The sequence below is a fragment of the Calidris pugnax genome, unplaced genomic scaffold (assembly GCF_001431845.1).
Source record: "Calidris pugnax isolate Ruff unplaced genomic scaffold, ASM143184v1 scaffold28, whole genome shotgun sequence".
Classification (NCBI taxonomy): Eukaryota; Metazoa; Chordata; class Aves; order Charadriiformes; family Scolopacidae; genus Calidris; species Calidris pugnax.
In genome coordinates this window covers 5,097,655-5,169,743 of record NW_015090842.1, presented here as the reverse complement: position 1 = coordinate 5,169,743, position 72,089 = coordinate 5,097,655, and the positions used below count along the sequence as shown (strand labels likewise).

Sequence of the window (72,089 nt, the reverse complement as noted above, 5' to 3'; positions counted from 1 at the left end):
TTGATCTCCTCTTGTCATGCAAATCGAGCTGAAATCAGCAGAATTAGGTAAATGGAGATGAGATGAGTAATCCCAGCACTCTTCATCCATTAGGACCGCTCACTTGAGTTAGGACGATAGATAGGAGCAAGGATTTGCAAGATAGGGCCTTTAATCACAAGAAACCCACATGGAAAATCTGCTTAATCGGGAACTCTCCCAGGGAACTGGCTGAATAGCCAATGATTCTAAATAGCTTTGATTGATTCTTAATGGGGACAATAATTCTGTTTAATGGGAATATCTTCAGATGATTTAATGTTGCTTTGGGCATTTTATATATCTTGGTCTTGTGCTGGTCTTGTTTGTTTGCTTTTCTACCAGGAGTGTTTGATGGTTTTAATGCTATGATATATGCAGGAGGGGCATGTGTTGGGGCACCCCTGCCAGTTCCTGGCTGTTGGCTTGCTCCTCTTATATCAATTACAGATGTCAGGTTGCCTTACTAAGTGCTGCAAAGTTGCTATTGGCTTTGGAAAGCAGAAATCTGCATTTTTTCATCTGCACAGAAAGTGCCTTTACCAAACTGTGTCAGCCTGTGCTGCACCCCCCAAGCATCCCCAGTGAAAAGAACATGGAATGGGTGCTTTTCCTCATGGGGAAATCCTGCCAGTGGGGCTGGGGAGTGGGAGGCAGCTCTGTCTTGGGTGTTTTGCTGTATGAGCTACACTCTGTTCTATTCAGGTCAAATACTGTTGATAAATCAATGAAAGGGAAGAGGAAAGATGTACGGATGAGGACATGTTTGATACCCCCCGACTAAGGAAATGAGATAGCAAATCACAGAGGACAATCCAACATTTTGGCCTTCTTTTTCCCCAATGCATCAAAAGTATTCCTCATGTGAGGAACATGGTGTGCATCTGTCAAAAGCCAGCTGTGGCAGAATAGATCAGAAGAAAATAAACTGGTGCAAAGAGGGAGCAAGCAGTCCAGGTGAATGGAAAGCTGAGTAGACTTACTGTCTTAGAAGAAAGTCACATTCAGTGCACATCCCCAGTGCTCTGGAGATGTGCTTTCTGTCTTTGAAATCTGGCTGTGAATTTGCAGATGCCCCAGCCTTTCTTATATACTGGCTAAACCAAAAATCCCAGAGATATTTCGATTTTTCAGGTACTCCCATTGCATCTGAAGCCCAAAGCTCAACTTCACCCTCTGTCACCAAATTCCCTTAGTTTATCTTCTAGTGCAAATGCTACAGTGTTAGATACTGAAAGCACAATGCCATTAAAGGGAAAAAAAAGTTTCTTGCCATTCATCCTTCTCCTGCTGTCGGTTTCTTAATTTAAGAACTAGTCTTTGTGTCCATTATTGCACTGTATTTCTTCAGGATGTAATGGTGGGAGGGGGAAGCCCAAAGGATAGGACACATTGATGAAGTTCCTCTGTCAGATGCCAGATTTTGGCTGGTTTCTTGGAAAATTTTGCTCTTTCTATTAACTGATGTGTAATTCAGAGTAGGGAGATATTGTGTGCTGGTTTCTGACCTTTGCAAACACTAAATCATGAAAATATCTGATTTATTGAATTTCTCCTCCCTCCTCAAAATCTTGCCAAAGTGGTCATGACCACAATAAGTGAACTGAAGTGACTTTGGTATTTGTATCATATATAAAATGTTTATTTTGGGATGTAGTTTATGAAAATATTAATGTAAGATAGTTTTGGCCAGAATGAAGCTTATAAAGAAGTAACATTTAATCATTAGAGACTGAACTGCACTCAGGCTGAACAGTGGTGTTCAAGATGACTTCTTGAATCAATTTATTCTATTTCTGGTATTAAGCTTCAGCCTGGCAGGGTCCTAGGGCTGTCCATAATTCTGTAGATAGTACTATGTCAGGGTGCTCTTAAGTGCTGTCTGTAGCATTCTGCATTGGATTTATTAGAAAGTTACCATCCTTAAAAAAGTAGAGGGTTTTTTTTGTTCTCTCTTAGCTTGAATAAGCAATAGCGTATTTTAGAAGAATGATCCAGGTCTTTCTGTTCTGCACCAGACCATTAGCATGTTTCTTCAATATCAAATACCTTGAAGGAGGTAAAAACTTGAATTAGAATATTATGAATTAACCTCTGTATGGAGCAAAGTCCTTTTGAGTCTACAATACATTCTTTAATCTCGTAAGATATTAACTGTTCTGTTCATAACTGGACCTATATATAAAACATGCTTAGTTTTAAACACACATTCAGTCTGCTTGCAGGCCTGTTGTCTCAGGGACTGGTATATAGACTTAACACAGGAATCTGATCTTCCTCTTCAAAACAAGATATATACTGAGATTGTACATTTTAGATCTCTATCTACACATGTGCCTAAAGGAAGTTAAAAAGAAATCAGATGATAGAGAGTGGGCACAGCTCGGAACATTAATAAATGGAGTATGAGCACTATTCATACAGGATTTTCTCCTCTTTTGCTGTCGGGTATGTTCCAAAGGGTAAATTTAGTGCTGTTTGTTTGGGTTTTGTTTGAATTTTAAAATATTTCCTTCTAAATTTGCTGTGTTTTTGTAGTCCCTCTTAATGTGTATGTCTTCCCCGTCATGTATTTCATCTTTGTGCTGTTCTTCAGCAAGAGCAGGGTCTTCTGCTGTGCCATCCAGGGCAGGAGGGGAACGGGTCAGGTAATCGGTGCCCGGTGCTGCAGCCTGGCACCCAGCTCTAATGAGAACCTTGACATGTTGTTTTGGGTACTATGGGATAGGAGTGGTCCTTCTGTGTTTGAAGGAATTTCAGATTTGGTAAATGGAAACTGGGGAGGGGAGAGAGAATCTATTCATAGGTCAGGTAAGGTTATGCATTGCCTGGAATGACTTTTTTTTTTTGCATAAGCATTGGATCATCCATATTCTGAGGCTTAACTCTTCTTTTTTACCCTAAAAAACCTCCCTCCATTAGCCTTTTGGAAAATGATAACGTCAGTGAGGTCGTTGTGGAATTAGATGTTAGGCAAACCACTGGATATTTTGTTAAATAAAATGGACCTTGCCAATATTTTGCAATCAGTCCTTTAAGTTTAAACTACATCTTAAAGTTAAAATGTGTCTGTGTCTATGGATAGATAGATAAACTTGTGTGTGTATACAATGAGGCCTAAACCCCTCATTAATTATAGTTCTTTTTTCATTGCAGAGAGCTTTAAAATAGATAAACAGCAGCTCTGAAATCTGAACTGGATGGTGAAAAACTTGATGTGCTTTTAAGATACTTAGAAGGAGGCATATACAAGGAGCTGGCTATTTCTTAACAAGAAAAATGCCTTTGAAAATCTTTCCATAGTCCAGGTATCTTCTTCAAAACCACATCTGATAGGGATCTAATCCCTGTGTTCAATAACATCATCATTAAGCATGAATACATCACAAACAACATGTTTATCATTTTAACATTACTTTTCAGGATCAGGTTTAAATTATGGTCTGTAAAAACAGCGTAGGTCCTGTTCTTTCTGTCTCTTTGCTTTTTTTTTTTTTGTTAGGAAAGATGTATTTGCTTTCTATAAAATGAGCGTTTAATACCAAGTGCAAAGATGAATTGCAAATGGTCTTTGTTGGCTTTAACACTTTGTGGTCATGGCTCTGCAATGGGAAAAAAGCTTCATGATTAAGGGACAAACAAAAAAAGATGCGCAGAGTTGGCAGCAGCCTAAAATAAAGGAGGCTCTACATTTTGGACGAGCTGTTAGTTATTGGGGGAGAAAAAAGGGCTTTGGTTCCCTAATGCCCTGCACGTGACAGTGAAACGATGTGCACGTTGTCACGCGACTTATGGCTGTGCATTGTCTGTGTTGCTGTGTTTTCCCTGTGTGAAGTGATACTCGGGCTCTTGGTGGCCCTCCAGGGCCACCTCTGAGCAGCTGAAGGGCTTTTCCAAGGCTGGGGCTGCATCCCACAGGCAATGGTAAAGCTCTGCTGCTGCTGGGGTGTTGAATGGGGAGGGTCAGTGGTGGTGGAGAAGACCCAGCTGGGGTCACTGTCCTCCACTGACTCGTTCCTCAGGTATGTAGCACTTGTTCTGTTGCTCTGGGCGATGAGGCTATTTTGGAACATGACTTTTAGACACTTCCCTGGTGTACAGATTGGTGACTGTCTTCCAGATGGTTAAGTTATGCCCTTTTAGACAGCTGGCAGAAGGTAGACTGGTGCCGGACATCTCCAGAAGTGTTGTGATGGTGCCTCCTCTATCTGTGGCTTAGTGTGAAATGGCCAGGAAGACAAAACCCTTGCACGATGCCAGCTTGCTGCTTAGGAGGAGGAACACATTCATGTTGTCTCAATTTGAGGGGTATGGAAGAGCCTGAACTTTTCTTGAACCTTGTCATCTGCAGTTTGCCCTTTTTTTCAGTAGTACCTCTGTCTCAGTACTATATCTCACTGTCAAAAGAAGCTCGAAAATGCATTTTTCTCCTTTTCTGACCACAATAAGCCATATTAAACCTTGCATCCAAGCAGGCCCATACATGTTGGTATGTGTCTATCAGACTTAGCAGTGAGAGCTTTAGATTGCCAGAAAATAATAAAAATAAAACCTTTTGCTGAAGTAGGAGGGGTTAAAAACACTTTAAAAAAAGTTGTCAAATGTAGTTACTCAGCTTGCTGTTTTTTTTTTTTTTTAATTTAGAAGCTTTCAGGTAATTTTTCAGTCTGTCAGTTCAGCTACTCCTCGTAGTGCAAGTGTTTTCTCCAATTCCCCCAAACACCGGGCTGTGGAACCTTGGGTATTTTCACCTCCTCGTTCTCGGGGTGTCTGTTGGTTATGTAGGGGATTGCAAAGGCAAACACAAAAGTTCACAGCCTTTATGGGAATGAAACACGCTGAACTCATCTGTAGAAGCTGACATAAACAAATACACAGCCGTACGGGGTGCTACAGAGGGAGGTGGGTTTGCACCCATTGCACGTAGCTTGCCCACACATGTTCTCAGGCAGATCTCTGATTTGAGATTTGTTTCAAGGCTCTTTCTCCTCCTGAGAGATCTAAACATCCTTCTGTGAGTACCAGGCCTTAAAACACGTTCCAAATTGAGCCTTCAAAAATAATGATTCATTTCTGGCAATTCTGGTCACATATTTCTTCATTTAGAGAAAGGAAGCCTTTCTGAAGAAGGTCTGAGGATCATCAAGGTCTGGGCAAGTGAGGTCTTGTCAAACTTTTACAAACAAATGTTCTTAAAATTGAATAGCTTGTATCATGGTAAGAACCATTATTTCCTTATCTCTGGTTGTTCCTTTCTTTCTTTACTAAGATACTGCTTTCCTGTGTCCTGTTAAATTCCTCATCCTGTTAGAAGAGGGGTGGAAAAAAAAGAGAGAAATATTGTACTGAACTGTATGGACATATTGTCATTGTGGTTTCCCATTAACTTTTTGCTGATTCTTGCTTACTTATCATGTGCTTTAATGTTCTGTTACATTTTCCGGCAGCAGCGTGTCTCTGCAGTACTAAAACTTACTGTTTGCTGCTTTGCTCTTGTTGTCTTCATCATGTAAAATAGCCTCCTTAGGATCACAAGAACAACGGGGCCAGTTATTTTAATCAAATGATGTTTTTCAGGATCTGGAAAGGTTGCAATATCAGCCTCTGCTCTGACCCCTAAAACAAAATCACTTCCATTCACATTATTATCTTCAGTGTGTGGGAAACAGCTGGAGTCTGAATATTCTTTTATCCTCCCTCCATATTTTTTTCTTTTCCTTTTTTGTACTTGCTCGGTTCCTGTTGAAAATTCATCTAACCTATAAACGAACAGCCTCCTCTGTGTTCATTCCCCAAGCATTCTCCAAATATTCACATTCTTAAAATACCGTCGTCTTCCTTATTTTCTCAATTCTTTATTTGTTTACACTCAAAAGCTTCTTTGTAGCTGCCTACACTGAGCTGGGAAAACATATAGTCTAGTCTTCCTTTATTTAGACATACAGTAGATTGTTAATGTCTTTGTTAGCAGATACCAGCGAGCTTTATTGAGGGCAAACCCATACGCCAGTGAAATTGTACAACAAGAATGTTCCCAAATGTATGCAATGTTCTTCAGATTAATTGGATTGCATGGAGCATATTCCCATCACAATGTGCAGAGATGTTAAACATGTAACTCCCATTAATGTTAATGGGAGTCACATGCTTAAATCCCAGCACTTCTAGATAGGAATAGCATCGCTTTAAATTAAACCAGTGTCCACCTTACTGTGAACTATTACAAATAATGATTACAGTTTTGTCCTATGGATGGAAAGGGAATAAGTGCTACGAAATCACCTCTTTAAAAAACTTTGTGTTGCTAACATTGCTGGTCAAATAACCTGCGCTGAACTGCTTAAGTAAGTTGTTACTGGAAATTTTGCTGTGTCGTGTTAAAAAATAAAGAGTATCTGTTCAACAGCCAGCCTTTAAAATAATCAAAATGAGCATGAAACAACATTCTCTTTAGCTGAAGCAAAGAATCACCATCTTTCTTGGTAGCATGCATCCTATTTTTGTAAATTTGAAGCTTTACATATATATACATAACCAGGATGTCTATTCATTGGTAAGAATCCTACTAGATTCCCAATGTGGGCTGTTTAATTATGTTTTTCCTAAACAAGAACAAGAGCTTTGATGGCAATTTTGTTTCCAGGTGTTATTTCACCATAGTTAATAATAAAGTTCTTTGACAGTGCTGAAAATGCAGAAGGCATAGCATACTGGAACTTAAACCAATTCTCAAATGGGATAAAATCATTTACTATGGACCATGAATAGATAACTAGAGAAACTGCACTCTGAGATCATTAAGGACGTTTTGGATGACTTTCCGTCAGTCTTTTTGAATTCGTTAGTTAACATCTGTATGTTTATCAGTTAACTAGTCACTTGCAGACCAGTCATTAAGGGAATGAATAACAACTGCACATTTATTATTTGATCGTAGCAAACACAATTATAGCACTATTATGTGTTTGAACTTGAACTACTGAGAATTTAAGGTAGTTTGAGGGTCTCTTTATCTCTCAAGCAGTAGCTGAAACGTGTCATAAACACAACTTTACACTTTCAATGTGGTATTTTTTGTTTTGTGGTAGGACATGGGCTCTCGTCAGTAATTTGGTCTTGAGTTATGATTAATGGATTTAGAGGTCTCTGGTAAAAGAACTCAGTCACTTTAAAGTCATGTGCTACTTAGAAGGAGAAGTGCTATGGAGAGAAAAGAAAACTCTCATCGACATCTTAGGTCTACTGGTTGTGTACTAAGTTTGGTATTTCAATTACATCCAGTACTGACCAGTACTGGAAACTTCAGAGTAACTTTTTGGTGGACAGTTGTGAGCTTGCTTGTTTGTTTTTTTTTTTTGAAGTTCCGTCCTGTTTCCCATCAAACAGCACGGAGTTTATATTTTGAAGCATGAAGGTATTTCTATGATTCTTCTGAGATAAGGGGAGTAGTTTGCCTGCTCTGCTTGTTTTTATTTGAATCTTGTCAGATTGTAAGCTTATCATTTATGAATAGGTTAGTTTTTTTTCTGAATAGATGAAATACTGTAATGAATTGACTAAGTAGAATAGCTTTGCGGCCTAGGACAGATACTAACAACTTTGAGCATGTTTTTTTTCTCAGATGAAATGATAAAAAGTCTATGACTATAGAAGGTAATGTGACACTGCTGTCATAATGCATCGTGTGCATAACTTGCCCATCTTGAAGCCCTATAGAGCTTGATTCTGTTTTTTTGTGAATTATTTAACAACAGCTTTTTCATTTGGTGTCGTGCTCTGCTATGAATATGCAAGGAATGAACAGCAATAGTAAACTAATGGGAATAAGTTGGTCTGAGCACACAAGATTAAAATCCATGGTGGGCTGAAATGAAACACTGGGTAGGGAGGATTGGGGTCGGGGATAGAAGGACTCTTCAGAGATACAATGCCTGTAGGTGGACCAGTGTTTTGGGTGAACATCTTTGTGTCTTCCCAGAGTCTGTGTGAGGAAAGCATTTGAATTAGGATTTGTTCTTATGTTACTTGTGCCCATGAGGATCTGTGCCTTTGCAATCCTACTATGGAATAAGGAGAGCATCACATAGATACCCATGGAAACCAATTTTGTAGTCTCAAGGGCAGGATTATGTTTTGCCTGCAGCAGGATGCAATGGCCTGGGAGGGAGAAACCATTTACATAGCAAGATGTAACTGCTAATGAAAATTACAGTCTGTTTCTATGTTCTTCACTTGCTCCTGTAGGAAAATACTACTGTAATGTTATGTAATCATAGGACGGGTTTTATATTCCTAAAACAACCAGGCCACAAACAGAAGGGACAGAAGGGGGATAATTCTGTGTGACATAATTGGATGTGGCAATAGGCCAAACTGATTGTACTGGAAAAATCCCAAATCCCGTGTATGGAAGATTACTGTGGGAAGGAGAAGCAACATCATTGCTTGGTTTACATGGCATACATGTTGGAGAGGCTGAGGAGAAGAGCAGAAAATGCATCTGGTCATCTTGAAAAGGTCCTTATCTTTGTCTAAGAGAAAACACTCAACCTCCTGACTCTTTCTTCTTCAATCAAATATACAGGGAAAATGGTGTATCTTATACAGCCATGAGCTGGGGTTGTTGTGTGGGAAGTCTAAGGGAGGAAGCCTTTGAGCCCTAAAAATATTTTGGCAAATTGTCCAACTTTGAGTCTCTTTTGGTCAATAGTGGACTTGTTCCAGCTACTCTATTTCATCTTCCAATATCATGTTTTTCGGTCCGTCCCTCCAGGGCTGGCAGTCCCCTGTTCCTAAGAAATAAGGCCACGCAGACAGGCAGTGGATCTGCTGGTTTGTACAATCATACATACAGAGAAATGTTTGGAGGTTGGGAGATGGCTATCGCTGGTCACGTGTCAGCATCTTCAAAACTCATCTAGGTATGAGCAAACTGTTGCTCAAATAAAGCTCAGTTCCTTCCTGCTTATTCAGTGCTTTGCTTATTATACCAATTTGCAAGCTTTCTGTCTGCAACATCATCTCTCTTACGCCGGCTTCCCTACAATCTACTGATTCATTTACGTCTCAAAACAGCCATCTCTCTTGCCTGAGCGTGTGAGAAATTAATTTAACCTCAAGCTGAACATTCGTGGAAACTGGAATTTTTATGTAGTCTTTGCTTACTCACTTCTGCTTCTGCCACTTCCATGCTTGGAAAGGGTAGAAACTTTTTTTTTTCTTCTCCCTCATCTTTTTTCATGATGTCTCTTCATCTTATCGCTGATTGATTTGCATGCATGAGTCATGGTAAAAATTGAATGCCTCATCTTCCTAACCAACCACTTCCACCTCCACCTCCTGTCCTGTCTCCCAGTCCTGCCATGCGAGTGTCATACTTGACTCATCTCCCTTCTTTGTGTTGCTTCATCACACAAGTGGCCAGGAGCCCTTGGTGAAATGCTTGTGTTGACTCAGGATTAAGTTGGTAGATAGAGGGTTTGCTGGTACTTTCCATTAGGTTGGACTGTTCCAAGAACTAAAACAATCCTTCTTCAGCACCTTTGTCCATCAGATAGTATATCTAGCTAGTGTTAAACTGCAAAGAGATTAATTGAGGTGGTTTGAATGATTTGCCTGGGGGTCAGAAAGGACACTGCACAGGGCCAGATTGTGCCAGAGTATTGTTTGAGTGGAAGGAAAGGCACCAAATTATTTTTCTTCCCTTCACTGGTTTGGCACACAGTGACCCAGAATGAGTGTGTCCTTGTAGTCCAGCCAGATACAGAAATTGTTCCCTCTGAGCATCCTTGCGCAGGCGGTGAGCAAAGACATCAGGAAGAGCAGGGTGGGTTCAAGAACAGTTGCCTGGTGTCAGTGGTGGTTCCATAGGTACACTTCTCAGCCGTGGAGTTAGTGCTGGGTAGTTTAAGGTAACTTATTAGCCTCATTTGTCTTCTGCATTTATGGCTGGAGTCAGAAATTGAAGGAGAGATGTGAAAGTGAACAAACCTGGACAAAAATGCTGTGTTCTTGGCCAAAGCTTGCTGCAGAATTTTGTTCTTATTTTGATTGGCACGGACCAGAACTACTCTCCAGTGTTCCTCCTGTTTGTGGAGAGATGTTGACCATCACACTGAGGGATGCCTCATCTTTATTCTTTCTAATCTGCCTTTCTCTGAGCGGCTTCCACTGTATTACAGCTCCCATTGCTAGGCATTATACATGGGAAAACTGCTTGCTTATTTAAAAAAAAATAAATAATGGGGAAGAAAGAGAAAGGGGGGAAGAAAGGACTTGTGATCCTATGGCGAACTTAATTAATATCGCTGGAGGGACAGCAATAAAGTTCTTAACAGGGCCATAGTAAACCTTGCAAGACGTGAACAGCTCAAAATATTATTGACGTATTCAATTATTTGCAGTTTGCAGGGGTTTTGTTTTCTCTGACGACTCCTGAAAATAATAAAGCACTTAAAAGTTCCGCTTTCACTTGGCTGACCCGGCGCTCTCGCAGCAGCACAGTGTGTTACCCCGGGAGGGAGCTGAGCCGCCGCCAGCGCGGGGCCAGGAGCGCTGAGAAAGCAGTACACGCCGTCCCTCCGGAGGGGAGCCGCTCGCATCCATCTCTAGGGGCTCTTCCTGCCTGGCCTGTATTATTTATTTTACTATTATTAGCATTTCTGAGACACCAGTCACTATGGTAACTGGGTGCCCGTAATAACTTTGCGTTTCTCCGATTCTTCTCGCCAACAGTTTCTCTCTACTTCCCAGTTGCTAATTACTTTCGCCCCTCGCTCGTGGCCCGTTGCACTCTCTGGTTTATTAAACCTGAGGACTTCATACAGATGGGAAGGCGGAGGTGCAGAGGGGTAAGGACCGAGTCTTTATGGGTCTTCTCCCTCCTGGACCTGCCTCTCCACAATAAACCTGCATTTCGGCTTCTTTCCCCGCTTCCTCCAGGCGCGTTGCAGTAGGGACTTGAACCAACAACCCCCTGTGGGCTTCATCTTTCTCTTTAAATCATACCCACAGCTTTCCTTCTGCTTCCTGAGCCTTTGAGACCTGGTGCTGGGAGCTGGGGAAGGCTTTGGCTGAATGATCTTGATGCAGATATTTCTCACAGCTCTTCAAGAGCACTTTTTTGCATCCAGCCCGGTGTAGACAGACACAGGGAGCATCCTGGCCCCACGGTGCGCTGAAGGGATGGTGGGGAGGACCTCAGCAGTCCTACAGCTCAGTTGGGCCCCCTGCCAGCTCCAGGGATGCAGCCAGGCTTGGCCACACCATGTTGAGCATCAGAGGCATTTATTGATGGAGGACATCTATGATGCCCAGGAGCAGGTTAGCTGGGTGCACCTCGGGGGAGTTCTCAGCAGTCGTTGGGACTATGTGGTTGCAGTCCCCCACTGGCTCAATGGTGTCATTTTTAATCCTTTTAATACTTCTCTTTTTAAGAACATCTTAGCTGGGGGCCCATGCAGAGGCTGGATGGCAGGAAGCCTGTAAGCCCTGGGCTGTGGAGGGGACAGACACAGTCTGCAGCAGCATCGCAGGGAGAATGATGGCTGATTCTCACATATATCTGTAACATCTGTGTGGCTAATAAAATTGACGGAGTTTGTCATAATCAGCCTGTACTGAGCATTTGGAGATCTCATGCACAGGCGGTTACTGAGGGAAGGCGCTGTGAAGATTAAGTTGTTTCTGTGTGGCGATGGATACCCACCCCGAAACGCAGTACCTGCTTCTGTGCTGCTGTGGGGCTCTCTGGAAGAGTATATTGTTAAATGGTACACGAGTATTAGCTGTAAACCCATACATTTGTGTGAGCAGCCACTGTCACAAGCGGGTGTTTACATGCCGTTGCACTAGGGTCACATGTTTCCAACACAACCGAAACGAAGCCCAGAAACGTTGCGTTGAACAGCCCCAGTCCCACAATCTGGGTGGCAAAGGGGACCCCCAAAGAACAACATAACCTGCTAGTCTTCCAAGGACAGAAATGTGAGAAATCGGCACATTTTGTAAAGTTGCTGCTTTGTAGAAAATCATACAGTAGGATTTTTTAATACCAGTACTTAGTGTGCTAATCAGTGGGTTTGGGGTTTTTATTGGTTTTTTGTTTGGTTTTGATTTTTTTTTCTTTCTGTTGTGATGAAGAGTTGGTAAAATCCACGTTGTGTTACTGGATCAAATGTAATCAGCTGATATCTGCCAGGTTCCCCAGGAAAAAGTGGACAAATAACGCTGTGATGACAAATTCTGATCACATTCGTTTTATAAGCAGAGATAGTTGAAGTTTCACATGTGATGGATTGAAAAACAGTACTCAGGAGGGATTCATACATTCTGTATTTATTTGCTGCATTTTGTTGGCTATGGGTTTAAACAAAATTGGTTTTGCATCCAAAATGTAATCTGAATGCCTGCGAACACAAGAAGGCAGATGAACACAAGTCATTTGGGCATCCAATTCCTTCGCGTGTGCACGTAAACACTTCTTTTTGAAATATCGGGGTGGGCAACATTTAGCAGTTTGTTAAAAATATGAACTCCGATTTTTCAAGGTGATGACTTGATTTCCTGTGAGTCTGGAAAATGTGCATTTCTGATTGTGCCAGTTCTGTTGGTTCTGCCTCTTCACAGCCCTGTCAGCGCTGTGACTTCAAAACCTCTTGGAGCAGTATCTGATGCTGAGCGTTTAAGTTCAGAAAGAATCCAAACCAAGTGAACCTCTTCTGTAACTCCCCTGTCTTTCTGGGATGGATTTAGCTATTCCTGCTGCACCTTTTGAGAGAGTTTTGGGGCCTGACCCAAAACACATAGATTTCTGAAGTTTTCAGATCAAACCCACATGAGAGAGTTTTGGGGCCTGACCCAAAACACGTAGATTTCTGAGGTTTTTAGATCAAACCCACGTTGCCGTAAGAAGCAAGCGCTGAACTGCCATTTAACAGTGAGTTCAAGTCTTTTATTGTTTTAGATCTAATGATAATAAAGACGAATGCATTGCATTAATAATGCTCCTACCTTGAAATTTAATTTAAAATCCCTTGTAATGTAATCACATTTGGGTGTGCCATTACCCAGATGGAGAGAAATTTGTTTTGTTGAGAAATTACTTTAGCATAAGAATGACTTGAGTTTATTAACAGGGAAAAAACTTGACTCCCCTCCCCAACCACTCCCCATGCATTCCAAAAATAAGAAACTCATTTCAACATGGACATTACTGGTTAAAAAATAATTACACATAATGAAATGTCATATTTCACACATACTCCCTGCAAACCACGCTTCTTAGTCTTCCCCAAAACACTGCAGGGTGTAACCAGCTCTTTCTTCCTCCTTCATGAAAAGAATATTTCACAATGGAATTGTGTGATGACAAAAAAAAAAAAAATGATGCTGGAAAAGCATCGCTACCCAGAGAGACATAAGGGATTGCCACAGGCCACTGCATATAATCCCACACAATATTAAGTAGTCATTGTATCTCTTTCCAAGGCTTCATTCTTCTTTTGTGACCTACAGCCTCAATGAGAGTTTTTACAGAAATAGAGCGCCATGGAACAGCAAATTTGGGAGCCGTGTCACTTGACAAAAAATGTTTGGCTTAGAATGTTATTTTTTTTTAATGTATCTTTCAGCCGCTGTCATTAAAATTGTTAAATAACATTAGAAACGTGTTTTGTCGATTACCTTGGGGACAAGTATAAAATATTGGGCTGTTAAATGCGTGCCACAGAAAATAAAAGTGCTCGGTGCAAACGCCGCATGAAGAACTTCCTTAGGTGGGGGTTTGCAGGGCTGTGCACTTAGGTTTGGGTGGATAAAATGGTTTTATTCATACAATATTCCTTTTTAAAGATAGAGCTGTGACATTACAAAGAAAAGAGACTGCTCGAGATGATCTGTGATTATCACAACTGCAGTAGACTGGGATAATGGTGCTGGGTTCAAGTTCCTGTGGCAAGATTTTAGCAAATTCCAGCGATTTTTGAGGGTAGCAAGAGAGAAACCAAAGATGTTTCAGTTTTCTTTACTACTTAAAGCTCCACCCTGAATTAAAATAGGTAGAACTGTTGGAAAAAAATGAAAGGACAAACCAGACAGGTGAGGAACTGATAGGAACAAAATAAAGATAGGGAAAGAGATCTGACAAAACATTTTTGTTTCTTTTCCTTGAATGAAATAGTTATGCAAAAAAAAAAAAAAATTAAAATGCTCATTTAAATACCAAAATTTTTAAAATGTTAAACAGATTAAATTATCTCAGTTTAATGCCCTAACTTACTCCTGTTTATAATTAACGGTACCTAATAGCAGCATTTATTAACCCTGGTAACAATTTGTTTTGAAAATTATTTTGTAAAATTGCAGCCTGTTTTTTATTGCTGTGCTTTGCTGGATGTCTGGGGGAGGCTGTACAGCCACCCATAACCCACTCCATCCTCAAATCCAGGCATGCTTTAGATTCAGAGCTTTGAAAACCAGCTAAATTTACACCCAGCTTGCTCTGGAAATAAATCTGCTCATTTAGATGAGGTCTCATTTGAAATGGCTTAGCCCAATAATTAATCATTTCATTCTCTTTATATATTTGTGGGTATTTGAAAGAAGTTTGATTAGTTACCAGTGATTACACTTCCCAACACCCTGCAAAGGAAATAATAAAATAAAACCCGTCAGGCTTTTGGAAAGGATTGCTGGGGCTGAATTTGGGCTGAATTTAATAGCAACTTACTAACTGGTAATTATTTGTCTGCCTTTAACAGGAACTCGGTAATGAGAGAGGTTATCATCCAGGAGTTACACTGAGTGTGTTCTTAAACCCTGCGATGGGAAGACACTGTGCTATGAGCAAAGTGACAGTGGCTTTGATGTTCCTCCCCAGGAGAGCAGTGATGCTGTTTGGGACAGCACAAATACAGGTACCCACCGACCCAACCTCCCCCTGCTCCGTCCTTTGGGATAGAAATGCAAGAAAACAGACAAGCTTCCAGCTGCTTATTTGTTGTTTCTAAAGGCACTGAATTATTTTAAGGAGTCCTGAGATACAGGTCTGAAGGTGTTTTGCCCAATCCCAAGGTTTTTTTTGCTTGTAAGGTGCTGCAGAGGGGAAAAGATCACGTCGCTCTGAGTAGATATTACACACCTAACACTGCCCATCATTTCTTATCTGCGTTGTGGCCGCAGTGGATGAATGTCAGAGATCAACATAGCCATGCTGTTTAACCTGGTGCTATTATCACAATGACCTTACCCAGCTAGGCAGTTCACAGAGCAGGCACTAAACAGAGCATGAGATGAATTTAATGGATTACTAGGGAGTATGTTATTGCAAGGAAAAGCACCTGTGGAGCAACATATTTACCTCAGTTCCACTGAATGAGCATGTTGAAAGTGAATTGGCACAGCCTTCTCCTTTATGAAAGGAAGTATTTTGTCATTCTTCATGCTTTCATTAAGAGGATTTAAGGCAGAGGATGCTGAAATGATTCTGTGTTGGCACCAAAAAAAAAAAAAATATCACAGATTAATAGTGAAGCTTGAAAATAGTAAAGCATCTGATTTTTGCTTTTTCATCAACAAGCCTAATAAACCAGGATGAAACTATTAACATACAAATAGACAACCTTCTGATTAAAACAGCAGCCATCAGCCCAGCCTGAAAAAGACCTCTTCACGCAGAAAGCAATTATGATGGCGAATGTTGTCCCATTCCCTTCCATTTGCAACAAACCTAGAAAATCAAAATGTAACCAATCATAATTTTGTAGAAAACACTGGTGTTATTTAAAAACTAATACGCTCTTGATTTTTATGATCATGATTGGCATTTTAGAAGCCCCCAAATCTACTGCCAGGTTTTACTGCTTTGGATTTCTACTCTAGACGTCTACTGTAAGTAAGGAACAGTAAGCCCTGGGGATAAAGTATTGTGGGAAACCTCCCCAAAGTAAATGCAGAAATTATCCTAGATTATAGTACTGTAGTATACTTACTTTCCTTTCCTGCATCTCCCCCAAGATGATTTTCTGTGGGAAGAATATACTTACTGACTTAACCATCATTTAACAGTTTACCTCCTGATGATGATAATTTAGTGGAAAGAAGTTTCCTGATTTAAAAGTCAACCCATGGTAACTGATACCTCTAAGATATTTCAGCTTTTGCATAAAAGAGATTTTGTTTTGTCAGGAAACGAATCACCAGCACAGGAGAATTTTCCCTCATGACAAGGTAGACCCGGTTTCCTGCCTTACATGGACCCAAGCGTTCCTTGCAGGAGCCATCAGGAAAGCCTGTCCAGAAGCATGTTCTGAGCAGGGTGGCTCTCCAGCAAGGCTGGGCTGCCTAATTCCAGCTTAAGCAAGTGCAGCATAAGTGGTACTAAGCCCTATGGAATGCCACCTCACTCCGGTTTAGAAGGGGTGTAAATACATGCCTAAATCCCTCCTCATTCAGGAAAGTGCAGAGGCTCATTAGTAATTTAAAGCATGTCTTCAATTCCAGTTGATTTCCGAGGTGAACACATCCGTGTGTTGAGATTTATTTTTTCCCTTGTCTTCAACCTGGAGGAAGTAGTCAAGATGCATTTTTCCAGGTGGAGGTAGGAGAGTGTATAGAATTATCTGAAGGAATCCACTTAATTTCACCTGAAAGAAGCCGTTCTCTTGGATGTTTTAACAAGAAATCTTAACATGGTAACTCTGAAATGTTGACACTTTTTTGGTATCTGTCCTAATTATGATATTGAGGCAGCTTACGGTTTTAACGTGTCAGTGAGCTCACCCTTCAGTTTCCTTTTAATTTTCTAAAACTTATTTTGAATATTCCTTTCTAGCAGGACATAAAACTGGTAACTTCTCACTTATTTAGGTGGTCCATAAACCTGACCATAGTATGTTACAAAAGAATTCAGGGTTGGAGCATGGTGGAACGTGATTTGTGTCACACAGAGTTAAAAACCCAATTAGACAGCTAAAGTAGCCTCCAAATGTGCAGACGCTCTTTTGCGCTCCAAAATAGTTGCATCAGCTATCAATCAAGTGGACAAATGATGTAGACAGGCAACTGAGGGTTTTCATTTGTGAGTAATATTAATTGTGGGTGTAAAATGAAAGATATAATAAGTGATGAAGGTGCCACTCAGTACTTGGATGAAACACTTCCTAAAGTTAACTCCAAATGGTGAGTTACAAACAGGACATTTTTATAAGCAAATAAAATTTCATCGCTGTACTGACCATTGCATGTTCTAGAAAAATTCATATAGAAGTGCCCGTTGATTACTGTTCTCCTTGATTTTGGTTTTTGAGCACTGTATTCTGGCTCGCTGTTCATTAGTCTGGAGTAATTGGGCTGGGAAAGCAGCATTCAGACCTCAGTTCAATATGCAAGGCAAATAAATTATGCAATTATCTGATACCGAGTCACAGAGTAGCATCATATGGAAACAAATGGTGCCAAATCAAGACCACATGTTTTTAAGAGGATTATGAACTTAAGTGATATGCAGCTAAATGTCATCTATTCGCAAGGAATTGGGGAATTTGAAAAAAATCCTTTTGAAGATTGTAGTGAATATAGTAATTGTAAAAACACTTGCCAGGATTTTTCTGAGGTCAGTGTCAAGAAGTCCGAAATTCATGCAGAAATGACGCTGTTCCTGATAATCCTTTCTGAACAGGGTTCCTGATTGTCCTTCGCCAGGGTCTGATCTTTTCCCCATGGCAGATGGGACATCTCAACCAGTGATTTCAAGCAGTGAAGGACCCCACAAGTTTTCAGCTGTTTAAGTTTTTATAAATCATGTTAAAGTGGGCCATTCTTTATTTTCAAGGATTTAAAATTAAAAATCTCAGAGGTGCTTTCTGCTTTCTTTATTTTTTTTAATAAATAGTGCATTTATGGCATTTAATGCCTTAAGTTTGCAATGCCTTGACAAAAGACCTTTATGTTTTCCCTATCTAGATGCTAAACAGAGCTCTTCACCTCACGTCTGTCACTGAGGTCTACATGCGGTTGCTAAGACTCCATTATCACATAAAAGGGTGGAGACAGGGTAGCAGTTTTCTCTGGAAGAGAGACAGATGATCATGCCAAGTCGCATAGAAGTATTGGCAATAGCTTTCTTGGGGAGAGATTGAGACAGCTTTTGACAGGAGCCAACACCCATTTTTGAGATGAAAAATGTTCATCCCACCATCTATCTCCTTCGTCTCTTCTCCAGCAGACACTTCTCTGGGAAAACACCCACTGCTGCGTGTCTGAGGGCAGTGGAGATCCTGTGACTTGCTTTGCGGTTCCTAAATCTGCAGCACCCACCCTGCCTCTGCTCATGCTCTCTTTTTATTGTGTTTTTGCCTGCATTAAATACTGTGAACGGCCAACCGACTACATCTAAAGATAAGGATGTGAGTGAAGCAGCTTTCTCCCTGCTTGCTGTCTTGTTTCTACAGACTTTCAGGTGGTATCTTGCCTCGTTTGTCCCAGTATCAGTCTGGTCTTCATTTTATATCTTCTGGCAGTTTGGGGTTTAGAGTGTCCCATTTGCCACAGCAGGAGCTCACATCTCCTCAGATTGATGTGGGAGGCATGAGAGGGAGCCCGTGGTCGGGACGTGCACTGCTGGTTCAGGCAAAGTAGAGTCTGCATACACAAATGATGTAATTTTGGCTAAATTCAGGCCCAGAGGAGTCACTATTTTCTTATGTTTTTCTCTCACGTGTGTATTTTTAGACTAGCTGTAGTTTGGATACTACTCGAGTAAGTCCCACTCTCTGAAGGGTTTGGGGTTTGGTGCTGGGACAGGGTCATATAAACCTGTTTGCTCCGTTAACTGTCAGCTGAATTCAAAGCCATTTGGCCGGGGCTGCTCTAGAGACCTGAAACACACAGCCAAGAGGAGGCAATTCCCAAATCATCTAAAATCTCATTGACAGATGCAACCAAGTAAACAGTCAATTTTAAAGCTTTTGTATAGAAGATACTAAAGATCCTTATAACTAAGTCATTAAAAATATGTTTCAAGAGCAAAAAGGGATGAGAGAGTACTTCAAATACACGTTTCAAAATAGACGTCGCAGGATTGGCAGTAATTTTTGGAAATGGAGGAGATAGGAGTATGTCCCATTTAGATACCCAAGCAGGAAACAAGTGCTGTGAGATTTGGGAAGCCCGTGGAGCACAGGGATGGGGATCAGAAGGCAGAGGTAAGGGAAGGGCACTTTGTGGGCTTTATTGTGTCCCAAGACTCCGCATCCTATTTTCTACACTAAAGGAACACACCGTGTTGGTTTTCTGCAATAAGCAGGATATTGTTTAGGTACTTTTCCAACAAAGTATTATCAAGGGTTTTTTGTTCTGTTTTGCTTTTAATTGAGGGCAGCAGCAAAGTTCAGAGCACCATATGCAGATGTTACAGGGACACGAAAGTACAAGATAAGGTGCTTCCTACCACAGGAAGGCTATTTTAACAGTTGGTTTTTAAGCTGATATTTACGGAGGAAGGAAAGTCAAAGGCAACAATAATTAATGTCATCATTATGGTCCAGATTTTCAGAGAAACATAGTGGGATTAGGAGCTCAGTTGCTTCAGCTTTTCAGAAGCCTTTAGCACAAGAGTAGGCAGCGTTTGAAAGACGAGCACCAAAATCTAGGGATTTTTTTTCTAATTTTTATATAAGGATCCTAAGGAACCTGTTCTGTTCAAGTATATGGATTGCAGATGAAAAAGAGTGTTAACAAAAAGGAACATAAATTCACAGGCCTCACCATCTTCCCTCATTAATGGTTCTCAGCAGAACATGCTGAGCTTTGTGACTTTTTATTTATCATTAAAACAATTTTTGTTATTTGCTGAATGGTTAAAATTTCTTTTCTTGATAATTTGGGGAGGTAGCTCTTTATCATAGGGAATGATAAACAAAGGCAGCGAAAGTCTTTTCAAATGGGTTAGTTTGCAGCCCTATAGAGCTATGCTTCATGAGTTTATTTGCATCGTCAGTAGAATCTGAACTAATTTAATTCATGGTAGGGAGCGCATGTTAATAACTTCACTGGGTGGCTGAAAGTATCGCAGACCTCCCTCCTTACTCAGAGGTTCTGATCTACAGGCAGGTCAATAGATGAAGACTCATGGGTGGTAAGGACCCTCTGTGAACTGGATTTGTGGTGGCCACGTCATCCTCTGTAGATACTTTTCTGCATCGCAAAAAGTACCGGTGCATTTGCTACCACATCAAACAGTCCAAAGGGTGAATTAGGTGCAGAAATTAGCTATATCCCTGCCCAGCAGAACGAGGTGCCAGTGGGAGACGAAGGGAGGGAGCTCTGCTGTCAGCTGAGCAGCATTTGTGCTTTCCCAACTTCCTCCCTTGCAGGCTTGTTCTGACTTCAACAACTCTCTGGCCTTCACGGGCTGTATAAAGGAAGCGAAAGAAAAGATATTTGAAGGAATGAAATTAAGAATTGTAAAGATCTTTGAATAACTAGTGTTTTCAAACTGGGTTAAAGCAGACTTAGAGTAATCTGACATGATGTAATCCTAGTGAAGTTGCAGGAAAGCAGAAATTAAGCATTTATTTGGGGTATTACAGTGTCTAGTGTAAGATATTGTTAAGTACTGTCAGTAACTCATTATATATTTATTTTAAAAAATAAGAACTTAAAAGAAAAAAGAAATTTCAGATTAGAATGCAGTTGCTGTACATGCATTAAACATGCTTCTCCTTCTGTTCCACTAATGGATCCTGACTGCCAGAACAGCGAAACGAACCATTGAAATTAGCGGAACTAAGACCCAGATCTATTAAAAATTTTCATTTGCCTCCAGTGTAGAATTTCAGACAGATCCCTGATTTCTGTGAAGCATTTCCAAAGTATCACAGCTATGCTCTAAAATGAGTTTTCTGTCAAAGGGAACGAGCGTGGTGGTAGAAGCCATTGAATCTTCTGCTTCCTCGTGGCCAGGCAGCAAAGACATGAAAAACAAAGGCTGCAGCATCTCTAGTGGCATGTCATTGATGCTGGTGGCAAGTTGAGGAACTACTGGGGAAAGAAACATCAATAGCAGAAGAGGCTAAGATGAATGAAGCAGTAATCATCAGCATGGAGATGCCACCTTAATTATACCAGGTTCTGAAAAGAACTGAATTGAGGCAGATGTATTGTACTGAAAGCTAAAACTAAGAGGCACAAGCCACCCCTTCAGGCTTCACCACCAAGCAGGAGAATCTGAAGTGTGGTTCCCCAGTCTCATCAGAGCTATATTGCTGGTCACTGCTGGGAAAGAATGTCTCCTACCTCTCAGCCCTTGGTGAGCTCCTGCTGTTGGAAGAATCACTATCCCAAAATATTCACAGTCTGAGGTAAAATATCAGGGATGGAATATTATTGCAGTGTGAAACTTATTTATGAGTCAGCAAACAAAGATAGATGCAAGGGGACTTATTGGCCACACAAGTTACCCTCTGAAGGGGGAAAAATAGTGAGGAAAACAACTAAAATATACTGCAGGATTGTCAACAATCCGATCTTCAGTACAGAGCACTTATCAGGAAACCCTCCACTATTAAGTTATGTTTCATTTTTACTGCTGCCCAAGCATGCTCTGCTTTTGCCAAAATAATGGAAGTCTGAGCCTTTGCTGGGAATTTCCATACTTCTGTGGCTTTAAGTTATATCCTTCAATTTTTATTTTTTTTTCTTTTTTTGGTAATGGGGAGTTTTAGTGCCTGGAAAATTTGAGACACTAGAGGAACCCAAAAAAATGTATATGTAGGAGAGGGTTTGGGTTTCTTCTGAATCCTGGTCAGACTCTGGAAAACAGAACCAAACCTCAGAACCAAAAATTCCTTCATGATTTTTCAACATTTCTGCTAATGCTGAGTTCCAGGGTCTGGTTTACATTGGGAAACCTTGACTCCTGGCTCCAAAGGGTTCAATTAGTCAAAATGGTTGGCAGATGGAAAAAATAATTAAGTTCCATCCAGTGTTTTGTACAACAAAAATAGACTCAAGACACAATGGCCTTACCTTGAACTTTGGAGGCCAACGTCACGTAATGATAAAGAGAGAGTCAGCTCTTAAAACCTGGATTATCTACCAACACACGTACAGAGAGCCAAGCTGGGCTGCAAAGGGGAGAAGCACCAGAATCTAGCAGGCTGAGTGCCTGATTATTAATTTAATGATTTTTTAGCCCAGATTGAAGATGCAAATTCTGGCAATAAGAAAAAACTTGACATGGATATTATGAGATTACCAAAACCTCACAGTAGTAGTAATAACAATAATCATCTGTTATTTGAAAAGATGCTGAAATCCATGGAAATTTTAAAATATTATTCTTAGAAATCTTTCCCCTAAATGCTTTGTCTTTCCTGAAAGTGATGGAAAAGGAGATAGGTAACACTTTTGACAAACAATTTGTTTTTATTTTATGCTTAAATACAGACTTAGATGCCCAACTTTAAGAACTTGAGTTTGAAAATACAATGTTGGAGTAGAAAAGTAACCTATGCCCTAATTTGACATCAAAATTATTTTTACTCCAACTATCCCATAAGACAAGTGGGGCAAAGAATTATACCTGACATTACACAACTGATCATTCTGAATAATGAATATATTCACAAAAAGGGAGAGTCACATAGGGAAAACTTGCAAACTGGGAAGTGTGACTTACCACACAAATGATTTATTACAAAATAAGCTCTAGTGAAAATTTCATGGCCAAAATAATGTTTCAGATAATAAATGATATAATACAGATGATAAAAAGTGGACAAATTCTCCACCATTGTCAATGATAGCACCTGGTGGTAAAGGGAATGTGGGCTTAGGGATTAATCTCTGAGTATAGAATGAAATTCCCAGCTGGTGGGAGTTACTACGGCACAGCTGAGGTTCTAGATTGTAATATTAATCATTTTTTTCCAGAAAACTTAAAGAGCTCCACGTATCCACACTTGTACCTCTACGGTTTTACATGCGCTCTTGGCCGTCGCCCGGTGTTGGATGCAACTGGATACTTCACGTCTAAGGAGATGGAGAAATAAATTGCATTGCTCTCCCTGCAAGTCTGATCAAGCTCCGAAAGGTGAGGTAAGTCTGCTTCCCATTGCTCCCCTCCTTCCTTCCCTTCCCTAAGCCTCCACCAGGTTCGATTGCCATCTCTTTCCCTCTCGGGTATCCCTCCTCTGAGCTTACCCTGCCCACCAGGGCTCTAGCCCCAGTTGCCACCAGGCGTTTCTCCGTGGCAGCAGGGCTTTGCTCTGCCTTGGAGTGGTGTTGCTGATGCGGGGTGAGGACGGAGGGACGCGGGGTGGCTCCCCACACGATAGCATGAAGCGTTTTGGCAGCGCCGCTGCGGTTGAACCACGTGACGGGTGCCGCAATGCCAGCATTTTAAAGAAGTGATGTTCACATGTTTGCGATCGCTCTGATGGTTTGGACTCCTCTGAGTGTGCAGCAGATGGCCCCCACCTTGATCTTCAGGGAGTGTCTCGTGTTTATTCGCGGTGGTAGTCCAGAAAAGCCACTGAATCTATCCCAAGTTGTATGGTATTTAGGGGGATAAAGATGTTCGACTAAGCCTGGGAATCATTAGGTGGCTGCCTTGGAGCCAAGGCTGTTTGGACGGGGCTCGGTTTCACAGCTGGCAGAAGGAGGAGAATCGTTTTCTCCTTCAACTGCTGCGACTGTCAGCAGCAAGCTGGCTGAACCACCTCTTGGGGGTTCGTGGGATGGTGGAGTGGAGGTCTGGTTCAGTGAACTCTAAAGATGTCTTTTTGGGGTGTGTGTGTGAGGAAGTGTCTTTAAATTTGGAGCCTGCTTTCTATTGTTTCATGGTTTAGGGCAGAGCGTTGCATGTGTCTGACGGCCTCCTTGGGATAACAGTGGTGGATCCTGGTATTTAAAATAGGATGTGGCAAGAGTAGAGAGTCTGAAGAGGCAGAATTTTTCCTTTGAATCATAATATAAATTTACTCCACCTGAACCTCCGAGTGAACCTTCAGAGCCCTGATTTCTCAAATCTCTGAAGGACCAAGCTCCTGGGTTCAGCCTGTCCCAAAGCTCATGCTTCTGACTTGACACAGCTGTCCTGGAGGCCAGGAAAAAATCAATGTATACCGTTGTGTTAAACCCAGTGAGGATTAGCAGAAGGGATGTGCTAATGAATTCCATGTGAATATGCTGCATCAGACCAGTCCCACAGAGAACAGAAATAGTTGGGTAGAAAACAGGCCTGGTTTGCTTTCCACCTCGGGCTGATGGCTGCCCAGGCTGTTACTCAGAGCAAGGGCTATTCCCTGAGATGCTGCTCACATCACTGGGGTGGTGTGAGGTGTGGTACCCTGCCCTGTGAAGGCAGAGCCGGTGCTGCCCAGATCAGAGCAGGCAGCACATCTTGATGTCTGCTTCGACTCAAGAGGTGAAGGCTTTGATGTATGTCCAGGACCTGGCCGCTGTGATGCAAGACGCACTGCAAAACCTGCTTTTCAGGGAGCACATCCGTAACCATGAGATCTTTGCAAACAAAATCTTGTCCATCAGGAAGCCTGTATCAGTGATTGATCCTTGGGAGTTCCTGAAGAGGAGTTCCTTGTCCTAGATTTGATGCTGGTATCCTCCACCTCTTGGGAAGCCCAAGCCTGTCTCATGCTCTTACTTGAACAACCAGAGCAAGGGCTTTGGGTTTTGCTTTCAGCTCAAAAGCACTTCAGTTCCAGCATCAATGCTCCTGTAGAAAATGCTAAAATGCCTTTTTGTGTGATGTTTTGTAATTGAATTTAGTTGTAATACCTCACTTAGGAAATATACTGCACTGAAAGCCTCTAGGTTTTCACTAGCGGAGCAGCTGTGCCAACTGGCTAAGAGAAACTGTCGTGATAATTTTCCAGCTTTTCTCACCCACTTCTCTATAACTCACTATCCTCAGGTTTGCTTCTTTTCACTAGCCTGGCTCCAGCTCTTCTCTTTGGCAATGCTGCTGGTTGCTCTCCCATGCCCATGTGCCCACACGCACACACACAGGCTCAGGCAGATGCTTGTAACCTGACTTCACGATTCACCCCTCTCCCTTGCTAATTGGAAGAAAAAAAACAAAAAAGGGAAGGAGGAGTGAAAACAGAAGTGTTGCACAGAGGAATGAGGCAAAAATAGAAATCCAAGGATATGGTGGTTGTAAGGGATGCCCAGACATTTCCTTCTGGAGTCTCGAGTCCCTTTTAATCATCTCTCATACTTTGCTTCGCTGCTCTCCTTTCAACTGTTCAGGCCAGGTTGCTTGGTAGACTTTTACTGCCAAACGCTATTATAACCAAGCTGCTCTGATCTTTAGCCAAATCTTAGGAAAGAAGTGGGTGTGCTGAAGCACTGGTGAGCCAGTGAGGGAACTCTTTACCATGGCTGGAATGGCAAACGTGATGGTACAGACAAGAGCTGCTGGAGCAGGGCTACAACCCTACCGTGATTTTGGCTGCTACAGGCAGGAAAGAGCAGCCCTGGATGTCTAGACAGAGAACAGAAATAGTTGGGTAGAAAACAGGCCTGGTTTGCTTTCCACCTCAGGCTGATGGCTGCCCAGGCTGTTACTCAGAGCAAGGGCTATTCCCTGAGATGCTGCTCACATCACTGGGGTGGTGTGAGGTGTGGTACCCTGCCCTGTGAAGGCAGAGCCGGTGCTGCCCAGATCAGAGCAGGCAGCACATCTTGATGTCTGCTTCGACTCAAGAGGTGAAGGCTTTGATGTATGTCCAGGACCTGGCCGCTGTGATGCAAGACGCACTGCAAAACCTGCTTTTCAGGGAGCACATCCGTAACCATGAGATCTTTGCAAACAAAATCTTGTCCATCAGGAAGCCTGTATCAGTGATTGATCCTTGGGAGTTCCTGAAGAGGAGTTCCTTGTCCTAGATTTGATGCTGGTATCCTCCACCTCTTGGGAAGCCCAAGCCTGTCTCATGCTCTTACTTGAACAACCAGAGCAAGGGCTTTGGGTTTTGCTTTCAGCTCAAAAGCACTTCAGTTCCAGCATCAATGCTCCTGTAGAAAATGCTAAAATGCCTTTTTGTGTGATGTTTTGTAATTGAATTTAGTTGTAATACCTCACTTAGGAAATATACTGCACTGAAAGCCTCTAGGTTTTCACTAGCGGAGCAGCTGTGCCAACTGGCTAAGAGAAACTGTCGTGATAATTTTCCAGCTTTTCTCACCCACTTCTCTATAACTCACTATCCTCAGGTTTGCTTCTTTTCACTAGCCTGGCTCCAGCTTTTCTCTTTGGCAATGCTGCTGGTTGCTCTCCCATGCCCATGTGCCCACACGCACACACACAGGCTCAGGCAGATGCTTGTAACCTGACTTCACGATTCACCCCTCTCCCTTGCTAATTGGAAGAAAAAAAACAAAAAAGGGAAGGAGGAGTGAAAACAGAAGTGTTGCACAGAGGAATGAGGCAAAAATAGAAATCCAAGGATATGGTGGTTGTAAGGGATGCCCAGACATTTCCTTCTGGAGTCTCGAGTCCCTTTTAATCATCTCTCATACTTTGCTTCGCTGCTCTCCTTTCAACTGTTCAGGCCAGGTTGCTTGGTAGACTTTTACTGCCAAACGCTATTATAACCAAGCTGCTCTGATCTTTAGCCAAATCTTAGGAAAGAAGTGGGTGTGCTGAAGCACTGGTGAGCCAGTGAGGGAACTCTTTACCATGGCTGGAATGGCAAATGTGATGGTACAGACAAGAGCTGCTGGAGCAGGGCTACAACCCTACCGTGATTTTGGCTGCTACAGGCAGGAAAGAGCAGCCCTGGATGTCTAGAACCTACCACTGTTTCCCCTACAACCACCCTGATGTTAGCACACAACATGGATAGCACAAACAACATCTTTTAAGGTATTGGGTACCCGAGACAACCATCAGGGCTTTGCTGACGTGTCCCCGGGCTGTGCTGACTAAGTGCAGGTGCCCGGTAGGAGTAACCGAGGCTGCACTGAAACTGTGCCCACGCCGTCCTGGAGAGGAATCATCAAGCAGGCAGAAGGGCTCCTCTTGGGCTCTCAGGGCTGTGTCCCACCTCCTCGGGGCTCGGGATGGGCTTCCCGGCTGTGCCCGGATGGTTTTAGGCAAGGGCAGCCGGAAACGTGTGGCTGGAGAGCTAGGAGAGGCAGAGCTGGGAACACGGAGGCTTTCCAAGTTCATCCTGCTACAGCACGTTAAAGAAAGGGCCGAAACACCCTTTAAACATAGCAATGTCTGCAAGACTTTGCTCCATTCTAACTACTAAAAGAAATACTCAACCAAAAGAACCAAAAAGCCCCCCAAACATGCTGTTCCCAAATGCAGTGACCCCACCGGTTCCCAGATCTTCCACTGCCTCTGCTCTGTACATCTGCAATAAGGGGGGCTCTGTTTGCTTCGCAGATGCGCCGGAGTCATGTAGAGTTCAAATTTACCCTACCCATCAAAATGCAAATCCCAAATTTCGTTTAGCCTCATCCCGTTGGTTAAGGATGTTCCCAAGCCCTTTCAACGTGTTTATTCATTTTGTTTATTTTCATTTCCCCGTTTCCACATGTCGCTCAGTCAGATTTTCTGTTAGCAAGACTGATAGACGAATAACATATGTTACCCCACAACTGACCTTGAAGGGGAACTGAAGAAACCGTCTTCCCTTGGGCTGAGATGTAATTCAGACACGAGCTTGCTCAGTAGAGGTCCTTTCCTGAAAAGACACCAACGACTGCATTTCAAGCCTTCAAAACATTTCTGCCGTTATCGATAGCAAAGCGTGAAGTGCCTACCAGGGGGATGGTGAGGATTTAGCCTTCTGTGCCATCCCTCCCTCAGCTCTCATAAGCAAAGCAAACAAATTCTTTGTGTCTTAGAAGAATCGGATAATTCAGCCAACTCGAGTCGTTTCCTCGCAGTGCCTGGCTTTTCACCTGGGGGAGTGTGTTTGCTGATCCTGCCCAGGTTAAAATGACTGAAAATCAATGTGGTTTGACAGCTGTGGGGGAAAAAAAAATAAATAAATGGGTGTACAAACTGTTGAGCAACAAAGGCTCTTCAAGCAGATACAAAATGAGACACAAAAAGAAATTGTTGTCTATGATCTTCCTTCTTGATTCATGGCGGTCTGGGCAGTCCCAGCCCCATCTGATAGGGTCTGTCTGCCTCTTCCACAGTGCTGGCCCCTTCCTCGCACACCCTGCTCAGGAAAAAGAGTCACAGGTGGGCCATACTTCTCTCTCCTGTCCTTGTGTGGCCAAGCTGGATGTGTCAGACAGAGGATGGGTACGGACATGTTGCCTCAGCCTGATATTGCCATCTGATTTGGTTATACCCTCTGCTCCGATGCTGGGCTCGGTTTACCTTCAAAACAGCAAAATATGAGAGCCCTCATCCATGGAGCTCGGCTCCTGAGGACATCTCTAGGGGGGTGTTGTGGGTGTCAATGTGAAACGGAGGTGGTGGGAGCCCCTGTGCAGAACTGGAGAGTAACGCCATGGCTGTTGGTTAGACCCACTTGTGTTTATCACTTAGACCAGGGATCCAGGTCATGGAAACAAGGTCTGGAGAAGCAAGTTTAGGTTGAACTCGGAGCCACGCAGTTCCTACAGGCCAGCTGGATCCTCAGAAGTTGCCAAATTTAGAGCCTTCCATGCTGGAGGCTACATCTCTTTGCCTGTCACCCCCTCTAGCTTTCTTGGTCCTGCTGCCCTGCATTGACCCCAGGAACTCATATAAATTCCCCCCTTTTTTTTCTAGTATCTCCAGGCTGTGGTCATGTCCTGGTTTGAAGTAGCCACGACAGGTCACTATCCATCCATGGTTCACTTCGGGAAGGGAGAGTCCATGTGAGCAGGTTTCACACCCTTCCTCAGTACCTTGTTGTCACCCTTGTGTGCATTTTCAGCTCAACACTGAATTACAGCACAAAAGAGAGATAAATGTTTCGTTCAGCATGACTTGCCAGTTCTGACACACAGGAGCACTAAACGTGTACCCAGACAAAATCCCGAAGTCATGCAAATCTGAATCCAAAAACCTGCCTCCCCAGTTATCACTTAGTAACAACTTCATATAATTTTTCCCGTGTAATTAAAATGTCTTTCCTGAGCCAAAAAAGGAAATTTTCTTTGCAGCAGGCGAGTCTTACATAAAATTAGTTTTCTCTTTAGTTTCTGTCAGTTGAATGTAATTTTTTTAGCTGGATTTGAGGAGACACATTTTGGGAGGTAACAGATTTCTTATCCTAGTACTTTAGGTTGGTGGGGAAGGAGAAAAGCAAACTGTTCTTAGATTTCATCTGGGCCCGGTGTCAGCCGAGGTGCTAGATTCAGGGGATGCTTCCACAGGTTTGTGGCTACCACCTTTCATTGGCACTGCCTGTAGGCAAAGTATCGCTAATGAAGCTTTTATAAACATTTGTTAATGCTCACGGCAGCCCAGTAATTCCTCCTGTTATGACATCTATTTTAAGGAGAGGTAAGCAGGGTCACGTACACATTTTCTTCATATTTTCATACTGTGGCTGCTGATTTTGGCTGCTTTCACTTTTTTGCAGCTCACCCGTGGCTCTTGCTCTCCAGCAGCGCTCAGCAGCTCCTGGGAGACCTGGAGCTTTTGATGGCCATCACCTTCTGCCAGTTTGGTGCTTAGAAACCCTCCCCTTGTTCCTTTCCCCCTTGCCCTTCTTCCCAAATAGCTGCATTGCAGTTCAGTAGCCACATTTGGAAATGTGGGTTCTTGTGATCTCTCAGATGTGCCAATGGGCTCACTGGCACTACAGGTCAGGATTTCTGTCACTGCCCTGAAAATGGCCGTATTGGCAAAGGAACAAAGCTCAGAAAATAACATTTTTGAACCTGTCAAGTCTGATTTACGGAAAGCTTCCATGATCTAGAAAAGCAACAAGCAGTGATTGCTTTCTGCTCCACCCTAATTTTAATTATAAAAAATGCTAGTATAGTTTTCCAGTTGACATCCCTGTAAAGGAAATAAGTAGGGTTGGAGTAAATCTTCCAAATAAACATATTTCTTATACATAAACATGGTAAATCTTTTCTTTTGAGAAAGATATAAAGAATGGTTAATGTAAAATATGCATATAATAACATATTACCCACAGCTTCTCATGTTTAAAAAGATTCCATATGCTGGGAAAACCCATAAAATAAAACCAAAGAAATGCTGCATCCTCTTTCTATTAATTTGAAACAGTCACTTAATGGGAAAAAGGAAAAGAAAAAAAACAAAACCAAAACCCAACAAACTGGTGGAACAGAATTATTTTATTTTTTCTTAGAAAATCCCAAACAAATCAGTAACTCCAACATTCCAATCTCTTCATCCTGTTTTTAGTGGTGTATTAATATGTAAACTCAATACTTGTGTTGAAAAATAGCTTTGGGTAAGGAAAAAATGGTAGCAAATTCCAGGGTGGCCTTGCTAGCATTTTTGATTGAAAAAACTTGGAAAAATGTTGTTGTTTTAGGATGATGAGAAGTGCTGCCATCTTTTGTGGTTTACCCAGGATTGTCCCAAGTTTGACTGTTGTCTCTGGTTTGGTTTAAAACCTAAAAAGGGGCCAGTAACCGTGGCTCCCTCTCTCCCCCTGAACTCCCCTATTCTTGCCCCATATTTAAATGCGTAATTGACTTTAAAATAGGCTCACTGGAGTGGCTTTTTGCTAAAGTACCATGGGTAAAACAGTCTGCTTTTCTTATATATTTTTAGTGGAGTTTTTCTCTCCAGAAAGGTCTATTCCATATGGTTGTAGGCTGTGTGGCTGGGACGGTGTGAGCTGGTGGATAAGACTGGGGCTCGGCGGACTTGGGCTCTGGGCTGGTTCTGCTCTTGGCTTGGTTTATGAATTGGAGCAAATGGCCATATTTTGCTTGATTTCATTTGTCGTTTCATCCCCCCCCTATTTCATCTGAGGGTTTCACACATAGAACACTTGATGTGCAGGTGGGTGCTGGTGGCTTCCTGGCATGGGCACCCAAAACCGTTCCTCCAAGGAACGGAGCAGAGTCCAAGAGCTTCAGGACCCTAACTTGTAGATGATGACTGTCCTGTTTGATGTCACAGCCCAGAGTCCTTCCTTGGAGACCTTTCTCCTGCCGTCCACCCTCAGTTCTGGGTATTTCCAGTTCTCATCCATCACTCTCCTGTGAACCTCTTGATTTTGGGGCTTTTGTCTTTGCGAAGGGTCTGGGCTCTTGTGCAGCTGCACGAAATTCAGAGCTCCTTGTGCCTCGGAGAGGCCACGAGCGGAGCTGGGGACACGGCTGGGCTCGGCAGCCTGGAGCTCTACCCCACAATTAAACAGGGTGGGGGGGTTAACCAGTCCGATGGCAACCAGGGAGGTGCTTTCCCAACCTGGGCACCCCAATACCCCCTTCTGTGCCCCCCTGGTGGGGCTCAGCTCCATCCACAGGGGTTGCTGCTGCCGGGGAGGGGGTTAAAGCCAAGCTGGGGGCTCCCAGCTGCGTGCACTGGCTGCCGGCACTGGGCTGGGCCAGCTGCCCCGAGTTAAGTAATTCCCCCCAGTCAGCTAGAAAAGGGCTGTGTCTCCAGCACTGGGATTAGCACTGGGGGGGGAGTTGGGTTTTTACGGTGGGGAAGGAGGTGAAAAAAAACAACAAAAAAAACCCAACAAAAAACAACAAAAAACCCACCCTGCGTTCGGCTGATTCCTTGCTCGTTCGGTGTCTAGGGAGGGTTTGGGCTGTGCAAAAAGGCTGTCCTGAGAGGAGCTCTCTTGGCAGTGAGGTTAAGAGAAGCCTGACCCACTGACTTCTTCGTTTAGCATCTAGGCTGGGGAGATGCTCGTTTAGCCCAAAAGCTTGGGTGAGGCAGTCAGCTGGAGTTCAAGATCCAGGGACTTAATGTCCCATGACTGAGCGTAGCTTGTTTGACCTGTAGTGCAGATCTGGGGAATAAGGAGCAGAAGTATTTTTATGGTATGTGCTGAGCCTGCTCTCCCTGACTCAAACACCTCCTGGAAAATGAATAATTGAACATACATGTGACTATGTATAGCCCCTTCTTCAAACACAGCCTGAAATGGGGCAGATTATCTTCCAACTTCATAGGCTTTTTCTCCTGCTAACTGCACAGGACTGGCTATAAAACCTGTAGGGACAAGGCTTTCTATAAGCAGGGAGCAGTCTTTTCAGCCCACGCTTCTGAGCAGTGGCCTTCAGTTCTGAATTTTTTAAGCTAAGCTGTGTGGTGAAATTCTGCCTCCTAACTGAGCTGGAGTGGAAGGAAAATACTAATAAATTCTGATATTTTTTTTAATTTTATTTTTTTTAATTTGCCAAGCCACACTGCTCCCTGCTAAAATCAAGGGATGTTACTGTTGGCACAGCGGGTTTAAACTCACTACTGTGTTCTGCATGTTTTAATAAAGGGGAAACTGATTGAATGAGGTTGTCTATTAGTTGCATTAGATCAGCAGTTTCCTCTTTGTAGTGATGCAACAGATTGTTTGCCGAATAATACAGTAAGAATAGACTCAGCTTGCAAAGCCCTGTAAACTGTCTGAAGAAAAAGCTGTGTCCCTTTTTTTTTTTCCCCCAGTTGCTTCCAAGCCAGTAGCTGCTTCTAATATTCCTGTATCTGAGTACGAGCCCAAAGCTGTGCCTAGCACACATCTCGTGTTTGTCAAGGGCTGTAATGGATTGTGAGGAGAAAGGGATGTTGAGGAAAGCAGAGTGGAAACAACACTGGAGGGTTGGTTGTGCGAGGAGCTCCCTGGGCTGCCTTTTGGGGCAGCTTGGTTCTGTTCCTGGCTCTGCTGCATCCTTCTCCCATCATCTTGGGAAAGTCTCTTAAGCTGTTGTCCCAGTTCCACAGAAGTATAATAAGAGGCACCGTCTCTCCTATGTAATATGTATTGAGTAAATGCCTATAGTGTGTATTAATATGTGCACTTATTATGTAGTAAGGTGGTAAAGCAAGAACCAATTCTGCAGAGACTTGTGTGGTGCCCAGGACACCGGGTCCTGATTTCACTGTGCATCAGTTGCAACGCGAAACCCAAATGAATTCTGTCCTCCTAATTCTTGACAGTGTGTGTTATCTGAATGCCAAGTTTGGGGAGATGCTTATTTTTAGCCTGTATATTAGTGTGCAAGGGAATGAAAGGGGAGGATCTCTCACACCAAGCGTTTTGTTTTCCATATAAATACCTGTCGCATCGTATTACGGACAAGTGAAGGGTTCTTACCACTCATAAGGTGTTATGGTAATCCTTCAAGGAGCCCTTTTAATGAATAAACCAGGGATGCTTTGTAAGTCGTTTATTAAGGGTTAATGATGTATCTTCTCTCTTTGGCATCATTCCCAGCCTAAATCAAGCCTGCTTCATCTCATATGGATATGAAAGACAAACTGTACAGATTGAAAACATCTGTATACTGAGTGAATGAACCACATGGCAGCAGTGTCATGCAGAGATTTACTTAAAACTGTCCCCTTTTGTTTGACTTTAGAGGAACAGCACAAATAAATACAGTAGGTTCTGTTTAAACAAAGGGGACTCTGATCAATAGAGGTTTGTATAGCTTACGACCTTCAACTATAAACAAGAAATTGGGGTAAACCCCACATGTTTCAGGTCAATTGCCATCTTATTTACTTTATTACACCACTAATGTTCTAATCTGTCTTGCATATAAAATGCCTTTTTTACAAGCCGTCCTGCTTTTGCTTCTCCATTTTCACCAGCGATAAAAGGGAAGGTTCCGTTTTTTATTCAGAGCAACCTGTGAGTGTGCTGGGAATTTTGAGTATCGGTGTAAGCTGAGAGCTCAGCCAAACCAGTTCAGGCAAATTTCAAATTCCAGTAAATTTTTGTTGAGGTCTCCGATAGCTTTCTGTGCTTTTGGAGGGGGGGTTCAAGCATCCACAAAGAAAACCGAAATGATCCGTGTCTCACCGTAACTGGACCTTGTGTGCAAGAGACAGGTTGGAGGCAGTGGTAGACAGAATGTTCTCCTTTTTGGCTGCAAGCAGGGGTTATCCCTTCTGCACTGACACTTGAAAACATTTGCAAATATCTGCTAGGGCCTGACCCTAGCTGCGAGTCTTTATTGTTATTATTTTTGTTACTGTCTCCCAGCACGATTAAGTAATTCCAAATACTGAGGGGATGACACTCCTGCATGTGTTCTACCCTCATATCTCCAAATAGCTAACTTAAATTGTAATTACTTTTTTTTTCTTGGCACGTTTTCTCATTTTCTGGAGGGGAGAGACTATTATCATATCCTGTTTCTGTCTATCTTTATCTTCCCTGGCAAACTTTTAATCCTTTTGGTCAATTTTAACAGAAGACCCAAAAAAAGGGGATGCCATGTGGAAAATGTGCCTATAGAGGTTTATGAAAATAGAGAGCAGGTAGAGGAGAAAGGCCCCGGTCATGCCTTCCCTGATGGATAAAACTCAGGGGGCATCAGAGGAGCCACTCAAGGCACACAAAGCCACAAGAAGCCAGATTTATCAGCTCTGCTGCTCAGTTATTCAGATGTTTTTCTTTGCTGGGGGCACTCCCATTCCCATTGACTCCAACGTTTTCAGCTTCAGCGTTATCTGCTCTAATCTAGGAAATACTTCATTTCTCCTTGGAGTGCATTTTTTTAGTGGAATTCAAATACTTTGGTGGGTAACGGAGGGGGTAAGTCCCACTGGGCATGTGTCTTTCCTCAGAGCATCAAGAGTTCTGGAGAGAGATTTCTGGAGGTTGTTTGGTTTTGAATTTATCTAATTTTTGGGGGGGGTGGTTTAAAAAGGAAAGAGCACCCAGGCTGCTTGCCTATCTGGGATCTTGTTCCACTAGCCAGGTGACTTTTGATCCACGAGGCAGCGTCTCCACTGCATACCTCACTGGAGGAAAATCTTACAGACGTTTAGGTTTTGCAACCGAACGGTCGTGCGCTTGTCTTGCTTCCAGCGTTTCCTCACAGTCCCCATTTAGGCCCAGAAACTAGAGCTGCAAGTTCTAGTTTCAGCAGTAACGTCTCCCCCGTCATTAAATAATTGAGTTAGTCCTACGATCTCCAGCCCGGCAGTCGGAGACGCTACCTCATAGCTTGGTGGGTCGCTGGCAGCAGGTTTGACAAAACCCCTTTGGGGATGGCTAGTGGAGGCTCTTTCCTGGCAGATCCCAGCTTGGTTTGTTAGGTCAGTGGGGAGACAGACGGGGCTAACCACGCCGTGCCTGTGCCAAGCCACCCCAGCCAAGATTGGTTAAGTTTTGGCTGTACCTTCCAGCACAGCCTTAGAAATACTGAAGAAGAGGCTTCCCTTATTCAGCGAAGAATAAGGGAAGCAAATTTAGGTACCGGAGTCCTCAGGAGATGCTGTTTTGCTGCCCTCTAGGCAAAGATGACAGCTTAAAACGTGGAAACTACGGAAAATGCTGTCCTGAGCACACCAAGGGAAAGCAAGGCCTTGGGAAGGTTGAAAGACTTTTTGTAGGACTTTATTAAGGTGCGAGTATAAAATCTTTAAAAAGATCTCTGGGCTCAGGTAATGAAGATCCAGTGGTGTACAACAAAGAATTATCAGCAAAGACATCATAATTACAAAGTACTTTTATATTAAAATGATGTCATGTAATAGGTTGAAGAACAAGAAATAAATAAGCAGATCTCCTTTATCGCAATAATTGCTTTCTTGTGCGTTAGGCTGCAAACTTCTCATATAATTCCTGGCCTTTAATGGTAAAAGCATATTAAAAAAAAGACTATGAAACTATTTTAACATTTTAGTCATATGCTTCATCTTGAGGATCCCAAAGTCCATCACTGAAATGCAAATCTAAGGGAGCCATGGAAATAGAGAAGAGGATGTAGAACGAAGGCTTATTAAGGAGTGTGTCATCAGAGGGCTCTGTGGCAAATATATAACCCTGTTTAAAAGTGTATGAACTATTGTTTGGAGGACAAGATTTTTTTAAAAATCAAATATATAGTGATATGTCTTTGAATGTTGAGAATTCTCTTGTAGATCTTTTTTTTTTTTTTTTTCCCAATATCAGTTCCCTAGGATAAATCTTCATTTCTCCTATGTGAAGAATGATGCTGAGATCTGCCCGTGGAAGATTACATTCTAGGAGCAAGAGTCACAAAGGACCTTTGCTTTTAGACTTTCCTTTAAGAGGTCCACAACATATTGAGCAAAGTGGAATGAAATGGATTAACCTTTGGAAGATAAAAGGTAATCAGGACTGAACAATGCTCCCCGTGGTTAGACCACAAGCTTTTTATGAAAGCTTTATGATCAGTCTGTGCGTGTATCTCAACAATTCCTAGGAAGACATTTTCCTAGGTCATATATTGCTGGGAAAAAAAATCAAACAGATAAAAATAATAGTTGATCCAGAAGTGTTTAAGTCTTATCTCCTAAACCAAAACATAAAATGACCTTAGAAACAATTGGCTCTGAACTGCTACCCACACAATGCAGAAAATGTTAAGGAGGTGGAAAATGAGCTCCAGTTCCTATTATTTGTGAATCAACACGTTATTGTGTTGTGAATGTTTGCTCCTCTTTTGTCTTTGTAGGCAAAAGATCTGATTTTCTTCTCAGTTTATCAGAATAAGAGAACATTTTAGAGATAATTTGGAGAATGCCACCGGGCAATAATCTTTCCAGCAGGGCTGCAGGGGTTTCTTTGCCAGTCTGGGGCACCGAGACAGCTTTCCAGCGAGCTGCAGGAGAGCTCTGAGCAGTGTGACCTTCCTCTGTTTGCTCGCTGGGGGCATGTCTCCATGCTGCTGTTGGATCTTTTTATCTGCTTATGCCACCGGTGACCATGACCCCCTTCTTTCTCATCTGGGCTTGAGACTGACCTGTGTGACTCCTGAGCTGCATTAGATCTTGTTTGACTCGGTGTATTTCTGGGGATCCTGTTCCTTCAGCCCTGCTTTACCTTTGGTGACTGCCAGAGAGCAGCTCTCTTTTCTCTGATGGTGTTATTTACCCACGAGAGACATCTACATCAATTTTTAGTATTTGCAAGTTTTTCAGAGCTTTCAGTTTATGCATATTCTTGAAGTGTACATTTCATTCCCTGCAGATTTCTGATAACACAGCATTAGAAGCTGCTCTTCAGGGATATCTGCTACATTATGAATGGATTCAAATGTTACTTATATTTGATTTGTCCTGTGGTTTGGTCACTGTATTTCATGGGCACTGTGGATGTGTGAGTGGGGTCTGGTGAACCAGAAGTGCATTTCCAGAGCAGGAACAGGTTAGGGATATACTCTGTTCTTCACTGAAGATGTTTGATGAATGCACATTTGTAAAAGGATTTGTTTAGCAAGAATGACATTAAGCTGCTCTTTTGTATGTCTGGGAGGATGTAGGTGGCTCGTGGGAAGAGAATACAGGCAAGGCCTCTGAGATGCTGGAATGAAGTAGTATTTCTTCAGAGGTTCCTTCCAGTCTAAGTTTTCCTTGAAACTGTTTTGAAGGTATTATTTAATTCCCCCCCAGAAGAATAGACATAATCACAGAAAGAAAGGCACACAGAGAGAGTTGCTGGAAGCACAGGAGAGTAAAAAGTCACCCAGTCTTCTCAGAGCTCCTTAGTCTCCATTCAAAAAATGTCTCCCCAAGCAACAAACTCTGTGTTTTAATAGATGTGCTACCAGCAAACAAGCAGTCCTTATGAGCCAAAACTCACTGCCACAGCTTATCATCAAGAGCATCTCTGTACAGACACGTGGACAACATAGAGCATTTCCTTGGAGCACAAGTGTTGGGATTGTACCCTTGGAGGCTGAATTCTCTCCACCTGCAGAGGTAACAGTCCCCAGACACACGGGAAGAGCTCTTTGGTTTCTTGAGATACCTTTAGACTTTCTGTCAAAGCTTTGCCACACCATGGTCTACATCGGCCTTTAGGGTATTTCTATTAGCACCAGATTTAAGATATGTGAGAGCTTTCTCCCTTATCCTCACACCTCCCTTATTCTCTTGTGGGCTGATTTCATTACTAATGATCCCAGAGTGATTAGGCCTCAAATCCTGGGAAGGCTAAGTTTAAAAACAGAAAAAGTCTAGAAAATGAAAGAAAATCGGGTATCTCAAGAGCAATGGACTCCTTGCTGCCAGCAGGTAAAGGCACACGTTTCTTGCTTTGGCTCCTCCAGTTGGTTTAAAATTTCAACAAGGGATTATTGCAGTGATGAGAAAGCTCAGGCCAAATTGCTTTTACCCCGACAAAGAGCTGTTTACCTGTTTGAAAGAGAAGGACTCATCAGTACTGGAGAGATTTGATATAGCTGGTCTCGGCATCTCTTTCCCCTCAACTGCTGGAACACGAAACCTTCCAGCTGCCTCTCACCACACTTTGCTCAGAGAAGAGAAAATATTACGAATGAGTGTTTCTAAATCCCTCATTCAGCACTGAGGGCCAGAGCCTGAAGTAAGACTCCTGATAAATATGGGGATCCAAATCTGGCCCTCTGAGAGCTATCATCTATTACGCTCCAGCGGAGGAGCGAGCTGATGTTAAGATCTGACTGCTCATTGCAAAGCTTATTTTGTTACATCAGCAGGCCACAAGGTTCAATAAACTATGTGGCCTTTATCTGTTCCATATGTACTGGCTGCCTCCTGTAGTTCCTATGTATTTACACTGTATATGAGCTTTGAGGGAATCTGATGCCTTTAGACAGTAGAAATGCAGATATTTCTTCAGTTTGTAAAACCCAGTTTAAATTTGATGCTGCATCAAAAAAAAAAAATGATGCCAGTAATTGCGATTTTTGTTTTTGAGAAACAGGCTTCCAGAGAGGCTTGTGACTCAGGGGATTTTATAGGCATTGAAATTTGATGGATTAATTGTTAATAAAAGTTAGATTGGGTAAGTGAATGCAAACATCATACTGAGTTTAGTGTTTACATTGGCTCCCAAACGTTTAGAAAGGGCAGTTTTGGACTGAGATGCCTGACAGAATTTTATAGTTTTGCGCCTAGAAAGTAATTTAACTGGAGAACAATCCACACTGTCAAAACCAGAGTTTTCTTCAGTGGTTGTTTTTTTGTGGTTTGTTTGGTTGGTTTTTTGTCATCGTGTTATCACTATCTCCTGTCAGGATCTTACTGTACAATAGTGACCTCTGATGTAAAGGAATCAGGAGTGCCACTTGCAAACCCTACCGTGCAGCCTTGCGGAGCAATTATAAACCTATTCATCACCAGCCAAACAGCTTAGGAAGGGAGGGACGTGTGCATGTGCACACACTCACACGTACACACACACACACAGACAACTGAAAAACTAGTGATAAAATAAAATTGAAGAGCACAACACTGAAGGATCTGGAGCTGTTAATTTTTATAGCTGATACAGATACTAATATTTTATGAGGTTTGGAACTATCAGTTTAAAATAAAAGTAATATCTTGCCTTACCCTCTATGTTTTAATACAAAGATAAAACTCTCCCTTCGATAGAGCAGTATTATGGTTAATAGACCTCTTCTTTATGGAAAGACCTGTCTTCCTGTTTCCTTTTGTCAATATTTATAAAAGGAGAAGGATATTTGTGCCTAATCCTATTCAAAATCCATGCATTCATTTCTTTAAAGAAGCACCTCCCCTGCTCGCTTACATCTCAAGGTGTATTTTGGTTAAATAGCAGAGTTGGGCTGATCCTGGCCAGCTTTTACATGTTGTAGGTTGTGAAATGGCTCCCTTTTAATGCAGACTCGGAGTTGACACCAGGGATTTGGATGAGAGACTTTCCACTGCAGAATATTCATGATGGGGAACATCTGAACTCTTCAAAAAAGTGCTGTCTCCTTCCTGTAGGAACACATGAGGGGTGTCTCCTTTGAATACTCTCTGTTGTTAGTTTAGAAGGCTATAGCTACCCCAGAAGACTCACTGGTGGGCCAGTTGGGTGTCTTTGAGAGGCTTCAAGGTAGTCCTTGAGGTCAGGGGAATGAACTGCAACAGGACAGAACAAAAATCGGGAAGAATCTTGGCCCCAGGTTGCATGAGATGTCCATGACCCTTTAGAATAAATACTAAATAGCCCTACAACCTTAGGAATAATAACAGAAACATTTGTTTCCAGCTTACTCAACAGAAAATGCCAAAGACATAATACTTTGAAGAAATGAGGTATTTGAAGAAATGCGGTATTATATTGGATGCAGCTTAAAGAAATATGTTACTATAGTAAGAGTCTCTCAGTAAGATGTGGTTTTGTTTTCTGTGTAGAGCAAGGGCAGTCTCAGAGGCAGGACATTGAACTGGCATTCAGGTGAGGATCCGTGATCCACCTTCTGCTGTCACACAACCACGAGCTGCCTCTGTGCCTTTACTTACCCTTATGACAGTTGGCAGCCTTTAAAAATATGAAAAACTTTTTTGTTATATGACAAGAGACAATGATTTGAAAAGTTTTCAAATATTCAGTGATGTGATGAAGGTCATCCAAACCTATGGATAGATCAGATTCCTGGAAAATATACTAGTTGTGAGTTTGTGGCAATAAGTCGTTACCTCAAAATGCAGAGGGGACAATATAAAATGTCCTTGTATGAGCTTATTCTTTATGTTTTCTTACAGCATTTTGTCAAAAGTGCTAAAATCCTGAGAAAAAAAACCTTATTATGAAATAATTATGCCTTTTAAAGCCTTCAGTAGAGTAATTCCTGTTTGCCAGCTTCTGGAAAAGGGAAGCTGGAGTTTTCCAGAGTCATTGCAATCACAATGTAAACATTTTGGAAAAACACATGTGTTTAGGAAGTACTTTGATGATACGTAAGGTTGAGTGGATTCTTCACTATATGGAAAGAAAGACGTGTGTGTGCTTTGTAATCTGAGTCCTGGCTGGGCATCAAGCTTCCCATAAGGCGTTCTGTCCTAGTGTCGGCCAAGAGACCTGATACCAATAATGCTCCAAGAATTCAAGGTGTTCGTTAATATGCAGCTGTAATGAATGCAGCATGTGTTTTCGGATAAACTACATGCTTGAATGAGGACCTCTCATTCAGGAAGGTGAGGTGCATAGTATGGTGATTAGACTTGGCAAAAAGCAGTTGTTTGGGACGGATGACACCAGCCCAGCTAATTGTCATTGCCAACAGCGTGGCTCCTCCAGCGTCCCTCACGGAAGCAAGAGGTTGAGCTGCTGGGTTGTCCTTACCCATGCCGTGCTGGTGATTCCCAAGGGAATGCCATGATGGAGAAGTCCCTGCAGGTTGGCACAAATCTGCTTTGCGTTAGAGCACAGTTGTTTCCAGTTTGATGTATGTTCGGCTGAACGCTCAGCCCTTTTCACTCTGGTTGATTTGTTAAAATTTTACTCGCTTCCAGTAAACTGGAAATGGCTCTGCTTTCTAGAAACCATTTGTTTGAGCTTCGCAGGGGAATCAGGTTCAGTTACACCAGATCAGCCCAGTGACCCACACTAGCAATGCAAAACCTTGAATTTATCGTGGAAGAGGGGGGAAAAAATAGGAATTTATCCTTGTAAGGCCTGAAATTCCACCAATATCAAGAGGTCTTCTGTCTTGCAGGTTCCATCCCCTAGTAGTCACTTAGGTCCAGCCTGTGGTGCATGTTTCCAGTGGTAAACATGCAAGGGAGGTGTTTTCATCCTGATATGTGCAGGTTTGGGGCCAAAACATCTTCTCAGTTGCATAATGGGGTATCAGGGTGGAGGCCCTCATTTCCATACTGTTCAGATGATCTTCTTTATACAGGGAAGTGAGATGTTCTAATACCCTTATCTTACCTTACATAACTCCAGATGTTAATCATCAAAAAAGGATCCAGCCCTTTTTAATATCAGGGAGTGAAATGATAAGGCTTGACTTAATTTTTCAATTTTCTCTTGATAAACCTTAACTTTGAGATGCCGCAGGAGGTGGATTCAGTAGACTTCTCAGTAACCTTCAGATGTAATTACGTCAGTCTGAGCATATATATTCAACTTTTCTCCTTATAAAACATTTTTGCATTCAGTTTAGAGTGGAAATTCTTAAAGAATTAATTGGAAGAAAGCGTTTGGTGCTCTTTTTAGGAAGAAAAAAAGTAATATTTTTAAGAAATAATAATCTGGAAGAATGATCAAACTATATTTATAGCATTTAGCAATAGTTTAATGACTTTTCAGCGTTTCCATTTCCAGTCAACCAAATTCATCAGCCACTGGTACTCCTAAAAAGTGATTTGAAGTGGTTATTCGCTTTGGTACTATTCCTTATTAAGAGCAGAGCAAATGCTTCTGAAACCAGTGTGGAAGGGGTTTTTGAAGTGAAACCAATTTTTTTAAAGTATGACTGCATATCTCTATGAAGTTGCTTATGGTTCCACTTTCCACACCCTATAAATAATAATAATGATTGAAAATAACAAAAGCTTCCCACTCAGACCAATTTACTGCAATTTTCCTTTCACCATCTTATTCAGTTTATTTAATCTCTAAGCTATCTCTGAATTGCCGCTGGATTTCAGACACATGTATGCAGATAATTAGCATAGATGCAGATATTACACAAGATGATCAGGCTTATCAGATACAGGCATTTCTAATCTGTCGGGCCTTTCCAGTTCCTTTTCAGATTCCCACTTTCTAATAACAGTAGAAATGTTGCAGTGGACGTGCTCCTAGTCTCCTTTCTCCAACCCCAAAGCAAGAAAATCTCACAGGATGGGACTGAAATGCAGAATGAGCACTTAAGGAAAGGCTCGGATCTGCGTGCCACACCTCTGCCCTCTCTTGTATACAACGGAAAGCCTGTCAATGTTATTGTAAATCGTGATGGCTCGGTCCAGAAAAACCATATTTTGCACCTCATCTGGTCTAAATATTGAGTTTACGAGTGAATGTTGCTTTGCATTATGTGTTATAGATGCTTTATGTTTATTTAAGAACTCAGTTTGCAGGAATGTTTTCCAGACATGCGGTTTACCGCAATAGACAGTTGTTGATATTCTGATCCCAAGAGCATTAGAATATGTTTAGAAATTGCAACACTTTTAAAACCAGATGTTCTACATAAGCTACACAAAAAAAAAGGGGGTGGGGGAACAAATAGAACTGTCATTTGGCATGAAAACAGCCTGTGTGAAAGCAAAGGCAAACACATACCAAGTGAAATAAACGTGGTGAACTGCCCTCAACCCTTTCCTCCTTTTGTAAGTAACTATTTTAACAAAAGATGGAAAATCCCAGCTCCCAGATGGTGTGGGAAGGGAGAAGGAAGGCTTTCAGGTCCAGATTCGCGTCTGAAGGAAGCTGCTGGATCTTGTTCCTGGGATGGATCAAACCAGAATGACAGAGCTGGGCAACTCAAAGCAAGGAAAGAATGTAAATCTGGATTCAAGGCCCAGCACAGAGACTCATTTTCTGTGCATTTCTAAAGGTAAATGGTTGACAGTGAAGAGGCAAACGGCGTTACGCCCTGCACGGTGAATCGCCACCAAAAAGGTTCTTCCCCACAGCTGGAAGATGGTGTCCCATGCTGCACTGTCCTCCAGGATGGTTTGGTGGAGACGTTTCTGCAAACAGGTGGGGGCTCATCCTGCACTAGGCACAGCCTCAGAGGCTGAAGTGTCTCAAAATACCTCTGATGGGTCTCTGGTGCGAAAGCATGGTTGGGCAGCAGAACAGTCGGGACTCACAGCTGTCTCCAGTTGATGATAAACTGTCTCTTTCCATTCAATCTGTTGCTGGTTTTTCCTCTGACTTTGAATTCTTTCCCTTGTTTATTATAAAGGAGAAGGCAAAAGAGTTTCACACACACCAACCTCAGACAAGTTGGCTTGAGTCATGTTGCTGTCTGCATTATTTTTCCCCTCCTATACCAAGTTAACATGCGTTAGGGTAATCGGTGATAACACTGTAGGTCCTGGCCTATAAAAATAAGACCAACTGGCAGCCAAAAGAAAAGTAACCTCTGCTTTCCTTTACAACAGCATCCCACAGTGCTGGAGACACGTTACCAGCAAGTCTGGAGTAATTTGCACAAAGCATAGTGGTTTAAGTAACTAAAACAATGCAGGCGTGTGCCCAAAGGTTGAAAATGTTGTATGTGCAATATAATAGTAATGTAATGTCTGACAAACAGCCTTGTTCAAAAGCAGTTAAAAGGATGCTGTGAAGAAGGCTGCTGTGCAAATATGGTTTCACCAGGAGGTTTCCTGAGCCCTGTGAATCGCAGCCATTTGGACCCTCCTGTGTCTCTTCCGAGCTGTAGCAAAGCTGCTCTGCTGTGTTTTTGCAGGTTGCTCGGCTGCATAGGAATAGGCTCATTTATAAGTCCCTGGTTTCATGGGAAGGCAATTTGCTTACTTCAGTAAAAGGACCAAACTGCCCTACCAGCTTAGTCATTCTGCCTTCATTGAACAGAAGGCTCCTGCTGCCTTCAGTGGATGTTGGACCAGTTCGTTAGTCCAGCTTCAAAGAATTAACGCTGGAGTAGGATCTGCCCACTGAGTCATCCTGCTCCTCATGAGTACCTGAAAAGCCAGCTCTGAAACTCTTACTAGGTCTGCCTCACCAAAGACAATTTATGGCGGAAGTTCATGTACATATTTATTTTGTTGCTAAAGAGTTTGCTGGCATACTTCAAAGTGTGGGCTATTGCCTGTTCAGGTTTATTGCCTGCTCAAGTGAATTATTGCCTACCTGAACAGGCCTGCTGAGCAATAGTTCAAATTAAAACGTGTCATTTATCATGTTCACACCAATCCAAAATGACCGCAAAACCCAAGGTGTAATTATTGCCAGGCTCTGACTGTAGAGCTATCATAGCAGGTTCTCAGCCAGTGGGGAATACTGGTTCCTCTCCTTGAAGGAAATCTGCCTCTTTCTTTATAATCAACAAATATGACCCTAGCTTTAACAGTAATATTGTTTCAAATGCTTATATTCACCACTGAAACCAACTTTTAAATATGGTGAAAGAATGTGACATGGATCCCATCCAAGATTAACTTTTCTGCAAACTGTAGTTTCAGACCCAAAGTTTTTCATTAAAATTTCTTCTAAAAACAAATCATGCGCTTCACACCAATATTCAGCAAGTAGGTTGTCACACAGCCTGAAACGATGGCGCTATTTTTATTATCATCATTATTATTGCTGCTATTGTTATTATTTTACCCCAGTTTCAGAAAATAAACTTGTACGGCGGCAGCTGCCTGTGGTATGTGTCTGAAAGCAGGAAAGAGCAGCGTATGGATAGTGTGCGTTCCCTCACATCCCTCCCGAAGCTGTCCTGGCTCATTTAGGGCTTTTGAACTTTTTTCTGGATAATGTAAAGTTTCTGAAGTAAGAAAGCAATAAAACTTTTTGTCTATGTCAGAGGAACTGTATATTGTAACACTTTTTTTTTTTCTTTTCTTTCCTTTCAGGTCGTACAACAAGAGGATGTTCAAACAAGAACCAAAGTATCGGAAAACAAAAATCAGAAGAATTTTGTGATAGGTATGTTTTTTGTCTGTGCAAACACATAAGTGTAAGTACAGGGAAAGGGGAAAAAAAACCAAAATGTGGTTTTAGGTGCATTTTTTTTGTGTGTGTTGTTTTGTTGTTGTTTGGTTTTTGTTTGTGTTTTTGTTTGGGTTTTTTTTGTGTATGGTTGGACTTGATGATCTTGAAGGTCCCTTCCAACCATGAAGATTCTGTGATCAGAAAACTTGCAATTGGTTATGTGCTGGGGTTGAAGATGGACCAGGTCTGCAACATCTGGTCAGGCTGGCCATAATTCATACACAGACCTGGTTCTGAGCATCCTGATTCCTGTCTCACTTCTCTGTGAACCGTACCCGGTCTCTGCAACTAAACAATTCCCAACTTACGGAGTTTGCATCCTGATCTGAATTTTGCAACTTAAGCCTACCTGTGGTTATGCAGTCAGACAGAAAAGCCAACAAGCCAAGAGCAACGCCTAGTCACTGACTTTGATCTAGAAATAGTTATTATCCAGCTATCTCCATTACAAAACATCCAGTTTGCTAAACCTGGGTTATCTACTGATTTGGCTTCATTTGATAGACAAGAGAAGGCCTGGCATGGGAGAGCTTCACATCCTGAAACCGTGCATCTTTCAAAAAAAAACCTGATAAGCTATAAATCTTGCAAAACCTGAGAGTGGGAAATGACGTTTCTGTCCATCTCCCAACCCCGTCTCTGCAGTTAATCCCCAATAGCACCACTGGCAGGCTTTGCAGATGAGATGGAGAAGTGAGGGAACTGATGCTTCTCCCCACAGAGCCGAGACTCTCCAGTGGGCAGCGAGAGGAAACACACACTTCTCAGGAGAAGCACCTCGGTGCGGTTACGCGGAGCACTTCAGTTTCTCGAGCCCTAAGCTCATGCGGGTTTTTCATGAGGATAAACGACTTATTTTCAGACAGTTTCTTCGAATTTCTTTTTCTTGGAAGCATAGTGGGAAGTTACTTTAAAAGGAAGTCACTTTGCATTCTCTCCTTTTCGCTCTTCTGTCTCTGCAGAGTGAATTTGGGTCACGGCGCGGTAGCGTTCAGTCCTCTCGCCGAATCACTTGCCGAACATGTGGTAGTGTTTTGCGACACGGTCTGTGAACTGGGAAGTAAGCTGAGCTCACCCAACCCATTTCATTTATGGCTTTACACAAGTAAATAAGTATGTTTTCAGCCACTCAACACAAGAATGGCTTGCAAATTGCAACCGCCGTTGCCTGGCAGGTTAAAGGTTAAGCTTTTCAACAGGTCAGGCTGCAGTGCTAATTCACCTCAGCAGTGAGTCCCAGGCAGCCTGTAATGCATATTTGTGGTGGTTGTGTTTGTATAGCATGCACATAAAATGAAAACCGTATGACAGAGGTTAGTCCTCTTAAATGGTTGTCACATTGGCTTGGGGAACTTTCGTACAGTTATCCATACGCTCGCCAAGATTCTGGTGGTATTTTCCTATAAATTTTATTGACGTGGTGAACTAAATTGGGTAATTTCATAGCTATTATAATCAGCCAGTGGCCCAAGCAATGCACTTCTTTGTTTATCATGAAAATGTTACTAACTGGTCTGGCCAGGTTCAGCTTCCAGTGGTGGCCCTCTTCCAAATGCGGAAAACCCCTTTTTTCTGACATAGAGGGTTCAGACAGGCAATCCTTGTGTGCTCGATCCACAAAAGCACCAAAGCTGTGGGCTGAGGGCTCAGCCCCTGTCGCCAGATGTATTTCCTGAATGTTACACAAATGAGGAGCTTGCAAGAGCTTCTTAAGTTCAGTTTACAACTGCTAAAGCTTGGACTAAGGCCTGGACTAAATGAAGCGTCTAAATTGGGAGCCTATATTAGGCTGATAAGCTCCTTTATGTATGCAGCTGGGAGAGACAGGCACCCCCAGAGATACCCTGGGGAAGTACATTTGTCCTCTGTGGGTGCCTGTCCATCCATTGGCTCTAGAAGGAGCCCGAGGGAACAAAGATCTTAAGGCAGGCATCTTAGGTGGGCCCTCGTGGCGCTGTGGATCTGAGCCTAGATAGCTACACATCATGGCAACAGGTCACCTCAAATTGTTCCTTCATATTCTTATATGACCTTGGGTACTACTTGGTGGAGAGCCATTACATGCGGGCGTAATCCTGGGGCCGGTACTGCTGGGCTTAGTTCAGCAAGAGAAAGATCTGTGTGTCTGAATGACCAAAAGAAGTCATTTACTGTCTTTTGTTGGCAGAGAGGTCTTAAAATTTCCTCCTCCGCAAGACAGGAAGAGCAGACACAGCCCTGGACTTCCTCTCCCAGATCCTTCCTGACCAAGATGCCCTTCTCCAAGGGAGGAGCCGTGACCTTCAAAGGCCATGTCCTGGCACATCAGGACGTACTCGTGTGCGTAACACATTCGTTTCTTCATTGCAAAACAGGTGAATTAAAAAACTTACTCTATCGGCCAATATCGAGATATTTTTGCTGAAGTGCAAAATAGGTGGCAAATAAAAGAGAACCCTGTGAGTGCACATAGCAGGAGACAACTGAGATGTTTTGGGAAGCTCCCATTTCCAGTTCCCAGAGCTCCTCTGCATTCCCAAGAAAAGAAGACGAGTGGTCCCCATCCTTGGTTGAATGCTTGACGGAGCTGGCAATATCACTTTGGTTTTACACTGACTATAAATGATGCTTACATTTCAACAGCATTTTTAAATAATATTTTTCATAAGTATAAGCTAAAGGAGTTACTTTCCACCAGGGTCACGGAGAGTTCACTAAATGCTGATAGACTGTGTTCTGTATTAATGGTGCTAAGCTAACTGCCTCACAGAACTGCCAGAGCCCTTTATTTAAAGAAATAGCACTGTATTTCACAAGAAAATATTTTTAAAGCTTTCCCTACCAATAGCTTGTCTAAAGAGGGCTAGGTCTAATTATTTATACTGAATCTTGAATGCCCGGTATTGGATGCTTTTGATAAGATAGATGCTTTATTTGAATATATGTTTAGAGCAGTGTGCGACACAGATCATTAAAGCATTTTGTTTACTTTTTTATTTGAATATCAGCAATTGGCTAATTATTGGATTTTATAACCGATGCTTCAAAAACAGCTATGAGGATTAGGTTGTGCCTTTATACAGAGCGCTGGGTAAGGGGTTCCACACGGCAAGAGGAGAATCTCCACGTGGGTCCCGGTTTCTTCCCTTCAGCAAGGGGAAGGGATGTGCAGCTCATCTGGATCAGTTCCTCTAGAGCAGCGAGCCAGGTGGCAGAGCTGGGACTTACCCCTGCACATGGGATGTTTGTGCATCACCAGGACCTAGGGGCTCACAGGTGAGTCTCTTACTCCCCTTGCGTGGGTAACACAAGTCAAAAACCTCCTCCTGGCTGGTACTTGGGCAGATTCCACAGCGGTGGTGGTTTGAGTAGCGTGGTACTAGGTAGAAACCAGTTCTTTTCACAGACACAAATGGGAAGTGACCTTAGAGCAAAATAATGATGTGGATTAAATAATGAGAGAATCAGCAGGTATGACTATCAAGGCAGTGCAACCCACTGAAACCCACGTGGTTGCACTGAGAATCTGTTCCGTGACACCTCGTACGAGAGTGAATCTGTAAAGAAAAATCTGCTCATGCTTCTCGCTTTTCAAATCTGTACAGGTATATGTAGGGGAGCTGTTTCAAAGCAAAAGCTTAAAGACAATACACAAGAGCTTCTGCTTTCTAAAAGTCTCCTGCCTACCTATGATGGACCAATTTATGAAGCTGACAAAATCTTACCATTAAAATGTGAAGACCATGGAAGTGTAATGTGTAATACCCAGCTAGACAGAATGACTCTTTTCAGGAATTTTCAGGAATATACTTACTGTATATTCCTCTCCATTAAGGGCTGGTAATGCAGCCCCATACCCCGGCAGCACTGAGGTGACACCCAGAAACTCTGCTATCTTGAGAACTGCAAGTTCAGCTTCTTGGGTGATAAACTGTCCATAAATGTAGGGAAAGAAATAGAGGGTCATATTTAATGGGAAAACAAATTGTCACTTACCTGTTAGCTTCCCAGTGTGTGAAAACTGGTTCCAGTTTACTGCTCTAGAGAAGCTGTGCTCTTACATCTCTCTGTGAGATGGCATCAAGTGACCCCAAACAAACTTGAGGTAAAGTATTCAGGGAGAGAATTAATTAGGCACTTAAGCATAAGCTTAACGTTAAGCACGCAGCATAATTTTGTTCAAGTGAATTCAGTGGTATTATTTGTATGTTTAAAGTTAAGCACTGAATTATCTGTTGTACTCTATCAGGGCCTAATAGCCTGTGCACTTACTTGCAAATTCAAGATGCTTAATGTGTTTATTCTGGACTCTTCCTGTTGTTGCACATGAGGAATTGATGGTTGCCCACAGCCAAGCGCGGTGACATGAGCCTACAGCAGCAGCACAGCCCAGCTCTTCCCAGGCCACGGATGGAGGGATGGTAAGAAGCTGAATATGGGTGGGGAAAATGCAAAAGGGCAGGTCTTCAGCAGCTCACCAGCAGCAGATCAGGTTTTCCAGAGCCCTCAAGCAAACATCATTAGTTGTCATTGGCCTCAAGGGCAGCAGAGTTAGCCATTGCTGAAGATTTCTGAAAGCTTTTGCTCATCGGGTTGGGAATAGTAAAAGGAACATTGTGGTTTCCATGCAGCTGTCAGAGACAGAAGAGCTGAGCTCTGGTCTTTGCTCCCTCATGGACACCCTACATTTGTGCAAATCTTTTCACTGCATCACTAGTCTGGGAGCAACTACATGTTGCTCTCATGATTCACTTCCTCCATGTGTGCAAAGGTGATGGACCTCAAGAACTAGAGATGTGAAACCTCTGTGTAAGAGTGGCATTTGAGCTGGGCCACCCCACTTGGCTCCATCTTGATGTGTATGGAAGGGAGGTCGGGGGAGATTTAGGCAGTAAACCAATATTCCCACCCACTAATGGCCAAAAAAGAAATGTTCCTGAGTGATGTACTCAGCACCTTCTATTCTCACTGAAGTAAATAGTTCCTTTGGGACTACTTTCATGTGTCTTTAGGGGATGTAACCAAATTATACCACATGAGAGCTGGTAATTTTAATGTTATGCTGTAAGGGAAAAACTATAAACATAACAGGAAAGACTGGATGTTTTCCATTCATATTTTTAGAAGGGTTGCTTCTCATCTGTACACATTAGTTTTTCAACATCTCTGGCAAGATGTAAATGAATTATTTAACTGGAATTGAAAAGCAAGTCTTAGTTTTAAATTAAGGTAATAAAAGCTGTTGTTTTGGTTTTGTTTTTTTCCTTAATTCTTAGAATATTACCATAGAAGATAAAGATCAAAACCAGATACAAGAGGCGATAACAAAATACCCAACCTCTAACCTCACCGGCAGGAGGTGGATCGTTTTAGAGAAATGACTGGCTCTGATCAGAAGTACGGTCAGCGGGGTCGGATGAATCCATGAGGTTTTTATCAGAACCATTGCTCCGTTGTGTCGGTCTCAGCGATGGGAAGCACCGGGCACCTGGAGCTGGGAAGGGTGCGGGGACCACATGAACCAGCCGCTGCTGGCTAAGGCTGCAGGAACCGCACCAGGTTTTGTGTAGAACGTGGGGGAAAGCTGAGAATGGGCCTTCTGTAGGAAGATTGGCTTGAAACTTCAGGTTTTATCCTCTGTTAGTGGGAAATCTGTAAAATACGGTGAGCCAGAACCCGGCAGGACATTTTTGGAAACCAGTATCTGCCCAGGAGAAGCGCTTGGGGTTTGGCCTGGCCAGTTTTAAGCTGGGGATGTTTTTACAAGCTAAACTGACCCTGTTGAGGGCAGCAAATACATCCTGCTTTGCGTGAGAGGTGGTAGCACCCAATCCTGGCTTCACAGAGCTTAAATTCCAGTTTCCTTGGACAAAGCACAGGTGAGTCTACTTGCTGGAGAAGTCAATTATGTGAATTGTAGAGCAGGAGAGTTTCTATGCCCACCCACCCTCCCCCCAAAAAAGAGAAACCTCTCTCCATTATTTCCATGGTTCCTCATTTGTCATAAAGATGAGATTTTCTCCTGCAACTGAACAGTAAATGTTTCATAAACAGTTCCTCCGTCTGCAAGTGGACCTTGAAAATTGATTATTTTTTGTTTGTTTCTTTTAGTCTCCAAATGTTTCTACCATTATAAGGCAGGCAGTTATTTTGCTAGGAAGGAATGTGAAGAATTAGAAAAGTTGAAAGCGATTAGGACTCTTGTCTTTTAAGACAGAGCCATTCACAAAGCCTGGCATTCAGCCTGCTCAGAGCGAGCATCATAAGACACCCTGAAGCCTTGAAATCCCTCAGTTTTAAACCCCATGGGGTGGTTTTTGCATTATCAGGGAAGAGATTATATTGCGGAGACTATTTTCTTCATATTTTAAAGGTCTCTGAGTTAATATTTATTCTAAGTAGATGTTTATTTTTGGATACTTTTATTGTTTCTAGGAAGGCCACAAAGAGTTCAATGTTATGGAGAAACGGTTACTTTGTGTTTATGGTTAAAGAAAAAAAAGAAGAAGAAAAAAGAAAGTGCCAAACAATCCTGCCCCAGTTCTTTATTTACGGAGACAATGTACTTTCCACCCATGCACAGGCAGTGCTTTACAGGCTATATAATAAAACGCCGTTCCAGATATTGTCTAAATAGAAACAGATTTAACCCTGCTGTTGTGACTTGCATTGCTGGGTAATGAAAGTTTTCAATCTGGTTTTACTTTGCTTCAAGCTTGCTGGAGAGCTGCACATCCACAAACCCCTGCCTCTTTTGCGCAGAGACCTGTTGTTCCAATTCCATCTGTTTGTATATGGAAGGTGAACATCCCTCAACCCCTCCCCTTCCCTCTCCCTTCCCTCCCCAAAAAAAAGCAAGCCTTAGGATTTGGCCCTTTTTGGTAGGTAACAAGTTATAATTCATGCCTCAAAGTGATACTTTCTGCAAAGACCACAGGTTATAGAACAGACCCTAGTGGTTTAATATGAGACTAGAAGGTGCTCAAGACAATGAGATGGTGGTGCCTGTTGCTTCATTTTGTGAGTAGAGGTCTGAAACCCAGAAATTTCTAAGCCTAAATCTCAATGAGGGTGAGTCAAATCATTTACCTATGCAGTCATCCACTAATGGCGTACTCAAAACTGCTGAAAAGACTCTTTAATTTAAGTTGGCTTTGAAAATTACCCATTGCTGTGTTACCTAAAGCAACCTCCAAGTGTTTCTCCATAGGGGAAAAGACCTGTGATAAGAGATAGTCCCTGAAGATGTGAGAACAAAAGATGGGCTGCAGCATATGCATCTCAGGAAATGGTTCATTACTCATTAATTGCTCCATTTCCGCACACCAAGGGGGTCACCCTGTCACTGAGGACCAGAGAGATTGTAGCAATAATATAAATACTGCTTTATTTACAATTCTACAAGAAAACAACTTTCCATGGTTATTATATAGAGACTGTTTTTTTAAAGTTTCCACAAATAAAACACTCTCGGAGGGCAGTAGGAAGTTTGTAATGTGAAGCATTTTGCAGTGGGACTAGAGGCGTATTTCCATATGTCACAGAGCCACGTCCAGCTGTTGGGGCATGAACCGAGGGCTAGGAGCAACCAGAGCCTCCTCTCTGCTCCCCTACAGATTTCCTCTGCGACCTTGAACAAATTCCTGAGTTTCACTGCCTGCCTGTACAGGCAGTACTCTATTATATTTCCTTCTATACTCCGTGATACTCCCTTTTATACTTTAATTATTTTGTACCCAGAAAAGCCACCCTTGATCAGATTCCCTTGGCTCCCGAGCCAGCTGCCTGCTGACTGTGCCCTCTGCGAGTACCTGCTCCAAGGGGTCGGGTCCCGGAGCTGGTGCTGGGGGAGGATGGAGGGGAGGGTACCAGTGCCAGGCTGGCTGGCGGCGTGTAACCTGCCTACCTGGGGCTGCCTGGGGCTTGCTGGGACTGGGGTCACAGTGGTTTTCCCATCTGCAGCTGAGAGGTAACAGGATTCACCTACCGCATGAGAAACTGCGTGTGGGTAAATGCAAGTGACACTAAGGGCAGGTGTTATTACCATAATGTGTGTCTTACAAGCGCTTGAGGTAGTCACTAAAACAACATCCCCTAAATTTGTGTCCACTTGAACTGCTCTGTCTCTGTAATCGCAGAGCAAGAATGGGCAGGTATAACTGATTCTTATCATCCAGGATTAAAACACAGCAATCACCCCAGCCCACCTCTTAGTATTCATTTTACTTATTAAAGCTTCCCAACAAGTCTCTGCAGTGATGTTATCTGCTAAATTGTGTGAGGTTTCTGATCATTAAGTGGATTGGTCTTCAAAGAGCTAAATGAAAATGAGCAATAAATATCAGTGTTACTTAGGTCATATAGTGCAAAATGACAAGGAGACCGAAAGACCTTCTGGCAACTGTAGAACAAACAAATATGAAATAGATTCACAAAAGCTTCTTGTGGGTTTTTTATAAACTTTCTCAATACTTTTAATTATTTTTAAAAGCAAGTTAAAATGCAGAAGCAGACTGAGTCTTAAGGAGCAGGAACTCCTGAAAACCCTGGCTTTTTCGTTCCATGGCTGTGACCTAAAGTTCTGTACTTTTACTCCTGCACTAACTTTTTTTCTCTGCAGAAGGGACATTGTAATATTCATGTATGCGCCGGGGAAGGTATCATTATTATGGCAATTTCTCCAGTGCTTTGCACATAGACAGATGCATTTAAGAAGGTGAGCTTCCCGCTGGTGGGTGTAAACATGAGCTTGAAGCTTTGCACCTGCAATTGTATTGCCTGAGTAAAACTGAGCACTTGTACCAGTAGCAACCTGACTGCAGAGGGAAATGAGGCAGCGGTGGTTGCACTGACTTCTGCTTGGATCTGGGTTTTCATTCTCCTGGAAAAATAACCAGCCACAACAGTTGCCAGGGCAGATTGTATCCTCAACCAAATAGTATTAAAATCTTCCACATAAAGCACTGCAAGTAATATTAAATGACTGCATGGTTTCTTAGATAGTATTAGGAGGGCTTATTTTTACTCAGCGAAAAAAGTAATGAAAAAAAATAAATTCAAAATGCTGCAGCTTCTTATGTCTTAATTGCTCTTTTTAGTCCCTTTTCCCGTGGTGTAAAATTATGACAGCAGCCACTGTGAACGGTGACTTTTTCCTTGTGTAAGCTGCCTGACCCTGTGAGTGTTGATGTGGTGATGCCACATAGTCCTCCTTTATAACATGGCAAGGGAGGATCTTCCATAGCAAGAGCTCTGTGAGCCTGAGGTGTCCACGCACGCTCTAGCAAACCAGGGACCAACTCCTCACTCTAACACAAACCCACTCACCTTGTTCTCAGAGGCCTTGTTCTCTCCTGGAGAAGCAGTGTTTGAGAGGAGTAAGATAGAGAATTTATCTTGTAGTGAAAATACTGAAACTTGACTGTTCTCATTCCTTTGGCTCTTTTAAGGACCGTTGGCGTCTCTTTCATGGTGACTGAAGCACTCTGAGCTAGAAGTGGGACCGAAAAAAAGGAGAAGATTCAATTCAAATAGAGTTGGAAGATGGAGGCCAGCAGAGAGAAATGGAAGAGTCAACTTTTTAAACAGGAAAGAAAGAAGGCTATAACCTAAAAACCCACAAAACCTGAAGGTAACAGTCATTTCCTATTTCTGTGAAGACTGTTGGGGTTTCTCTAAAGGAAGTGGGGGGTGGGGAAGAAGACAGTTCCTGGTATTTTCCTCAGCTTAGAAAGCAGAGCAAAGTCATCAGGCTTCCTACGTGACTCAGAAGAAGGGTTACGGAAAGTGTGAACTCTACTGTAATATCATGGCACGCTGTATGGTAAGGGCTAAGGTACCATAATGATGGCCATAAAGCAGACAAGAAATCTTTCCACATATTTGACCCCCCCACAGTGCTGTTCCCTGTGTAAAAGGTGAAAATTATAGTTGGATGATAAAATGATTCAGAGAAGGGCTAAAAGTGCCTTGTCTCCATTCTTCCTGCTGCTTAGGACCTCCTGAGTCCTCTGCCATCCTCTGCAGCAGGACACCCTCCAAACACATCTGGACACTGGGATACACCTGCTGTGTGGTGGCTTAGACCAAATACCCCTGAAAGCTTTCTCCACCTCGATAGAACGTTTATTCACAAAAGGTGCCAGCAACCAAGGAGTCAATGTGAGATCGCTGGAGAACACCCGTTAATTGGTTTCAGAAGATCTTCAAACAGGACTCGGAAACAAATCAAACCGGTGTAAGGTAACTGTAAAATTTATGGTTCAAAATTAAATTATGCGGTACTTGTTAAACATAATATTTTAAACTTCTGTGGAAGCATCACAAGGCTTTTAAATTATAACTGTGATCAGGCATGATGTGAAATACTGCGGCTCCCATTCTGCAGATGGGTAAATCAGGCACAACGCAGAGAAATGAGGGCTTGAAGGTGTTTCCTGGGCACAGGCGTGAGGATACACATCGCCTGGGTCCTCTTGCAGTTGATGTTTGACTTCCATCTCCCTTTCCCTGATGCGTGTAGAGCTTCACTGGTGTATATAGAGCCTTTCCCGTCTATACTGAGATTGTCCATCGGCACAGAAAAGGTGTTGGGGGGGCAACTACAGAGGTTTTGGTTGCTCTTACAGAATCAGATCTCTAGTGACTTGGGCAAGGACACAGAACCGAATAGCGGCGTTAGGATGAATGCCAATGGGTTCTGCTCCCATTTTCCAGTTAATAGATATTCAACCGAGGATGGCAGGGGGTGTACAGGGAAAAATTCATTATATAAATATGTACCAAGGTGAAGCAACCCAGAATGAAGATTAGAAGGAAGAAAATTCAGGTCTCGGGTCTTGGCTCCTGAAGTATGAGATTCTGAAGCTGAAAGGGTTTGACTTGCACTGGGGCCTGGTGTGCAGAGCCCATGTTTTTGAAGATGTCATTTTGCATGTGTTGCATCAGTTAGGATTTACATACACTTCTATGAAATCTGGGCCATAAATGTTGATTTTAAACAAAGACATTTCCATAGGATCTTTATTGTCTGTGTGGTGGTAAAGTGCTATGAATAATTTTTCCCAGGTGCTTAAACAGGTGGTGTCTTCAAGGGAAGCAGGGCTTCTTTCATGTTCTCTATAATTTGTGCTGTCTTAACCCTGCATTGTCAATGTCTTGGGTGAACATTTATGGCTGTTTGAAATGCTCCTTCCCCGCAAAGATGCTGGATACCCAGCTCCACGGTTGGAGTACAAGCGTTACAGTTATTTATTTACAAGGAAGGAAATAACATAGTGGCTCTATTTGCTACTCCTAAATTTATTTTCTCTTCTTTTGTGCTGTGTAAAAATGTTAGTCATCTCCAATGGCCCTTGGAAATAAGCTTTCCAAATATATTCTCATACTCTATATAGATGCACTGATGATACTCCAGCAGTTCAGCAAGAGGAAATCTGAAATAGTGGCACTAAATGACAAGGAAAAAAAATCACTGGGGAGAAAACTGTCCATAAAAATCTGAGGATGATTATGGAGCATGGGGAAATGGTGCCAGTGCTGGGCTGCATACTCCTTGAGCCCTCGTTTCTCAGACATCATTGATTAAAGGTAGATGGAAGCGTGCCATACAAAAGAGCAGACTCATGGACTTCAGCTTCTCTTTCCATCTGCTTTGGGGCTGTAAGTTCAAACCCGTGTGACGAAATTGGGAATTTTCATTTTGTACTTAGGGCCCAAGCAAAAGTGGCTGGCCTGAGAAGAGGCTGGGTGGCCACTGTTAACACATGATGCTCGTGAAGCTGTGTCACCCTCGTTAGGAGCTTACATCCAGAGATGGGAAGCAAGCTGTGGCAGCCAGGCTTGAAAACGGGGATGAATATGACTGCGAGTTTCCATTTCCTCATTCAGATTTTTAAAAAGCCGTAATACTTGCTTTCCTAAGAAGCATGTGTCATGGGCTTGGATTTATCAGCGTTTTTAAAAGCAGTGGATGTGTCTGCTTGCTGAGATCCATCAATTATGAGGGCATATATAAGCTGTATAAACATTTCCATGTGGTTTCGGGTCTCCCTCAATGATGTCCTACGTCCATCCTGTCCACGCTCATTTATTCTGACACACAGAGAATCCCCCATGACTGATGACACTGCAAAAGTGAGTGATTGACCTTTTCCTGGTGAATATGTGCAGAGATTATCCATCTGCACTGAAAAAGGGAGGGGAAAACTGCACATAGATTTTAGGGGGGTGCTTGAAGGAGCTAGTACTGTGACGATTCAAGATGCTCATTGTTCAGCCAAAGAGCTCAGAGAAACCAGAAGCAGAAATATGGTGAAATATGAAAATATCACCTCTGCTTCTCCAGCCACATGTAGATCAATCCTAGGATAATACTATATATATTATACATATGTATATAAAAATATATATGTGTGTGTATTTGTGTATGTAAAACTTTTTTCCATTAAAGAAAAGAGTTGTGATTAGGGCACGCAAACTACTGAGTATCTACTTTGTTTAAAGAAAATCTCAAGTAGGTTTTTTTTTCCTTCCTCCTCGTCATTTTTCCAACCATATGGATTTGCCAGTTCACTGCATCATTGCATGTTTATAACACAGCATTTCTTCAGCAGCTGTCACTGTCTCCGAATGCTGTAGTACATCTCATATGCCGAGTTGCAGGCCACAATGCGATAGAAAACAGCTCATGGTTAAAGAAAAAAATAAAAGACCCTCTCTTGACATCCATTTGGACACTGGTTGTGGGCTTTGGAGAAGGCAGGGGGAGGCTGACAGCTCTCTCAGATATGCCCCCTGTTCCAGCTGTGTGTCAGGGCTGCTCATTCCCCACCAGCACTTGACATTTAGCACGATGGAGTTTAGGGCACATTTGCCAGAGACATGGTCCTTTTTTCCCTTTGCTAACCTGTGGTGAGCTGCTGGGATGTAGCCTGGGAGCCTGGCTTGCTCAAAGGTGTTTTCTGACTAGGAGCAAGATGGGTGAATATAGAATAGGTGCACCTGAATTGGATTAAAATTGCCCTCAGTGTGGCCATAACAAAATACTCACTGCAGGGTTACAGCTGAGGTACCGAAACATTAATTGCGATCTTCTTCCCTGGTCAAAAGATAAAGAATGTGTAAGAACTGCCCTAAATTGATGTTGTCTGGAAGGGGTAGAGAAGTATTGGGGCTTCCTTCTGAATATTCCCGTTATCCTCCTTGCCTGGCAGCCCGAAGACTCGGCCAAGAGCTGGGGAAACTGCTCTATGGACTCTCCTTTTCACACCATCTCTCACTGCCTGCCCACTTTGGGCCCAAAAGCAGGATTTGCTGAGCATGTAGCATATGTTCATCTGGTTGTGTGAGAGCATGTGTGGGTGTTGGGTCACAGGGAAAGGAGTCTCTTGCCCTAGTTCTCATGTAATCCCAGAGAGCTCGAGTTTGGTTGGTTGTGTTGAGGCTCCCCCAGCTAAAATCTTGCCCACGGAGGCTCTATTTGGTGCAGATGTTCAGTCTGTGGTACTTTTTCCGAAGTTTGGCGGGTGTGACTTTCGGTTCGTGCTTATCATTTGACCATCGCTAGAACAGGAAGAAAGGTTTGGCTTCTTTTTTTTTCTTTGTCTATTTCTTTCTAATGAACCTTATGACATGATAGGTTGAATTATCGAAGTATCTTATAGCATGTTGCAGATGGTGGTTTAATGATGTAACATCTCTTCATAGAAAATAAAGCGCATACCTGGTAGTCAGATTGAACAGGATCAGATAGCACTAGATCACAGATTGGGGTTGCTGCCTCTTCTCACGTGAGCCTGCTTGAGGAGATTTTACAAAAACCAAAAGCACCCAGGAAATATTTCTCCTTGTAGCGAGTCATTAGCAGAGAAAGAGCAATTGTACAGTACTAAGATTATCCAGCAGTAGAAAGAACATCCTAATCCCAGACAGGAGAGACAGGATGTCCATTAGGAATGGTAGCCACTGATCAATAGTCTAATTTAGCATAGAAAGGTTTTATTGCTTTGGGAGCTGGAAGGAGAAGAAGGAGGTATTGCAGTGTCTTCAGTTCTAGTCCTGCCTCTGCCGCTGATGCACCCCAAAGCAACGCCGGCTGACTCCGCTGCTTTTCCACAGCCGTAGGATCAAGCAATAATTTTAAACTGGCAGACCATTAGGTATTTTGAATGTGCATTTGATTATGTATGGGGCAGCACAAAGGGAGAAAATCCATTTCTGACAATGTCAGGGGTAAGCTGACATTTGTCTGCAGTTTGTTTCGGATCAAATCCAGCAAATTTCTAGGCCATCAGCAAAGAAAATAATTATGAAAGTATTTTTTCTGACATTAGCTGCCTTTTTTTAATGTTTTAAATTTTTTTGGTAATAAAAAAATATAGAGATAAAATTCCAAAGCAGGACTGTAAAAGAATTACTTTCTACAAATATGCAAATATTTTTTTAAATGTTTTCAGAACAATTCTGTCCCCTGCTCCCCTTCCATACTTCTCAAAAATGAGATTTCAAACAGTGAGCTGGTGAAGCTCATCACCTGCAATGGTGATCTCAGCTGACAAAGGTTTTTCTAACCAGACGAAGGGCTAAAAGTTGCTATTATTACATGAACTAGCTAATTAAGAGTAAGCATTACCAATAAAAATATTTTATGTGCTGGAATTTTTATAAGGGTCAGGTAATGACACGAGTCAGAGGTGACAGACACACTGGGCTCTCGTTCCTCCTCTGCCTCCTCTGAAGAACTGCTCCTGGTCTGAAACCTGGGGAGGGCATGTCTAAGTTCACACAGGAAAAGTGATAAAATGGTGTAGAAGAGCCGAGCAGATTTTCAAGGAGATTGAGCCACGGAAGGTAGCAGTGAGGCATAGAAAGCAAAAGTACGCCAGGCCTCATTTAATTATCTTTTTCACACTGCATTAATCATCACAAAAACAGGATTATGCCTATTTTTTACATCAGTGTTGGAGGGTAATACAAATGTCATTTTGTGCACTGTCTGTCATTAGCAGCTGTTAAATTAAAGGTTTGAAAAGCAAAATAATGAAGGCGGGCTGCTCCCTTGACCTATTTTTCACCAACAACTTTTTCCCCTTTGACCTCTGCATCTGTATTTCCCTTATCGAATCGTCATCTGCTTTCCTACGACTGGTCTCGCTTTCCCCAGCCCCCACCACCACCCTGGTATTTGCTGTTCCCATGACCTCTCTCTTCAGCTGTCTCATTTTATGTGCCAATTTGATGGTCAGTCATTTGTTTTTTGCCAGTTTGATGGTCAGTCATTTGTTTTTTTCCTTCCTATGGCATCCATAACTCCTTGCTCTCCAGTGATCTTCCTCCTCCTCCAGCTGCTCCTCCAGCAGCTCCGCTGGTGCCTCCTGTGACTTCAGGCTCCTTCACTTTCTGCTCCAGGGCTCAGCTCAAATCCTGGACCACCAGCTCTCTTTTACCATGGCCCAAGACTCCATCCCATCCCTCCATCCCTTGTCCCTACCTTATGCCTTCTCCCAGATAAGGTCTATAGAGCTTGTAGGTTTGAAAGATACCTACCGTGCCCAGTCTTTCTTGTTTCTCTGTTTCTGTTTACTATTTTTTGTTCCTATTTCTCTCTCTAACTTCCTCACTCCCCTCCGCTGTCCCCGTTTCCTCCTTTTTGCCTCTATCCTGAAATAATTTAAATAACTCAATTTTTTTACTGTGGTCTCCATCCAGATGTGGCCATGATCTGATGTTGCAAAAAGAGGGACGTGAATGAATTCAGCTAGCTATGTGCTGGTTTAATGATGTGGGATCCTTTCTCACCCCCACAAGGGCAATAAATGTGTTATTAAGTTAAATATACCTGTTACTGTACTTGCTTAATTATTCTTCCTACACTCAGGGAGGTAGAGGTTCTGTATTAAATTTGACAGCAACAATTGTCTCAGTGATGGCTCAGGTTGACTGTAGCAGCAAAAGATGCAGTTTTAGTATTTTTAAAAGACTGACCTTGCTCTTCACCAGGAATTGCCTTGGTCTGAATTTATGGGAGGGGGCTGAAAAACAAAAGTGCGTGGTGTCTTCTCAGGTGGGGTTTATTCTAATCTTTTCAGCTCCCTGTATTCATGTATCAGTATAAACCCCAGCATATAGCTCACCTGCACACACCTGTGACTGCTCTGTGTTAGCTCTGGTGTGGAGATACGGTGGTGTGAGTATTGCAAAGCCAGGCAAAATTCCAGGCTGGTGTGTAAGATGCTGTGTTTTTCATGGAAAGCAGTGAAATAGTGGGGCATAAGTCTGAAATCCAGAGTATGACAATTTCCAGTGATTTAACAATACTAGATGAATCAGATCAGTCACAGCTCCGATTTGGGGGAGAGCTCACTGACACGTTAGCATAGCCTTAGTTGGGGTTAAGTTACATGGGTTTGTATTATAATAATAAAGTTTATAATTCAGGATTTTAAAAAGGAGATGGACCTTGCTGTTTCAGTCAGGAAGCCACTCTCTGGTGAGGCTCTGAAGAAATGCCTCTACAAGTAGGTTATTCCGTCAACTCGGCGCAGCAGGTATTTTTCACCTTGCTCCAGAGAAGGGTGGGAGGATCTAGTAACTGATGAAGACAGGATACCAGACAAGATGGGGCATTGGCTTGATTCCATATGATAATTTCGGCGTAATTGTGTTGCCTTTAGGCTGCTGTATCTGATTAGACCAGTCTCTGGCTGATCCGAGGTTAGGAGAATGCAAAACCACTGTAGTGTTGTGCTAAACACAATGCAGCCAGACCAAATAACCGGGGTCAGTTATCCATGCAGATCTGCAGATACAGGCATGCATGCAGTTTTGCATGAGGAACGTAATAGACAGGAGCTCCAAATTTGGGAGGAGAATTATTAATTTGCTGAGATAAAAGTTGTGGCCTCTCCAGTAGGCTGGGTAATCATATAAATAAATATAAAAGTCCGTTTTGGAGCAGCGCTCTTTTAATACTAATTGGATGCAAAAATCTTATCACATTAGTAACCTTCATACCTTTATAATAAGGCTTTTATTGTATTAGCCAGCTTGGTTTTCACTAATATGATACGAAAGACTTGCTAATATATTAGGAAAGTCACTAACACTATTAATTTACTAGATAAATTACTTCTCTATCTTGGAACTTTAAATGAAATGGAATTCACTAATCCTAATTGGTTTGCCTTCTACCAGAATTATTTCCCATTAGTTCAGCATGTTTTCTTTTTTCATACTTGAACAGAAGAGATTTCTTAAACTCAAAGCCTTGGGGTACAGTATATGGGTTTATTAATTATCAGGTATTCATTCAAGGGGGTTAATTAAGCAATAACTTTCCATTGACTGGAATATACAAAGGAATAAAAGGCTTGACTTGTCCTGCTGATTAAAGTACTGAGGCCATTGTGTCATCATTTTGCTCCATTTGGTTATGGAGGAATAAAGATTTTTCTGCTATTTAACATAATTGGCCAAGAGCTCAGAGACCCCCTTCCTTGTGTATGGAAACTTTGTTGGTTTGTTGATTTTTTGGCCTTTTTCCCCATCCCACCTCTGCCTGGTGGCGAGTGACCTTTCCTCGGGGCTGTGGTCCTTGGTGCTCTTATCTGTGTTTTTGTCACCTGGAGAGACACTGCAATGCAGCAAAGGGGGCTAAATGCCCCGGGAAATGAGGATCCAGTGCTGAAGGTGGGCATCCTGCTGAGTAAGGAGGGTATCTCCCTCTAAGTGTGTGACACTGATACTGAGGAACCGGTGCTTGGCTGCGGGTTGGCTTCCAGGCAGAGTTTATGGTGTTGGCTTTGTCGTTTGGGCCTAATTCAAACCTCTTTGGAATCAGTGGAGAGGCTCGCCATGTACTTCAATTGATTTTGGATCGGGCCCAGCAGGCTCTGAACAGCTTGTCTATGCGAGAGACACCCTCTCCTCTCGGGGGATGTTGCCTCATCGGTCGAGAGGAGCGGCATGGCGGCTAGAATATCACTTTTTGGGGAAGGAAAGCGAGCTGCTCTCAAGTGAGGGCTTGAGACTCTTGCAAGGGCTACTTCGGTCTAGGGCTCGTCCTGCAGGGACTTGAATCTGTTGGCTTTTGGGGCGTACCTTTGAGAAGTGGATCCTGTGAGGGCATAAATTAGTATATTAGAATAGGTGGAAGAGAAAAGGGGGTTTTCCTAGAGCTTCCACTAGGTCCGGCTGAACTCCCTTTCCTGTCAGAGCCTCCCCGGGGCTGCGGCAATCTGTTTTAATTAGAGCAGCCTCCGAGCATCTCTCGATTATGCTGAGGAATGGGCCTTCGCTGAGAATTTAGCTGACCCAAGCCGTGGGAGCGCAAAGGCCATCGTTGCTGGGGCCTCCCACGTTCCCTCATTTGCACCGTGCGAGCCTCCAGCCCCAGCCAGCCAGCTCTCCGCCGGCCGGGCTCTGGAATCCATTTATAAAAGAAGCTTGTGGTTGTGTCTGTTTTGTTGGTAAATGCATATTATACGCTGGCTGGAACTGCCGCTCGCAATCAGCCCTGCATCACTGAGTCAGCGCATCCCGAAGCCTGAGCCCATCTCTGCCCAGGGGAAGCAGGGATGGGTCCCCACCACACCCGGGAAGGTGGGGCCTCCGGGGACCGGCACAGGAGCCCACTCGTCCCCAGGCAGAGAGAAGGAGAAAGGAGGTGGAGCTGGAAGATGGAAAAGTGTGTGATATTAGAGCGGCTGCTGAGTTTTATTCTCCAACAAGCGTTAGCATGCTTCCCTCGCCCGATTGTTTTGGTGATTGTGGTAAAGTGCAGATGTTATGCAATGGTAGGACTGGTAACGCTGGCCACTGCCAACTGGGGTGCCAGGAATCATTTATAAGCTTCCCAGCAATGAGCTCTGTCAGCACATGCTTCCCCTCCTGTTACCATCACAGGTACTGCCGTTGAGCCAAGCCGTGTCGTGAACGAGGCGCCCCTTCCATCAGCAAGGACCATACTGGTCCTCTGGGAGAAGGGCTTCTTGTCCCCTTGAGACCCCAGCGCTGTGCCCACGCCGTCCTCTATTAACTCCTGCAGACTAGCTCTGCAGCTCAGCCAAGAGAAGCTGAAACTCCAGCATCTCCTCACCAAGAGGGACGTTTTGGTAAAATGGAAAGATTTCGAAATCTCGACAAGAAAGGCTGTGAGATTGCCCTGAGTGTTTGAAATAATGTATGTATGCATATATCTAGGTATACCTGTATAACTGCACGAGCCAAATGACTTGCTTTGGCTTGCTTATCATTCTAAGACATAAAACAGGTAATCTAGCTTTATTTGACACCTAGGATAATCATCCAAGAAAATGAGAGGCTCTGTAATGGAGGTCTGTAAACAGGTCTTGCAGGTCATTCGCACAACCTGGCTCTGCACGCCAGGGCTCTATGGAAACGTGGCTGTAAACACTGTGTTGGATCAAGGGCTTCTCTACTGACAGAGAAGACGAACACTGAAGCTGTACAAAACTGAGTAAGTCTCAGCAAATGATTCACTCTCTTAATTAATTTTCCATTTTGGTTGGTGGAATGCCCTTAGGTGGCTGCAGTGGGCTCGGATTTCTTCTTTCTGGGCAGAGTTCACCTTTGCACAAGGACTGGGAAACTCTCCTCTCCCACCCTCCGTGCACCGAGGAGCCCGGGCAGGATCCTTTAAGGGAATATTTTCCTCTACCCAAATCATTCTGAATCACACTCATTTCTTAAGGCACAGTCACATGTGGCTCAGAGGCTTGTTTAATTGCCAGCGCGGTGGTGTGCTGGGAAGGCTGTAGCCTGGCTTTGTGAAGCAGTGCCCCGTTCCCATCTCACAGAAAGTATCCCCGAGTGCATCACTGCAGTTTTCTGTCACAACAGCCCCCAGTAAAAGCAACCCAACGTGTGAGCACTCCTTCCTGCAGCATTCTCTGGGTTCATTTCCCAGTTGCCTTCGTGCTTGGACTCTCTGTTTGCTGGGTGAATCCATCACTCATAGGACGAGGTGAGCACAGTCAGGCTCACATTCCCTGGCCATGCAGGGTTTGTATGTCCATGGTCTGCCATCATGTACCAGTACAGCTGGAGCAAACCCATGCTGCTGCTTTTATGTCAAGTTCGTGTGATCGCTGAAGTTCAGTAGAAACACTTTTCTCTCATTCTTTTGAGGAATAACAAATTGGAGGCTCTGCTCCAGCCGTTTTCTTCCATGATTTACAACTACATCCTTAGGCACAGTTCTCCCACTGAAATCCTTTACTCTGATGGGGAGACAGGAGGAAAGGAGTGGAAAGAGTCCCCATGTCATGCCCCAGGCCATCCTAGGGAGGGGATAGGCAATCCTGTGCCTTATCTCTCCCAGCTCTCCCCCTTGATATGCTTGGAGAAGTGACTAAGCTGGGGAGAGGAGCTGGAGCAACACGAGGTAGGTGCGTAGGAGGTTGCCAGTGGGGTTGTTCCAGCTTACGCTGGGAGTCACCTTGACCCAGCGTTACAAGGGAAATGTAAAACTAAATTTCTTCTTTCCATTCCTGCCCCACAAACTGCACAACATAAAATGTATCACTTTCTTATTTTCAAATAGCATTTCTGTATGCATTATTAATGTAACTAAAACCCAAACCTTCAATTTATCACTCCCTGGACGCTCGCGCTTAGAAATGTGTGTTATATCATTGTCTGCTTAGAGATGGTGTTAAGTTCTAGCTGGAAAAGAAAAGTGTGGTGTTGGGAACTGTATATTTCCTAAAAGGAACACCAAAGTCTTTTTGGTTTTTTTTTTTTTTTTTTTTTTAGCACAGCAATGGTGTTAAGTTCTAGCTGGAAAAGAAAAGTGTGGTGTTGGGAACTGTATATTTCCTAAAAGGAACACCAAAGTCTTTTTGGTTTTGGTTTTTTTTTTTTTTAGCACAGCGGTGTGTAAGGGTGTCCCCTGATATGGGTGTAGGGGACAGCAGAGTAATGGGAGAGCATGGTCCATTTTATTCTATCCCACCAGGCAGGAGCTACAATTTGGCTGCTTCTGCCATCATGCCTTCATTAATGAACAATTTGACTATTTTCCACCTTCTGGTATTTCCCTGATAAACCAGTTTAAAACCCAAAATGGAGCCCAGTAATAAATCATGGTTATTTTGTTCTATCAGGCTTTCACCTGGCTAAGCCTTAAATGTCCACTGCCCTGAGGAAGACTTAGATTAGAGGTGCTCCATATGGTGCCGGAGAGGAAAGGTTTATGTAGCTGGGGGTTTTCATCAGAAGCTTCGGGTTTTCACTTCACTCCTGAGAAAAGTTGCCAGCAGAAGAATAGGTTCTCCTAGACAGATTGGCAGAAAAATCGACACCTCTAAAGCTGACACCGCTAAGGAGCCAAGTAGGGACTGGATTTTTGGCCCAGTGAGATTTTTTAAAGTCAGGATTCCCATTGAAGCCATGTGAAATCAAGGGACATATAGCCATTGATTTCAAAAGTCTTTGAGGTGTATCATGTATCCCATACAGTGAAAATCTCATAGGCTCTTCAAAACCTGCGTTAGGTGTGTTTGGGCAGCAGGTCTGTGTTAAGGAGAAGGACACATCCACTCCTTTTCCCTCTGAGGAGGAGAGAATGTGCAGAATATGTGCCTGTTAGCTTATCTACAATGTGATGTGGCCCCAGAACAGCCACTGCCCATTACAGGGAGCCGTGAGGGATGTGCCACCCATCTAGCTGTGGTCTCTTGTGAGGTCTCACCAACATTTTCCCTGAGCAAGTTGTGCTGCAGTGAAGTAATCAGGAGCCACCAACACTTTGGAGCCCTTCATGATCCGTGCAATGTAGGGGTGGAGGCTACAGCTTCTTGGGTCTCTGTCTCCCCTCCAGCAGATGGGAAAATAGCTCTTTTGTGGAAGGCTGTAGGATGGGAGCCGACCAGTGTTCGCACGCACACCTTGTGGAGGCCTGTGCCTTCAGGCGGGAATTAGACAAGATAGTTGAGTTGAAACGCGAAGAAATTGCTCCTGAAGCACTCTGTGGTGGAGTGTAAGGTTTCCTTTCTGACACCTAGGACCTGCTCTCAACTGTGCTTGGGAGAAGCCGTCTGTTTAATTCTGGGTACTGTCAGCAGAGCCAGGACTTCGACTCCTGTAATTAGCAGCTAACATCAGGACTTCGGCGAGCCAGGCAGCAAAGGGGTCCCTTCTCCAAACATCTGCCCCCAGCACCCCACTAGGAGGAGAAAAATATGAGCACGGGGAATTAAAGTGACAGCCCCCGCGATCTGGCATATGTCACTGCCTCCGAGGCTGATTTAACCGGGCAGCAGGTAGAAAAGACAAATATTCACTAGAGGAGCTGGAGAAAATGGAGGCAAGGCAGAATGAGATAAAACCTATTAGAGGGAGTGTTTTACAGTGCAATTCCTTGGGGAGGGGGGGGGGCTGGGAAGGCAGGAGAAAGCTCACCATAAATGGAAAAAGGCTCAAACTATAATTAATTTACCTTGTCTGAGCTTTCTACCACATTTCTACCATATTCCCATGCACGAGGAAAAAATGCGCTGAAACTCACGTTCTGTATTTTTTAAGTTCTCAACAGATGATTGTCTCAGGACAGATCAGCACGGCAGAAGATTTGCTTGGTCTCTGTAAGGGCTTGTGATGGTCTTGGGCTCCAGCTTCGGGTGAAATAATCAACCCAAACCGAGAGGGTGTTTGTTGGAAAGGCAGTATGAGAAAAGGTGCTGCTGCCATCTGAGCTGCCTGACTCCTGCAAATTAATGGCGTAAAGGAGAGGTTTTCTTGGAAATCTGAAGGTAAGAGGGTAAGCTCCACTGCTTGCACGTGGCCAAAAGGGCATCAGGAGTGGTGAAGGCAGCTCCCCTCCCAAGGCTGCTGGTCACTCACAGTCAATCTGGGATGTGACAATCAACCCAGGCTCTCTCTGGCTCACTCCTTGCCAAGAAGAGGCTGGGAAATCAGACTGTATTTAACTTTTCTAGCCCCAGCTGTGGTAGATTCCAGCTCAGTCACCCATGTGGGTTCTGCAGGTAGGTGTAAGCCCGTACCAAATGCAATTTGTGCCTCTCACAGTGGTGTCAGCAGCAGAAGAGGCACTGAAAGATTTGATCAGCCTGAAGCCAGAACTCACGTAATCACTTTTGCTGTGTAGAACTAAAGCAGATAAAAACGACAGGATTCCAGTGAAGGTCTGAACTGTCCCCAGGTTCAAGGCTGCTTGGATGAGGGACTGGAGTCTGCTTGGAAATTGAGGCTAAGTTTTGCACTTTCCTCTTTGTAGTGTTGTCTATATAGAAAAAAATAGAAATATGTGGAAAGAAGCAAAGTGTGTATATATATATACACTTCTGCAGCCTAATAGCTGGTTTGAGTACTGCATACTTTTATGTAGAACTCAATAAAATGCATTTGCAAACATAATTACAGATGCAGCAATGTTCTCTAATAATGGATTATATAAAGCATGTTATGAAATGCATTCATATCAAGTTCTTGGCAAATTATACTACCTACTGTAACCAGGTGTTATAAAACCAATTATGCCTATATAGGAATTAGCGACACAATGTATGTAGCCCTTAAATACAATACAGTTCCAGGAGGCTGTAAAGCATGCTGTAGAGGGTGGTGGAGTTATTTGGAACACGCTGGAGCCAGCAGAGCAGGAGGGGGAAGCCGTTTTTGGGGAAAGCATGGTGATAAATGGTGTTTCAATGCCTACGGGCTGACTCTTGGCTCAGGGCCTGCAGGTTGATCCAGCTGTCTTTACGTGCCACGGTATTTTGTCCTGTTTTGTAGTCCCATGAATTCCCATCCAAATATGTAGCACTGTGCTCGCCTAAATAATAAACGGAAAAATAATTAAGACCCTAGTCCTGAATTAATATCGAGCATTTATGACGTTGCTTCAATTTGCTGGATTCCCACATGAAGGCTTTATCCAAAGCCTTTTCAGTTGAGTGGAAATTTACTATTGAATTGGGCAATCTCTGGATAAAGTCTTGGTTTAATTTTGTCAGATTATTTCTTTAGGGCAGAGGGATGTTATTCTGAGTTATTAGGTTGTGTATTTTGCTGTGTCATGAGGAAAACAAATGGATTTCTTATTCTACTTCCTCATCACTAAAAACAACCTCTAGTAACAGATAAGCAGAACCAGTAGAGATAAAAAGGAAGCCCCTTCCCTTTACTCCCTGCAGTGAACCTTTACCCAAACTCTTTATTTTTGGTGTGGTTCCTGTTGTTGTTCATGTATTTCCTAGTTCTGCCTAGGACAGGGAGCATGGTCACAACCACATGAGTTCCCATCATCTTCTTTGCTCTTCAGAAAAATCGTCTCCAGCCCAGTTTTTGTGACAACGGATGTTTTTTAGTAGTTGGAGAAAGCAAATAGTGCATGGACCACGGCTACCACGTCGGTGAACTACAGTTTAAGTGGTCACAGTTAAGGTCGTAGTACCCTGAGCATGCAGCTGCAGAAATATATCCCTCAGTATATCAGGTGAAACCTTTCTGAGAAGGAAGTGCACCATATAGCATGCCCAAAGCCCAACTCTCTGGATCGAGGGACCTGCCTGCAATTGAGCAAGATGCCTTCTCGAGCTGTTTTCTCCTGCATTTTTTTTCTATGAAATCCAAGCAGATTATGCTGTATAACCACTCTTGTGCAGATGTGAGATTGGGATGCAGCTGGGACATATGCTTAAACGTGGAAACTTAGATTTATTTCCATAAAATCAGCTACACGGATAATTTGTGAGTACATCTTTCCTCCTAGGACCTCAAAGCACTTCACAAATATCACTGGAGGCTCAGAACGTTCTTGCACTTGGGTAAACTTGGTCTTAGAGAGGTTAAGTGATTTACTCGAGGTTTCCCAGTAAATCAGAGATAGAAGTAGGAAGTGAAACAGGATCATGACTGCAAATGACATCTTTTAACCTTCGGAGGTGCTACTGTGAGCAAATAAAGGCCTGACCCTGCCGCGTCTCTGCAATGAATGGAATGACTGGCGTGAGAAAAGGGCTGCAGCGTTGGCCTCTTTGGGCCTTTCTCTGTGAAGTGTTTAATATTTCCCAGGAGGGACTGCTTGGCTTCACCTCCAACCAAAGCCTCTTATAGCAACAACAACAGCAGCAAGAGAAATCTCAATTTCATTTTTTCCCTCTAGCACAAAAAAAAGCCAAGATGCGAGGTGAGAGCTCTCTCTGGGTAGCCACTGAGCCACCAGGACCTGAAGACACTTGGTGTTTCTTGGAAATGGGCTCTGACTTCTCTGCCTTTCTCCTTCACAGGGAAAGAAGAGATTTGGGGTCACGATACGGACCTTCGCCTTTCTCGGCTGGTAAAAACCATCGTCCATATTTCTTCTCAGCAAAAGTTTGGCTCTACACCAGCTTCAGCAATCACAAGGACTAATATCTAAGAAAGACTGCATTAAAAGTATAATGTAAAAATATGTCTCTAATAAAAGGAAACGAGAATTCCAAAATTCTTTCTTCTTTCTCTGCAGAAAAAAAAAGCTTTCTAGCTACAAGCCACTTTTTGCCTATTTAAGTCTCTGCGCTTCTTTAGCAGGCTTGAGATGAATGAAGAGGTAGGAGAGGAGAGAGTGACATAGGTAGTAAATTATACAAGTTGTATAAATGCAGGGCAATAGCAAGCAGATTTGAGTGCTACTGCGGAGGGCAGAGATTTCTACCGGTGAGGAAGAAAGGAGGGAACCTGCAGCATCTGAAGAGGAATGGGCTGAGGGAGCTCCAGCGCCTGCTCCAGCCCGTGGAGACAGGAGACACAGCCGGGGAGAGTGGAAGTGACTCCTCAAACCTGCAGAAGTGACACTTCCCTGAAGCTTGAACTTCTGCGAGAAAGGGAAAGAGAGATCATGAACTGCCAGCGAGGCGAGTTTATGAAGGGGAGAAGAAAAAAGGGAAGAAAAGAAAAAAAAGGAAGGGAAAAAAAAAAAAAAAAGCTCTCTTTAACTCTGGAGTTTTTAAAAGTGCCCTTGTTTGTTTTCTTGGCAGAGGAGCGGAGCGTTTGGCACCCATCCTTGGAAGGTGGCCCGGCTCTGAAAATGCTGGGGTTGGCCCTTTCCATGCTGTTGCTAAGCCGATGGCCCAATAGCCGGCGGGGCCCTCCAAACCCCACCCCACGCTCCGGCCGCATCCAGGCTCCAGCCCGCCTGTATTAAAAGCTCTCCCTTCTCCCACTTGCTAATAATAATAATTTAAAAAAAAAAAAAAAAAAAAAACCAAAAAAGGCACCTATGGAGCAATAACTGCTGTATCCTCATCCTCTGGGTTCCATCCTGCTCTCCCCATTTCCAGCTTGGTGCTGGTGTGTCTACACCACGCTCGCTGGAAATTCCCTAATTTCCACCCAAAAAAGACACAGCATGGGGACCAATACGTATTCCCAGCCGCCCTGCCCGTCTCCAGCCTGTTTGCTTATGCATCTGCCATCGCACTGGAAAATTAACATAAAGCATCCTACAGCAGAGACAGGTTTAATTTCGATGATTATACTATTATACAACACAATTTTAAGTGCTACAAGCTCCTGAGAGAACAACAACTA

The 72,089-nt window shown here is 43.0% G+C and overlaps 2 long non-coding RNA genes across 2 annotated transcripts; both read left to right on the top strand.

Annotated features, from left to right (window-relative positions):
* Positions 1 to 45,418: 45,418 nt before the first annotated feature.
* On the top strand, positions 45,419 to 47,870 carry LOC106888213. Its single transcript, XR_001412065.1, has 3 exons — positions 45,419 to 45,491; positions 46,520 to 46,617; positions 47,725 to 47,870. It is a non-coding gene; the product is annotated as an uncharacterized LOC106888213 (long non-coding RNA).
* A 3,342-nt stretch (positions 47,871 to 51,212) lies between these two features.
* Positions 51,213 to 70,973, top strand: LOC106888208. The gene is made up of 5 exons (XR_001412060.1): positions 51,213 to 51,415; positions 54,986 to 55,167; positions 55,532 to 55,778; positions 68,082 to 68,308; positions 70,808 to 70,973. It is a non-coding gene; the product is annotated as an uncharacterized LOC106888208 (long non-coding RNA).
* Positions 70,974 to 72,089: the final 1,116 nt, after the last annotated feature.